General features: G+C 42.5%; 1 protein-coding gene across 2 annotated transcripts; it reads left to right on the plus strand.

Moving 5' to 3' along the window:
- The first annotated feature begins 14535 nt into the window (after positions 1-14535).
- Positions 14536-59280, plus strand: flrt2 (fibronectin leucine rich transmembrane protein 2). Of its 2 annotated transcripts, none has more exons than XM_053445190.1 (2): positions 14536-15100; positions 52593-59280. In XM_053445190.1, the coding sequence occupies exon 2, from the start codon at positions 53036-53038 to the stop codon at positions 55016-55018; it is 1983 nt and encodes a 660-aa protein (XP_053301165.1). In that variant the 5' UTR covers positions 14536-15100; positions 52593-53035; the 3' UTR covers positions 55019-59280. The 2 variants fall into 2 exon arrangements, with proteins under 2 accessions (XP_053301165.1, XP_053301164.1); XM_053445189.1 differs by lacking the exon at positions 14536-15100 and adding an exon at positions 50070-50244.
- Positions 59281-72089: the final 12809 nt, after the last annotated feature.

The raw sequence follows: 72089 nt of genomic DNA on the forward strand, positions 1-72089 counted from the left end.
CAAGGCAACTACACTGCTCTAAGTTTTCACTGTTTTAACTTTGCACATCTATAACAACACATTCAGTCATGTATCAGTGTATGTGACAAGTCAACATTCAGACTTAAAAACAGATGAGACTAACGACTATTGTAGCTTTTACTGCCTTTATACATGTTTGCATGTTCAAACATTCTGCTGTTCACTCATTCCTTTTAAGCACTGCAGTGAGTTTGTCTTGCTTTGACTTTTAGCTTAAGCTAATCCTAGCTAAAGAAATGTTTTATACACAAGCAGACAGGAAATCTCTTTCAGTATGTAAACAACCTGATAAACTGTAGGGCTTTTGGAAAATTCACACAAACACTCTCAGCAGTGATTAAACTCAAGGTGAGGATGGAGAATTAAAACATCTGCACACATGCTGTATATGCTCCCAATCGGCCGATGCTTACCTTTTCATTATGTAATAATAGCATTGCATAATGATGTCATCGTTATGTCATTTATACCACATGATGATGGATGATTGGTTAATCTAAATAAGGGGACCGTGGTGACAACAAAACCCTGTTTGGATAAAAATCTACACCAACAGCAACTTTTGCTTGAGCATGCACACCCACACCGTGTAATGTGATCCTGTGTGTGTTTTGCAGATTGGACGTTTGAAAATTGTGTATCATGAACAAAAGTGCAAAATGTTTGATACAGCTCAGGAGGAAGTGTGATAACAATACAACAGAGTCGGCTGGAAGACGTAGTGGAAAGATAAAACAAAAATCCGCTTGGAAAGCAAAGCAATAGGCCTGAGAGAAGAAAACAAAATAAGGGACTTGCAGAGAGCCTAATGCAGCCCTGCAAAAAAACAAAATTACAGATCAGCTTGGCCTCGCCTCCCATTTCTGGAACCACAAAAGATGATTTCCCGTTTATCTAAATGGGTAGACAGAGAAGAGTCGAGGCGTAATTTGAATCCATATTTCATCCGACTTTAACAGTTTTTCTCCTGACTTGACATCTGTGCGGTGACACACACACACACATGGCAAGTCTTGTGATTCATTATTGTGTGTGTGTGTGTGTGTGTGTGTGTGTGTCATGCTGGGTTAGAGGTTATGATGTGCGCACACTGAGCGTCGGAGTCAGCGTCTGTCAGTGTGTGATGTATGGGTGGACGTGTGCGTTTGTCCACATTTTTAGCTCTGACATTCCAGGTTTATTGTATGAACATGTAGACAGGAAGCACCGCGGGGCATTTTCCCACCGTCCCCCTGATGAGCTTTGCTGCGAGTGAGACAGAGGACAGTGATGGCAGCGCGAGGGAGGAGGAGAAGCAGCCCAGAGTCAAACACTGAAATGTAAGCACTCAGGTAGAAAACAAGCAGTGTATGTAACACGTTCATAAGAAATACTAACTCAGAGCAGATGTGAACCTGTTGGTGGAGGTGAAGGCAGCGATATGAAAACCCGCCGTTTCAGCACAGATCCTTTTCCACAATGGTAAGGGTCAGTGACCAGTGGATAAGCACCGAGAGCAGACTTTATTCATTACTCTGAATTACTTACATTGAAAATACATCCTTTCACATCATCGCCTCGCTTGCCAGCCGTGCTCGTACTTGTCCCTGCCTCTCAATCAAAAGGTTTTATTAAATACAGAATCTGCCTCAAGCCTTCTCTAATATGTTTTCGATAAGTGGGAACACTGGAATTTCGACCATCCCTCCTATCTCCCTTGAAGCAACTGTAATTATCTTGAGAACTTTACCCCGTTTTCTTCGCTGAACATCTTCCAACCTCGCAGGACGGCATGTTGTGCAAACACACGTTCTCAGGCCATAGCCGTTGCACATAAACCTCATTAATTAGCACTGTGCCACAGAGGAGGTTAATATTTGATCAAGTGCAACCTTGGAGTTGATGTAAAAACACGCTGCCAAGCCGAATCAGAGTTAATTACAGTGCCGAGGACCTCACAGAGCCGCTTTTGTTGTGTGACAGGAGTTTACGCAATCAGTCAGAAATGCAAAAGGTGAGTTTCCCTCAGGCATAGTCTGTGACAGCTTCAACTCTCACTGCTATCATAATACATTGGCTTTTCCTGAGTGTGCGCCAGCGGCTAAACACAAGGCAAAGTCGCCCAGACTCCCGCATGAAACATTATACAATAGCCAATAAATTTTGAACCTAAGCCTTGGCCTTAAAACCTTAACGCATAAATGTAAAACGAGCCCACTTGTCAGGAAACACCCTTTTAGCACCGACGGGATGGAGTGGGTGGGCGGGAAGGGGTTGTTGAAGTCAATCAAACGGCCTTGCCAAGGATCAGGCCCTCTCTGAAGAGGAAAACAGTTGGTCTGCTTAGTGTTCATTAATAAGTGGGTCGGTCAGTCGAATGCTGTAGGGCTGTGCTGATGTCTGCTTCGGTCAAATCAGTGACATACAGTAACCAAGCATCCCTGTCAGATGAGATCAGCCACACCTTTATTGAAACAACGTGTCATGTTCCAGATATAATAGTTTACAGTCTATATGCTATATTTAATAACAATTTGACATTCACATACCAACAGAAATTGCGGTTATAATGGTTTGAACAGGATTGAACATGTAAGATATTGAAGTTGCACAGAAGTAAAACGTTTATTAAAGAATTAAAGGAGGTTGCCCTTGAGTCTTTAGTGTAGTCCCTGAATTTGGTGCTTGTGGTTGAATAAAACAATTTTTTTATCGTATAAATATTTGGACTTTTCATCCATTATTTATAGCTTCTGAATGCATTGCTGTTATATAACGATTTCACCGCTGTTTGTCTATCTGCTTTGAGATATTCATTTTTCAGCTTTTTATTAAGCTGGGTATTTCAACAGCATTCAACTGTTTATGTACACGTGTTAACTGCCTAGGAATATTTAGCAATGCCTTTCCAGATTCATACCAGCTTATGTTCTCATAACATACTTTATATGCATATATATGTCAATATATCATATACAGCATAATGCACAGATGCAGTTTACATCTTCATGGTATATCCTTGTGCTACTGCACTTTACTCAAGTACATTTCTCTACAAATAAATATTTACATCTGTCCTGAAAGGTGTATATAGTATTTACATATAATCATTATTTAATTGTTATTTATTCTACTTTTAAACAATCCCTTTTCTACCTCTTTCTGATTATCTGCTGCTTTAATATGTATATTTTCCTGGTGTGGGATCAACAAGGTTTATCTTAATTTATCTTTTCTTTTCTCATCTCATCTTGAAATAGTTTTCTAGGGTAACTTCCAAATGTCCGTCCTCTCTATTGAAACTATAGATCAATGATTTGTAGCTACCTCTCTGTTTGTGACTCCTATGCTGAGTAGCTTTGTGAACATGGCTTTAAGGCTTCAGGAGGTGGGACATATCGGCAGGTCCATCAGACCAATTCCAAACACATTTGGATGTATTTTTTCTCCTGAAGACAAATATACTAATCACTGTATTTTCTGAATTAATTTCTGTCTAATAGAGTTACTCGACAGTATTTCCATGCAGCCTTTGGCAGCTTCCCCCCCTGGGGTACCCCCGGTTGGGAATCAGCGATCGCTCCACCAACTGAGCAAACACAACCTGATTCGTAGCTTCGCCCTCCGGGGGAAATCGGTGTACGCCACTGACATCGGTAACAATAGCTTCATGCCACATGCTCGGTGAACTTGACACCACTGATTGGTTTATTAGACGCAGCCGTCTTTTAAGAGTCTAATATGGGAGTGGTGCAGTCGTATACCGCCACAGGGCAGCGTTCACTATGTGTGAACAGCAACAATAAATCAGCTGCCAGCTCTTTATCTCCGCGCTGCCGCAGCAGTTAACAGGATTGCAGAGTGACAAATTCCATGCGGCATAATTACATCAATCTGATTACAAATTATGTTAATCCTATTACCAAAAAAAGTGATAATGGAATAGAATGGCCGTACTTTATGAGATGCATTTGTTATATTTGAAGAGCTAAAGGCAAATTGATTGTGATCTCTCATGGTTGCAAATATTGACAAAACTATTTCGAAGGTAATCTGGAAATTGTTTAATCTTTTTGCCTTTCTTTGGCCGTTTTCTGTTCTAACCTTCCCCAGATAAACTTAATACGACTCCCCTCAGCTGATATGATCTAACAATCATGGTTCCACGTAATGCTTTAGCAGGTACTTGTACTGAATTTCATTCTGAGAGTGACCTTGCCCTGTTTGAGCCCAGCAGCTGCTCGGTCTGTCAGGCTTCTCTCTCCCTGTGCCACAGCAGCAGCTGAGGAGCCATTTTGAGGCCTGATGCATTCAACAGCTGGTGGTGCCAAGCCCAGGGTGGGCGTAGGAGGGGGCAGCGCAGGGTTGCCTGTCTATCGAGCCGTGGAAACACGGGAGGCGGAGCATGTCGGACGACAGGCACACAGCCAAAGGGCGAAACGATGTTCGCCGGAGGAACAGGAACAGGAACGGCACTTCACTGGCGTTGCTCCTCCCAGACCCAGGCCTGACCAAAAATCACTTTTAAACATACAGCTATAAACGTCCCATCACTGAGAGTCCTGTGTAATGCATGCCATGGGAACACTGAATGTAGCCCATACGCTGCCTGACTCAGGGACCAACAATCTGTTTGGTTCACAACACTGTTCCCACCCTGGGCCAGGTATGCATGTATGCTAGTGGACACCGTGAGACAGTGCTCTGCTGGATTTTCAAGAGATGAGCTTGACTTTACGACATCGGAGGTGGATGGTATCCGTGTCTTCTTATGATCTCAGGATGTGTTTATGTGAAATCTACCTTAGTGGTGTCAGGTAATGGAAAAAGTCTCTGCCGCTTCTTGATGTTTACAGACATACGGGAAGAGGATGTGAGCGAGGGAGTCGTTTAGCCAATGACCTTCGTCTTTGAAATATCTCAAACCTCCAGTTTCACTTCACTGCAACTCGCTCGCTCTGTAATGACGACACTCAATCCACAGCCAGATGTTCTTCCCCGCTGCTGTTAGGATTGCTGCGGTGTGCACAGAACATCGGTTTGGTCAGAGTAAAGAAGACAGTGTACACCACATGAAGGTGGAGTTTCCTGTAAAGTTGTTTCCCTCAAATGGAAATCGTCCTGCATCTCTGAAGTGACGCTCGGGGAAACATTTCAACCGGGCTTTCATGTTTCGCTCAATCACCCAACCTGCTGTGTGCGTTAGAAGGATTCTCTCTCTCCTTTAAAAATGATTCGCTCTGTGTACCATCTGTGTCTATATATGTGTGTGTGTGTTTGTGTGTGTGTGTGAGTCCACGGAGAGGACAAGACAGCTGAACAAATGAAGAAAGAGGTAAACATTTAGACAGGCCTCACCAGGTGGACGGTGACGTGTATCCAGGCTGCACTGGGACGAATCACACTGTAAGAACAGATTTTGCTCAGGATTTTCTTCCTTGAACCAGAGTCTCTACAATTAAGGATTTTGAGGGGAAATTCTGTCATAAGGAGTAAAAGGCTATCAAAACAATTTCAAGCAGTTTTTTCAGACCACGTTTATCTTTCAACAATCAAACACAAAGTTTACAGCCATGATTTTGTAGCATGTCCATCTGTGTGGTTGCCTGGGTTCAGGGCAGATGCCCTCGTGGCAAATGTAATCGACTGTCATGCGCACAGATAGGCATGTATCTGCCGTGCATACACACCAAATGACACACACACACACACACACATCTGTTTGTTCTGCTTTGTTGTTAAGTTGTATTAACACAAATTTAAAAGCTTAACCGGTGACAGATGCTGCAAATTAACTTCTGTTTGACACCTCATTCACATCTGTTGCATCACTCCCACAATCTGTATTGTCCCTGCTGTATGAGGAAACATTAAGATAAGAATCTTGGGTCTAAGGTGATTTCCTGTGTCCCACTTTCATTTCTGCTGATATATCAGAACTTTGTACTTGACAAATAACTGGGCACATCAGGGGTCATGGTGATATTGCGACATCAAAGTCCAACAAGTAAGGATATGTGAGCAGTCTTAAAGAGAGATTTAAACGAGCTACAGTGAAACATATCATCTAAATTACTTTATTTGATGTTAAATAGGATCCAAAATGTGAGGGGGAAAAGGCATCTTAAAGGCAAGCATTTGATTTATACTAGGAGATGCAGCTTGTGTTGCTTGTAACTTAACCATCTAGGCATGTGTCCCAGTGAGCCATGACAGTTTGTTTCCATTCACCTGATTTATGTGTAAATAAACATTTATCATTGTGTGAACAGAAAAACCAGAGTGAAAATAGCAGAAATCTGAAATCAAAATATCACCAAACTAATTTTACACTGGAAAAGCCGATGCCTCATTATAAACCATGTATGCAAATACTGTAAGTGCTATGCAAACAAACAATTTATGTTTGAAACTACTGACTGTACATAAAGATGGACGACATGAGTGCTCCAAAAAGTGAGGCCAAATCATCTTGATTGCCTCCTGGTGGCTGGCTGCGGTATAGTCCATTAACCCCACCTCCTCTATGTTAGTGAATGGGACACCAAGGAGTGGGACCCCGATACTCCTGCTCCACAAAACGATGACTGCTAAAATACGAGGAAGGAGCAAGTGGAGACGTGTCCTCCATCTTATATGCTTAAAATGAATTACATAATCTTGCCTTGCCTTCCTTCTCTGCATTGGTTTATTGTCTTCCACCAACTTTTTATTTCGACGAACCAACTCCTATTTTCCACAGTCTCAGTAAATCAAATATTCTTTTAGCATTTTTCTGAGAATTATGACTCAGTTCCCTCTACATGTAGACGGAAACCTGTCTGTTGTGGTTTCTCTTCAAAAGAATTGTGACTAAACAATGGTGTTAGTTAAACCCTGCGTTGCCTGGGCCTTCAAACTTCCTGGCAGTGATGTAACCACGTTCCCAGAACTCTAGCAATTAGTTTACTGAATACAATGTTATTATTATAGATAGAAATATCAGGATTCTGTGCAAGTCTTTCAAAAAAACACAGATTTTCTCCACAGATGCACAAACTACACACTTAACTATGCTTTTGTGCGTATGACAGATATGGATACCATATGTGACTGAGTCATAGCCAACAAGTAAAACACAATTTCACATCAAGCGCGGCATCATAGGCCATATTCACCTAGATAGTGATGTATATACAGTGGGTTTTGTTATAGCTCCATGTACATGTAACTTACATGGAGGGAGAGGACTTATCAAGCAGATAAGGGAAGAATAATGAGTGCGCTACAAGCTAGACGGAGCCAAGGTCTGACTCCCCCCCCTCTCTAATCAGTGTGTCAAACCAAACACTGAGTGTTGGACATACAGAATCTATTTCAGAGTACCTATTGCATGAGCCACCAAATTACTCCTATGATGAAATCCTAAATGCGGTTACAGATTATTTTTCCGAATATGAATCTTCACAATTCCCCCTTCCGTTTTCCGATGATTCAAAGCAATTAACCAGCTAAAAGGAATTGGACGGACGCAGCTGCCTTATCCTTAGTTGACACATCATACAGCTCCCCCGGTGCACCCTAGGTGTGCCGATGAATATTTCAGCCGCTCAAAATGGATATTGCTCCGCAGTCAGACGTGCTGGCATAAACTGCGGTGCTACAGGTGGGACATTAGTGCCAGGCATGCTCAGAGCTCAGGGGTAAGATATAGGCATCATGGGTTTGGGTCATTTCATTTCTTGGGGGGTCTGATAAGGGAACATCGCATATGGAAGAGTTAGGTGCAGGTAACAGGGGCATATTTCAGTTGGAGTCCGGGTGGCACTGGAATCTAATTGTCCACTGAGGTGCCCCCTCAGTTTAAACAAATTATTACTTACTAACAACTGTATCAATAATAAAAAAAAAAAAATGTCTTTGTTGAAGTAGACTATGTGTGGCTTTGCTCAAAACCATAGAGCAAACTGTAAACAATGAATGACATGAAACTGCATCTTACTAAATCAAGAAGCGTTCATGGATGTTGGACATATAATTGGTCCATCTGTGTGAACAATGGCCCCCAATTTAGAAAAATCCTAGATCCATCACATAGGTACGGAGGACATTGAAGAGAATGTGGTGGATTTTCTCCGCCACCACAAATAAACTCAACTCTAATTAACGGTTGGAGCACCATTTGACGTTGGTAGCGTTTTTGATAGGGTGCCATCTTTGCATAATCTCAACACATACAGTATTGCTGTGCATTTACATGTTGTGCTAAATTGCTTCATCTATATATAGATGTGTTCTCTTTTGATGGAGCCCTCGAAATCACACCCATTCACCCACCTGCTCATGTATGATTAACACACTGTATGGCATAATGAACATGCTAACGCCGACTTAGATTTCAGGTTTCTCCCATTCTGACTTCAGCTGCTCATGTGACAACCAGATGGGTTTTAGGCAATGGAGTCCTCACATGTCTCATCAAAATATAAACTCCTCTTACACTCCTTGTATTTCAGCTGAGAACTCGCTTCCCACAATTATAAAGCCGAGCACAGGAATTGCCTTTAACCAGTCGCTGTACAAATACTTTGACGTAAGCCACGCATGAAAGAGCTGAATTCTTCCCCCAGCAGTATTTAATGAAAGAGAATGCACAAGGAGGAAACGTGACACTGTGCTTTTATATAAACCCCCGAAATCTATGCAGGCTTAACAAGTGATAACATTGGACTTGGTAAACTGTGTAGCAAGGATCTTATAAGGATGTGCAAAGCACAGCAGCCATTATTTAGACATGAGAGGCACATTATCCTTGGCTGCGGGCTCTGAATTTGCAAGAGGCACTTTGACTGCAGCTACAAAGGGGATACGGGCCCTAATCAGGGTTTTACTCATCCCTTTCACTCTTATTCATGACAATACATCTTATCGTTGAGTATCCATCCCCTTTCATGTCTCTCCTCAGGGACCGAACCAGCACCATAAGTGATATTCCATGCATCAAGTGTAGTTCTGCCAATTTATTTTCCATAAGACGCTGTCAGTCAGGCTCAAATGTAATAAGCCAGTAGTGCTGGGAAAGACATTTGCGAAAAGAAATAAGTCCTCCTCTTCTGACACCACAAATGTGTGTATGACTGCTGTCGCCATGGTAACACTTGTCAGCATCGTTGTCACCCGTGTCGTCATGGCAGTGTGATGTTAATAGTGTGTTTGCTGCGGGTGTCACAGACTGTGGTCGGGCTGAGTGGGAACTCCTGCAGGGGTGTGGCTACCATCTGACTCCGCTACTGTTTGGGCAGAGGACCAGGAAGAAGGAACATAGTATTGGAAAAAATATGTATTTTTTTATCTTTTTAATTCATTTTGTTTTAAAAGCATGTAGTTAAACAGTTTCACTGACGTATGTTTTTTATTTGTAACCAAGTTAGTGGTGTGGTATCAACTGTTGGATAGCTTGCCAGAATGAGCTCTAGTGACGTTGGTGATCACCAGATTTTTCACCCTGCATCATCAACATGGAAAACGTTGGTCCGTTAAGCCTCTACAAATACAGCATTAAGTTTATATGTGTGGTTATAGATGAATTACTATGATAGTTTCTCCACATTTTCAAATTGCCCACAGGATGAATTGCAATCACTTCACCAAGATTATGCATTTTTTACTGTGCTTTGGTGAATAACCTAGAGCTTGCAACACTAATGACATTCCCACAGCTAAAGCTATGCTTTGTACTAATTAGCAGATGTTAGCATGCTAACACACTAAACTAATGGTGAAAATGCTAAACATTACACCTGCTTTGCATCAGCAAATGATGGAAAGCAGCGGATGTTAGCATTTAAGTCAAAGCACAATTTGACATGAGTACAGACCCAGAGGGCTGTTAGCATGTCTGTATGATCTTGAGGTGAATGGGAGATGAAGAGGTGTTAACAGACAAGTCCTCCACTGACAATGGGAGAACGTGGAAGGATATGTAAGACATTTTTCTTTTCTTCACCTTTCTATTTGTTCAGTTTGCTCTGTTTCTGTCTCCTGGGGGGAAACCGACCTGAGCCTGGAACACATCTGGGATTGGACTGGACTGGTGTGGATTGGGCACTGGAGAGAATCACCACTGTTTTCTTTCTCAGTAGCGTGCCCTGAACCGGTTTACACTGTAGCCGTGACATATGCTCTGCCCAGGAAATGGGCTTCACGTTTCAGAGCACATCAAGCCTTGGTGACTTATGGACTATGTAAGCCAGTGTGAAGGTGCATTGTCGGCTACTTTTTACAAATAAAGACTGGGCAAAAAGGGGGAGGAAAGACGGAAAGAAAAACATTCTCAAGGGGCCCCGTGGATCAGGACCCTGGTGGGTTTCAGTCCTGTCACAGGGGCCTCTGTGTTCCAGGTGTTGCTTTTTAATTGGCAATTCCGTGAGCAATAAAGCATTTCACTTACTTTCGCTTGTAAAGTGCTTTCATTCCATCTCCAAATGATGTAATAACCCCGCCGTCCCAGGCGAGAGGGCGGCAGGAGAGGTGAGGCGTTTGGTCTCAGTGCGGCTCGCTCTCTCAGCAAGACGCCTGGTGGAGGCTTTCATCGGGTATGTTTTCATTCTGGAATCCAAACACCATAAAGCGAAGCCATCGTTTGCACAATAAACGTACACTTTGATTTTATTTTGCCCTTTCCCTGCTCTGTGTGTGTCTAATATTTATAAAAAACAAAAAAAAAGATGATATATAGGTTGAGTGTTGTCTTTGATGTATGAGGGTCAGCGAAGGACATTTGTTCCTTGTTCCTGGACACAGATGGCGACAGATTTGGTTTTTACAGAATTAATCTTGTGTTGCCTTTCACAGAGCCGCAAGAGAATATATTTGTTTTCATCACAGTTGGAGATGGACTTCTTTAAAAGATTGTGACTCGGTGCTCTTGTACATTTTCGCTTTGCCTCTAACTAGCTTGTTAATGACTAGCAGAAACAGAGCCAGTACAAATAAGTCTTGAATCCTCACTGTTCTTCACCCTTCTACAGGGGATTTTTTTAAAGATAAGAGAGGTTTACAGTTACAAATATGCTAATGAAGTCAGCCAACCCCTGCCGTGATGTTATCATTTGAAATTTAATGGGAAGGGGAGATTTTAAGAAAGCTTATTTCCCTGTTTGTGTGGTGTGGAACTCCTTGTGTTACACGGAAAGGTCAAAACTAATGCCAAGTGTCTGTCAGTCGAGCGTGTGGAGACGTGTAACACTAACCTGAAGTCATTTGACTAAAACGGATGTCACAATCCACCTGAGGATTGTAAACCCTTAAGAACAAGTTCAGCCTGTCAGCTTGTGGCACAGAGCAAGCTCTCAAATCTAAAAATCTTTTGATCAGCTTCGCCGACCGATGAAGGTGCTAAACGTTGAATTCCACTGAAGCTGCATGACCAAATAACTCAGCATGAATGAAAAACACACAGGAGAAAGTCAAAGGGAAAACATTGTTTTCGCACAAGCCCTACCTGGCAACGCTTTTACATATCAGACCTCCCCAGTGCCTGTCAGTACTCCAGCAGTGGCAACATTGCCAAAAAACTTCAAAAAACAAGCTGTTCGGTATCACTGCCGTTCCCATGGGAACAGGCCCGCAGAGGGTGTGCCCGCGCCGACACTCATCTGCACAAACAAAATGCAAGTCTACTCCCCAGCATGCTACGCAAACCAGGCGAGGGGGGGAGTGTAGCCCCCGCACCAGACCATCCCCTGCCTCTTCCTCCAAGAACCAGGGCCTCACGCAGAACCCTGCTATCAGTGTAAGTGATTTGCTGGCCCTGCTAGTGAAAAGTGCCACAAGGGGGAAAAAGGATCAAGATTCCTGAGACGCTGGGCCTGCAGTGCTCATTCGCACACTTCCTCCCCTTAATAAAGACCACACATTCCCAGCGGCTGGAGCAGAGCTCCAGTCCCGAGCCAGTCACGCCCGCAGAGGATAAGGGGGGAGAGCTACGCAGCCGAGTCGACTGGCAAAATAATAAACAAATAATCACCAGGCCGCTTCAATCAGCCCAAGTTATTTTTGTTGCGCTGCTGAGGGAAAGTGGGTTTAATGATGCCGTCTTTAAAAAGCATCACTTTGTTCTCTTTGGCAATTGAATTGTGTTTTGAAGTTTGCCAACGGTGGAGTTAAACACCACTGCTCACACCTGCCACATGTGGACCCAGCAATGTATTATCAGTGTAGATGGTAGCAACAATATGATGGCAGCGAATGCACCACCAAGTCTCAGTGATTGCTAAGGTTTGTATATCCATATACAAACAGCTACAGCTCTACATGATATAAACCTTCAAATTGAGAATATGAACTAAATGCTTTTTTGTTGCCATGGCTTCAATGTAGAGATATATGAGAGAAAAAGAAAAGTGGAAATTCTAATTAATAAAGTGAATCACATCATAAAACAACATGGTCTTAAAGTGTTAATTCACCCATATTGTATAAAACAACATAATGTATACGCGTTTGGATATTTCAGATACTGAGTCATGTGCCTGCAGTCTTATTGTGGTTCTCTAAGTACTGAAAAATTACATTTGAAAGTTTTTATAGCAACACCCATCCCAAGAGAAACAGTGGCCCTTTAATTCTAGATAATCCACAAAACACCTCATCAACGGTTTTCTTTGGAAGAGGAGTAGCTTCTACCAAATAATAGTCTGTGAAAAAAACTGTTAACAACGTGTTTAAGACTGGTTGGAGTCGAGGAAATCATCTTAACAGCTGCCAGACTTTTAGATCCACCTAGTAAAAATGAATACAGTCTGATATAATCACCGTGAAATAAACCCCACGTTCATTGAGGTCACGGCGTTCAGTTTTCTGGGAACCACCGTGAACAAAGACATGTGTTGAGTCACCTTCAAGATCGTTTTTATGGAATGTAGTTTGTGATGAATCAGGAAACAATCGATGACACAGCTTTGGCAGCAGATGAATTTCATTACTTTTAATGATGTCAGTGTTGTTCCTAATTTCGTGAGGGGAGATTGCTTCATTCTTAAGGATTGTAGGCAGCAACATTCACTGGGAAGCAAACTCATTTTTCCTAAAGTTTAAATTAAAAGCAGTAAAGTTTTGAAATGTGCGGTTGACTTCGAATCGGCCCAAATCATGTTCAGGACAAAAAAGTTGTTTCAAATGAGCGGAAGTAAACAGGATTTCGGGGGAATTTGCATGTTTTGCATTAGTAAGGATTAATGTTAAATGTCACTGAGTCACAATCACATGAAGTAAAATCAAGAAACGAACGACTGCGGTGAGGAAATGAAAACATGTGCAACACTAATCAAATTTAAAATCCTCCTACTGAGCCTGGGTTACATTATCAGAATAACTTAGTACAAGGATTCTGACAGGGGTTTTGTTTATCTGCCTTTCTTTTTAACATGTTTCCAAATAAAGCTGTTAAATCAAATGTAGGCTAGTTGTATTGTTATGTGCCCTAGGTGTTTTTCTAATATTTCACCCCATTGGTATTAATGAAGGCCTTTTAAACTCCATACTAGCTTAACAAAGTTGTTTTAGATTCAAAGGAAAACAAATTAAACGACTACAGAAATCCGTAAAAACTCTAATCACACAAATGGAGACTAAAGAAAACAAATTAATGAAAGGAACTATACTGGACTCACATTCAAACAGCCAGTGTTACTGGAGGTCGCTCAGTGGTTTCTACAAACTTTGTGAAGAGCAGTATGGCTGCTGTCGCTAACAGGAGCAAGCTAATGTTAGCTAGTTTTACAATGAAAGGTGAGGGGGCAGGTAGCACTTTAATGAAGACAGAAGTGGAAAATGAAATGAGATATTTTCCAAAAAAGGATAATGGAATCAAAATGAACTCAAAATGATTCCTCATTGAGAATCGTTAGCTTTCACTCAGATTGAGCAGACTCGTCCTTATGTCTGCCCGATCAGAACCCTCCAGAAAAACCCTCTTGGCTTCCTGTTCTGTTTTTCTTGTAGGTTATTAAAGACGCTGACACATTCTTGTGTTTATTTAAAGCCTATTCTTCTAAACTACGTTTTATGTTATTTTTTCCATTTTATAGCTGTTTTATCAAGATTGTAAAGCAGCTGGTAACAATCCATTTTCAACATATATTATGCAAATAAAATTATTATTATTCCTGTGGTTATGGTCCCTCTATTTATTTTGTATTTTGACTGCATAATTCAAATTCATAGCAGTGTCAGGGCTGCTAAAATGTGAAAACAGCAACTCCACCAAACATAAAGAAAAAGTATTTGTTTCCCAGAGGGAAACACCCCTCTCTCTAAGTGAGCAATAAATCTGGTACTTAAGAGAAGGTTGTCCATGTGAGTGTGTGTATTTGAGCGTGTAAATGTACTCAGTGTCCTCAAGTCCACAGCCTCTAGAGCTGTCAGATGTTGTCTGGCCCCGCAACATCCGTAGCCCATGACCCCTGTAACTCCTGTTTTGTTCTCGGCACTCCAGGACCCTCAGATATCCCTCTACTGGAACTCCCCCAGATGACAGACACCGCTCTCCTCTCCATTCCTCCACACTACCCCAGTAGCCTTTGACCTCCCCGGCACCTCTGCCTCTCCGCTCGGCCGGCCTCGCATTCCAGTAAAGGAGCTGAAACCTGAGCCCCCGGTGAGCTCATCGCCGGGGCCGTGGAATCAAGAGTTAAATGATACCAAAAAACCGAGAGGGGAGAGAATACGCAGACAGAAGGGGGAGAGGCAGCCGTTGGTGCGGGACAGGTCTGGAACTGGTTCTATGTGTGCGCTTGCCGGGACTCCTCGGGGGTAAAGTTACACCAGAGAGAGCAAGGAGGAAGAGGAAGGAGAAACTGCTGGCGTCTTTGAATTATCTCTGCTTTTGTCTGTGTCTCCGCGGCCTGGCTGAGTGGTGCCTGCAGTTTCCTCTTGACACACTCCAGCGAGCCCGCCGACCTCCACCCGCGCTTTCAAGTTAACGAGCCCCGATGGTCTCGTCCTCGTGTCTGAGAGCCGGGCTGGGATGTGAGCGCCGCGCTGCGAGGTCGCGCTTTGCAGTCTCCCTGAGTCTCTTTTCTCCTCCGACCCTGCCATGACCACCAACTGTCCAAAGATGGTAAGTGTCCCTCTTTAAACCGTGCGTGTGTGTGTGTGTAGTCTGGTGAATCTATGGCTATTCGGTCTGTGTGCGTTACCAGTGAAAGTAGAGAAAGACAACTCTTTACCCTGACACATCTCAGCATCATTGTAATTCATGTCTCATATTGTGATGAGCACCATTAAGATGCTTAATCACTGCAAACATAATTAAACCAATCAGCGTCTCTCTCAAGCTGAGTTCGGAGGATGACTGCACTAAGTCGGAGAAAGGAGCTTTTTACCCAAGAGCATCTCCAGCTGAAAGTAAAGAGGAACTTTTGAAAGTTTTAAGAGAGCCATTAGATAAACCTTTCATTCATGCATTATTCATGGCTGCCGTGCTTCTTTCTAGTTCACTGCCTGTTGTTCGCCGTGTCTCTCCTTGACCTCATGCTCTTGTCTTGTCAACCTCTGGGGTGACAAATCCCTCTGAAGCAAACTTTTAAGCAGGGTTGATGATTTTAATGGGTGCCCTACAGGAGACACTAAATAAAAGGTTGAGTACACACAGACCCCAGTTTTTTTTCGAATAACCGCTCACTGCTGGTTTATTTAAAAAAATTCAGAGCAGGATATAGGAGCCAGTTTTCCTCTCTGAAATCTGCAACCTGCTCTTCCTTCCCCCAGCAGAAAGTAGTTCAAAATAATTGTGAGCGTTTACAGCAATAACTTCTGCGGAGACGTCTGAGGTGAAACACTAACAATTATCTCCTTCGCAATGGGCTCATTATTTAAATGGGTGTGAAGTGCTCCAGTGCTCCTCACAGGTAAACACAATATAAATATTAAAAGAAAATGACATCTCTACGATGAATAACATTTTATTATCGTTATGCTGAGGAAAGCTTCCCCGAATGCTCTCCATTTAAAAACAGGTTTAACGGAACACACTGCCAGCACACTAAATACTAACTACACCATGACTGCCAATGGATGTGATTAATGAGGAAACATTACAGAGAATAACAGAACATAACTCACCGACATCACCATATAACCTCCAACATTAAATTATCCAAATAAATGCAGTTATTTACTTTATTCAATAAGTATCATTTGCGTTGGTGTAGTTGTGGTTAATGTTTTGATTCCCTTGGTGAAATGTCAGATTTATTTTCCGAAATGAGCCGTTATAGTTTACAAAATAGCTTTCAAACAAATAATTTAACGCACAGAGCTTGATCAGATCAACGGTCACCACCCAACATATACCCTACCTATATTTATTTCAATTGATTTAACAGAAAATCTTATTTTTTTTTAATTCTTATTAGCTATCATGTCATGCCCATGGCAACACGTTGCTTTAAGGTTCTACACAGACTCTGTTTGGTTGTTTTAACAGTGGAGTCATCCTGTTGTGGCCGAGAGCTCAATTAATGATAAAATTATACATTTTAAAAATCACATGGTCGAATCGTTTTATTCATAGAAGGACAGCAGTGCAAAAATTCCCCGCCATGATTCAAAGGGCTGTACTCGAAGTGTAAGTAAAAGCATTATCTTAAAATATTGAAAATGTAAAGTTCTCATTATGAAGGTGGAATGGCCAGTATAATTTCTACATCCCATTGTTAAGTAACAATTACCGATAAGTACTGAGTAATACGTTTTATTGTTGTAGCTAATTGAGGTGACGCTATTGTAATTATTTCAAGCAGAACACCTCCCAGCAGATTTTCTGACGAATACAAACAAGACCTCATCGTGACTCATGTGAAACTGTCACACACGATTTTATTTTTGACATTCACAATTTTCAGCTTTAACGGTCCAAATAAATAATAGGTTACTGAAGGGAATCATTTTCAGATTCATTGACAAGGAAATATTTTTTTAGTTGTGGCACTGATATTGAAGATCATCTCATATTTTGCTTGGAGAATCTTCTTCCATTCACCAACAAGTCACCATAGGTGTAGAATAGATGTCGTAGAGTCGAGTTGCAGGAGCCAGTCGGAGGTGACCCTGTACGAAATCTTTCGGACCCACTACAACTTTCACGCGACGTGATTCATTCATCGGTTCTGAAAATGTGTCACTAATGTGTCAGCGCAGGTGACAGCTCAACGTGCAGCTTCTGGAGCATAGGTGCTGAAAGTAAACTCCTTTACCTATAATTGCTTTGGGCGACAGGCATGTAGTAAAAAAAGGGTTCGTATAGAGGGACATGAATGAATGTATTTGACAGCTGGAATGTGTTTTTGTACAGTGCAGGGGGAGGAGAGAGAGGCAAGGCTCTGTTTCAAACTCCATTTTAAACCGTTTAGTGTAGCAAGAATTAAATTATATGACATTATTTTGGCAGTCAGAATAACTCACTATATATATATATATATGAATTAGGGTATCTGAAGAATAAAAAAACTGAGGTTGAGGATTTTAATGATCAACCTGTTCTCTTAAATTACTCTCTTCTTTGGGCTCACTGACAGCCCAATAGAATTGATCAGCGCCCTGGCAGGATATTGAATCAACCCTCAACCAGCCTGGTCTTATCGTACTACAGAGTCAGCTGACCGCAGTAGCTAACTTAAGGCATGAATCAGACGTTGTCTGGCGCTGGACATGGCCGGGGGGCACAGCTCAGATATGCGGCGAGGGAGCATGAGGGGAGCGTTAAGAAAGAGAGCGCGAGGAGAGCATTGAGAGAGAAAGAGATCCGAAGGGGGAGAAAGAAAGAGAGAGGGAGAGCGGACCACAGGCTGGTTCTCTGGCCAACTGGGAGATGTAGGACAAGGAGAAGCTTGTTCTTGCACTGTCGCACCTTTCTCCGGGCATGTAGCGGGAGGACATGGCCTCTCGTGGGTGAAAGAAAAATAGATTCAAATACCAGAGGATAATGTGATTACAGGCAAATCGGAGAATGGAGGTTAATTGGAGTTAAGTGTCCATCTAAAAAAGAGCCTATATATACACAACTGCAAGTCAACCTATATTCTGCCAGCAGGCCGTGAATTCCTTCTGCTGCCCTTAAAATAAACACATAAGTCAATAGTTTAGAAAGAATGTTGTAAATGTATATTTTCTAAAGATAATACCTGGACATTTGAGGACCAATCATTCGATTATAGTCAATGGCTTAGACATATGGAATAGAATAACATGAGGACCAGTGTAAAAAAACATTAAGCTGCTGTAGTGACCTCACTCCAAGTGTCTCACGTTTCTGGAGGTCGAACCGAGCGACGCAGCGCAGTCCGGGATAAATCCCTCCTATAGCTGTTTGCATCAAACACTCATAATCTCCCGCCTGTGTCAGACGAGCCTCCAAATGGGTCCAAATACTTCACCTCGACAGTTCAACCTTGACCTGGAAAACTCAGACTAAAGCTTCAACACAAATAAAAAGACTTTCTCTCAGACTTCAGTTCCCAGGCTGCTTGTTCTGGCGAGTACACTGACATTCACGCCGTAACGGTAAATACGAATGAATCAGTGAGCATTTACTGGTTCCTTTGATTGTTCTTTACGGAGAGGCATAAAAGGCCAATCACAGCCATGATTACTGTTGTAACAATGTTCGGAAAAAAAGCCGCAATTCAAACTACTTAGGGATGAGGAAACAACCGTAAACAGTCAGAGCAGCCATTTAAATCTGGCTCTCGTGCCCTCGTGGAACAGACAGGGCCACGCTATGAATAACAGATTGCATTATCACAGTGGCAGGTGATTGGGAAGGTTTAAAGTAAAGTATGCTTTTCAATTTGAGCGATGTGAAACATGACTGGAACATGCTACTGATGAGTCAAATACAAATCTATTTGTATTTCGTATTGTGCCGTGAGTGCTCCCTACATTGATGTTCCCCTAAGGCTTATTGATGCATTATGTGTTTGTGTGTGTGGTGTGTGTGGTGGGTGTGTGTAAGTGTGTGCCTGTTTGTGTGTGGGGGTGTGTGTGTGCTCAAGGGATTACTCATATTGTGGGAACCTAAATCTATTTACACAGTCTAATTGTGGAGATTTGTCTTTGTTAATGGCACAAAAAGAAAGTCCCTGTGACATGAATTATTACATTTCTAAGGTGAAGACATATTTGAAGGTTAGGCTTATTTAAGATTAGGTTTAAACTAAGCTTAGGGTTGGAGTCAGACAAGTAGTAATTATGGTGGAGGTTTCAAATGTTACTCGGCAAATCAATGTACGTTTGTGTAATGTCCTCTGAAGACATGGCGACATGACTGTGTGTGTTTATGGGTTTGCAACAAAAATAGTATTTCATACTGTAAACTACTTTAGAGACAATTAAAAAAAAATGTAATATCCTTCATAGGCAGTACATTCAAAAACTCTATTACCGACTGCATTATGTCATCAAGTTGTATGCACAACAGTCCAGGCGAGCCAGTCAAGCAGACAACTGATTTCCTATTGGTTGCCCATAAAACATGATCAAGATCTAATAAACTTTTGAAAACTTCTCTGCAATTTTTAATGTCATTGGCCTGAATGGATCAAATTCATGAGTCATTTTTGGAATGTTAAGCTTTACAATGCTGTTTGGGTCATAGTGGGTATCATGATGCAATACCTGTTGTGGCCACCACATCAAAACCACCTAGGCTAACTGGCCTCCACTTTCTGACTGGAGCTACTTAGCTTAGCTTTCTTACTTTCACTGCTTGAGTCACGGAACAGCACAAACTCAAAAAACTTGCAAATTATAAAGGGACCTATCATATGTCTTAAATCATGTTGTAGGCTATGCGGAGCCATGACATGCTCCAGTCAGGCGTGTACCACAGATGACAGCACGTCTCCTTGTGATACAGACGCTCAAATGTCAGTCAACAGCTGCCATGGAAAACACCCACCCATCTCAGGCTTGAAGTTGTTGCTGCAAATGTCACAAGACGATTTATCGCTCTTTCAAACGAATGTAAACATTCACTATAGCTGCACCGCCGTGACAGTTTATATGCGTTTCCATAAAAAGTGGGAGGAATTTCAAAGTTCTTCGTGTGGCTTTGAACCCGATTTTTAAAAATAGCTTCTGTATTATAATTTGAAATCACATAATTATTTCGTATTCCGCTTCATGAGAAAATGTAAACAGCTCCGTGCCATTTTGTGGAGCACAAGGGCTGAGGAGACTGACGCACAAGTTTTACGGCCTGTGCGCGGGGCCGGGCCTGTTTGCTTTGGAGCCGTCTGAAAGCAGCCGAAAAGGCATCTGCGAATGCCAGAGAGAGCGGCTGCCAGCGGGCGTACAGCACACAACACACAGAGCCCCGCTCCTGGAGTCTCTGCCTCAACCACACTGAACTTTTCACAGGCCTCACGCTGGTGATGCAGTTTGGACTCAACCAACCCCCCCCCCCATCCCGCAATCACCTCTGCCCTCGTCCTCCCTTCCTTATCGTAGATTTTACGTTCACAGCTCGTAAAAAAACTGAATTTGTGGCAGACGGTTGATCTGCAGGACAGGGGATGGTTGTTGGGTTTACAAGCGGCGCTGCATTTGGTGTTCAGACTCTGAAAAGACATCGTGAAGCTAACGTCTTCTCTCGGTTTTTGGTAACGACATTGCTCGACTGGCACTGACCTGTTAACAGCAGGATTCATATTAGATGAAGAACGGAGACCTGGCCGCTCACACTTGGACACCACAGCAGTGCAGGCAGCCTCACACACCTGGAAGGTTCATATACTGTACGATTTCAATGTACTTCCACTTTACTTCAGCTTCTTTTCTACTCCACTACATTCCAGAGGGACATATTGTCCTTCCCACTGCTACTACTTAAATTTGATAGGCGCAGTTGCTTTTCAGATTAAGATCCTAACCATTGGGGATGTGACAAAAACAGCAATGTCCATATGGAGCTCTTTGTTGTGTTCCAGGTCTCAGTCTGTTGTTAGCACTGACACCAGAGATGGTTTTACAATTTCTGTAGCAGAAACATTTTAATATCTTGTCCATACACTAAGAATGACTCTATAATTATTATGTGTATGCAGCTGAATTTCCCATATATATGAATTAATATTTTTACATCTGTGACCGTTTAAAAGTAAAAGTAAATATAAGTAAAAACTACAACAAAGATAAAATAATAACTCCTTCTCACTTTCCATGAGATGAATTAATTAAATAGCTATGCTTTGGTTGAGTTACCTTAATTAGGTATTTCACAAAGCAAGTAACAAGTTATATTAATAATAACATAATAATAAACTTTAATTATGTCGCACTTTTTAAAAACAGAGTTTACAAAGTGCTTTGACAATAAAAGCAATACAAGCCAATTACGACTTGAATAAGAAAAAGCTGTAAAATGACGATATAAAGAAGTGAACAGGTAAAAAAAAAAGATAAACAATAAAAGCACAGTGTCACATGAAAGCCAGTCTATAAAAGTGGTTTTTAAGAAGGGATTTATAAGAAGTCACTGACTCTGCCAGCCTTATCTCCTCAGGTAGGCGACTTTGGAACTATATAAGTAATGACTAGTTAATTTATTTACACTTCACCTTTGGAATGGAGAGATGCCACAAACAGTTTTAATCCTGTTTTTGTGAACAAGCAGTAAATCAGAGTTCGTAGAAACCTGAAGTCGATCAAAAATGTGGGCAGGAGCATTTAGAACCTAAAAGGTCATCACATGGACTTCTAATTGGATTCTGAAATTGATTATTCCTACTCACAACCATATAAACTCAACTCAGAGGTTCTTACCAGACCCATACACTACATCATTCCACCAAGTTTAGTGGAATACATTCCAGGATTTTTTATGGTGATACTGGTCAATTGTAATGCAGTATTGTGTCGGTGGTATAGCCCAGTGATGGTGTATATAACATTGAATTAACCTCTGTAAGGCAAACACTGTGTTGAACTACATCATCGTATACATAAACACATACAAGCTTTAAATAAACCAAGTAACTGTTATTCATAATAATACTTATTTTTCTGCAGAACCACTCCTTTTGCATCCAACACTTAAAGTACCTCTACCTGATGATAGGTATTTCACTTCAGGGCTTTAAATTCCATCTTTATACTGCTGCACTGGTTCTATAGGATCAGAGTATCTCTTACACCGCTGCGTGTCAGTCACTGCCAGATGTGATGTCACCATCATGTGTTCTGTGTTACGCTCTGCGAGTGACGCACAGGACAGTTTGCAATCTGATTTTAGTGGCTAGGGCCGAAGTCATTTAAAATTTAATTTGAGTCAGATTTCAAACCACCTTCACTATGACTTCTACATGTTCGCTGCCATCCACACATGATAAAAGCAATCTGATTCCAATCTGGATACGCCAAGAATCTGATGCAGGCTGCCAGTCTGAACCCGAGGGCCCGTCTCCTTCCAAATTCTCCATTCTCCTGTTTTTTTAAAAGGATAAAAAAAAAAACATTTCTACCTTCTGCAAAGCTTCTTTCACTTTTTCTCTCACCAGACGTTGTGACATCATCCCTCAGTTAAGCTTCTGCAATACCCAAACTCACGACTTAGAGACGGCTCACGGGCCTCGTCAACACAACACACCGGCTCCTCTTCCAAACTAAACATCACTCAGACATCATGCAACTCCCCGGCCCTCCTGCCATTGCTCACCTTAAAGTTTGCCTTTATTAAACCTTCATACCCGCAGTCAAATCCACAGAATAATTTAATGAAATGAAATATTCCACTCACACGGGAACGGAATTTAATCATTTTGTTCATATGTGCTGCTTTAACGCTCGCTGGCACATGACTCACTCTGAGTGAAACTGTTGTGAACGTGTCTTTCCAGGCTGACACTTCGCTGGCCGTCCTGCTTTCAGTCAGAGAGGCTCAGTTGACGTCCAGGCTTTGACAGCACTCACTGGAGAGTGTGAACCTGTGTGTGTATGTGTGTGTGGGTGTGTTTGTGTGTGTGTGTTGACTTCTCTTTGGATGTGTGTTTTTTTGTTAGTATACAATCTTTTCACCTGTCTTCGCGAATATTTTGTTTCCCCTTCCCCTATGCATTGCCTTCTCCTTTGTTGTTTTATTGTACGGCTGTGATGACTTTCAATACTGGCTCCTCTGCACCATTATTTTCCTATTTGCATGTCACTTGCTGAGTTAGCTCGTGTTGTCAGCCGCCCACTGAGTGATGCATCCCCCTCCATCTCAAAAGCTGCACAGTAATTGCAACGTAATTGTTTGTCCACTAATGCAGCCATGCAAAACCCCTATTTTCATAATATGTCCGTTGAAACCTTGTCGAAAGGAAACACCGTCTACAGCAAAAATATAGACATCTGGGATCTGTGGCAAAATATTGTCACAATCCCCCCCCCCCCCAACCCCCAATTATTCCAATAATCTGGACGGTATTGGAACAGGGAGGAATAATGTCTCCCAGGTGGCGTACAGTTTTCACTTTGTTGTAAGAAAAATAAGCTTTCTTGACTGAACACAGCCTCCGGCGAACCATCCAGCTCAGCCACATTCCACTTTCACATGACCTTCTCACAGACCTGGCCCCGAGCGAGAGCCGCACCGTCCGTCCCTGACCACACCTCCATTTGACTGGCCTAGATAATAATTCAAGGCCTGCTTATCTTGTCCTCTTCTTCTGCCTCCTCCTCCTCCTCCTTGTCCTCCTCCTCCTCCTCCTCCTCATTGTTTACAAGTTTGACTCAACTCCAGAGATGCACCCTGCTTGTTAATCCCACTGATGTATATTTACAGGTTTGTTTTACAAGGACAGATACAGCCCCCTCTCCAACACTCCAAGCCTTAGAAATTTATCAAAGTGCTGAGGTCGAGTGGGGCAGTGTAGGGTCTGTCTGTAGCAGGTTTGTAGACACAGATGTTCTGTTCCGTCAGTGCTAATGTTGGGAATCAATCAACAACTGCTGGATTCCTCTCCTGGCATTGATTAAACCCCTACAACCCACCTCTGTTGCTCAAAACTACACATTAAGAAGGTGTTTTTTTTGCCATGAACAAATACATCCTTGGGATCTAATGCTACACCATTGCTTTAGCTAATATTTGAGCATGTATAAATATGCAGATCCACCCCGCCTCTCTCTCCAACCAGCCCTCGGCTGCTCGCCTGCAGCGCTGCTCATCAGACACACACCTCTGCTTGTTTGCTGTTTTCTAGCTGCCGCACACTTCTGGTGCTAATACACGAGTGATTCAGAAGAAGAGTGAATTGAGCAGATTGTAGCGACACCTATAAGTTGATTTATGAGAATAGTTATGTACTATATGTTTTCGCTCTCTACATTTTTTTTTTGCATTCAGTGTGGCATCCCCCCATCCTCTGGACAAATCTTCAAAACTCACCTGGTTCAAAATCCTACAATTCATTTACCTCACTCTGTAAAGTGGTCTTGGAACCTTGAAGGGACATTATTTGAATTCAATTCATCAAAATATAGTAACAGTAATAGATTACATCAGCATTTGGTGTGACAATCATCACCGATAATAGTGGTTTAACTAATGTTACATAAAACTTGGTCCTGATCATCTGCTCTGACTCAGCCAACTAAACTTGTAAAATACCGGTTCTCAGCTACATCTGGTTTCTGCTCCGATAGTCTTCTAATAAATTATGCCTGACCTGCAAGTTGCCAGGATCGGTTCCGTAGGAAAGTAACGTATGAAACCATGGATGTCTGAATCTGGTATTTCAATACTGTCACTGGTTCACTGCTGCTTCGTAAATGGACTGCATTTACAACTGTTTTTAGTCTTAACAGCCATTTAAAGTGCTCTACACTGCAAGGCACGTTCACTCATTCGCAAACACATTCAAACAGTGCTTCACACATATTCTAAGCTTTTCTCTCACATATCATCCTGATGTCAACTCTAGCCACTGATAGCGCTTTTCTGCCATTTTGCATTTTCTGCAGTTTACAATTTAGAGTTTTCAGTATCTCACCCAAGGACACTTAGGTGATTTGAAGATGTCAACGTAATCTGTGGGAACTTGACATATTATGATGGAAATGGTTAAAAAAAACAAGATTTAATTTAATTTAATAGGTTACCTGTTAATGTAAATGATCATTATCCACAAACCTATGATGGAGACCGAATGCACGAGCAACAGTCCTTCAATTCTAGACTTCCTGAACTCAGTTCCTCTTTAGCTGTGAAGCTATGGTTCTAAAACAGGAAATAAAATTGGCTTTTGCAAATGAGTGTGTGTGTATGTGTGTGTGTATGTGTGTGTGTATGAAAGAGTCAGGGAGACAGACCCACGCATCACTTTAAAATCCCCAATAACCTTGGGGAGAGACAGGGCATCTGTTTGAGAATCCCACATCAAACGAGACGGCGTGTCAGCGGAGGGTTATGCATATATTTCACTTGTTCTCCGCATCCAGCAGGAACGGGCGGCCGTACAGGGGGAACTGATGAGTGGAGGGAGATAGCCCACTGTTTTGATCAAGACCAGAGTGTGGACAGAGAAAACCAAACGGAGGAGAAACCTGAGCAAATACGTAGATACGGCGTCAAAACAGCTATTACGGAAAAAGCAAATCAATTATGTTATCTGGGTTCAAGTCTCTGTTCTGGTTCCGCGGCGGTTACGGGGAGAGATGTTGTTTGCCTGCGAGGGCATCTGGAGGAGATTAGGGTCCAACCTGACACTGCAGCCCCGCTGAAACATGACTCAGGGATGAATGGAGGCTTTTAGACCAGTGTCTGTCTTCCCACACATTGTTCTGCTATTCTTTATTTTTCCTTCACCCTATAAAACACGCATGGCGTTATCTGATAGCCACATGCTCAGTGAGCAAACAAGGCCCTGCCGATCTCCTTCTCTGCTGCCTCTTTTTTCCTAAACAAGCGCTTTCCACATAAGGTGTATTTTACAAACACAAGATTTCCTTTGAAGGAACAAGATGTAACTGATGTAATTTTATATTTCAAATCAGATGTTTGTGCAGACGACACATTATTGGGTCGACAATGTAATTTGTAAGGTCCCAGAATACAGTTTCTCTTGTAAAAGCATCGAACCAGACTATAAGAGGGAACATGAGGGAATGTAACATAATAACACAAGTTTAGACACAGCCAAGACCAAATTACCTGCAGAGAGTCCATATTCAGAGGCCTTGTTTTGATACAGTCTACATCGCTGTGGGTTCAACTCCCTTTAGATTTGGCCTGCGTTTCCACTTGTGGCTCGGATGGGGCCCTCCGACGGCCTTTATCCAGTTACGTCTGGGCCCCGGGCGCTCTGGGGAGCTCACATTTGCTCTTGTGTTATGGGGGCAGAGGGCGACTAATGCATGTCACTGATGCCACCTGCAGTCAGAGAAAACAGAGCTGACTGCCACTCAGCTGGACACTAATGCAGCAGAAAGAGGAGCAAGCTTAGAGCATTAGGAGGACTCTGTTACTACATCAACTGACCCAGGTCAGTTAGCTACGGATACATATGTCTGAGTGTGTGTGAGTTTGTGTGTGTGTCTGTGTGTGGGTGTCTGTGTGTGTGGGTGTGTGTATCTGCACATATGTTTAAAACATCAAAGTAATGCAAAATGTTAATCATAACATTATAAGGTGAAGACATTAGATCACAGTTTAGGTTTAAGATAGGTTTAGGTTTAGTTGAGGTGTTGGGTTAGGTTACCGTTAAGGTAAGGTTTAGGGTTGGCTTTAAGTTAAGGTTAGTATAAGGTTTGAGGTTAGCCAAGTAGTAACTATGGATAAGGTTAGAATTATTCTCCAGGAAATACATTCAAGTGTGTGTGTGTGTGTGTGTGTGTGTGTGTGTGTGTGTGTGTGTGTGTGTGTGTGTGTGTGTGTGTGTGTGTGTGTGTGTCAAAAACTGTAATGATTGCTTGTGTGCTCTATACTGCAGTTAGACCTGTGTATTTCTCTCTGAAACCTCTGTTGTTGCCTCTATAATTGCCAGACTAGATTCTGCCACTGTTGTCAATTGTGTATGTATTTTTCATTGTGTGAAAATAATAAAGGGCAGCAACTTGACACGTTAACATAAAGGCATATCTGCTATCTTTCTTTTTCGTGCTGAGCCTGACAAATATTTTCCGTGGCCACTGTGTGTGTGTGTGTGTGTGTGTGTGTGCGTGTGTGAGAAAAATCCAGCAATTGTACATTGTTTCCGTTTCCTCAGCTACTCAAAGGGAAGACTATGTGGTGCTGTTGGGGAGCGTGTGACTGTCCCTGCATGGGTTTCAATTTCAAAGCCCTCAGCACCTCGGCGACGCAATTGCTTCCTACTGCAATTTATTACAGGCAAATTGAGAGATTCCGTGGCTTGATTCCGTTTGTGTTGGCTCCGAATGTGCAGGTCGGTTACTGACACCCCTTCTCTCCATCTCCTGTGCATGGCCGGAGCTGTGACTCGACCCCCATCTGGGTTTGTGAGAGCAAAAGTTGTTGTAACCAAGGCCCCGGGAAAGAGGAAAGAGAGAGAAAATAGGAATGGCTGCGTTTTCAAAGCAAAGCAGGCGGATGGCAGCGGTCCATTAGTTGACCCCCAGGCGAGCTCTCTCGAGGCATATAGGCTTACCCGCGTCAAAGCAGAGGAATATGCGCCGGGCGGCATCAAAGCGGAGCACCGGGGCAGCTGATAGCTCGTGGGGACATTGTGCTGTGGGACAGAGAAACTGTCCGCCATCATTACCGCGGATCCCTCACATCGTCTATTTATAATCAATTTTCCATTCTGAAGCATGTTACATATCGGTCTCCCATATGGTGTTGGATAAAGTAAAGGAGACGGGGATGTGGAGAGGAGAGGAGAGGGGAAACTGGGAGCTGGTGGAGTAATGCAAACGCAGGAGGGAAATGATACAACAGGGACTGTTCACATAAATGGACCAAGACGTGTAAAAGTGGCAGTGGTTTAGAGAGGACATTTCTTTGAAACCAGAGCGCAGATGAGGAATAAAAAACACTCAATTCCTACTGGGTCACACTTCAGAATGGTGCCTCCTTAAATGAACTAGTAAACTGGGCAAAGCCGCATCATTATACGGGACAAAATGCGCTCATTTACAATATATGCAGCCAGTCTGTGAGTCTGCATCCATCCTGCTCGTTTTTATTATCAGGGGACATTTTAAACTCTGATTATTCTGAGTATCATTTTACAATTTTTTTTTTTGTGAGCTCTGGAAACGCGCTCATGAGTGGAATTTGTTTTGCTTTGTTAAATGTCAAAGGAGCCAAACTGTCGACGGAAGAATGCTGCGAAGACATGCACGCATTTGTTTGTCCAGATGAAAAACAGAGATGTGTGAGAGCGTGTGTGTGTGTGTTTGTGTGTTTGTGTGGGTGTTGACTCCCCTCCTGAAGATGAACTGCAGCATCTTTGATGGGGGTGATGAACCCACGTCGCAGTGACATTGCGAGTGTGTGCCCGTGTGTGCCTGCGCTGTTATGATTTGTCTCCGACACGCTGACGCGCTGGAGGAAATGGAGTTTAGCTGGTGCCCGTGACTGTGACAGGGAAATGTGACCAAACACGGAGACAATGGAGGTCAAGCGCTCCTTGTTTTCCCTGCATCCTAATACCCAACTCCCATTCAGGGACACGTGGGTGACTTTCCTGGCCTTGTGGAGCAATTTTACCCCTACCCCCCCCCCCCCCCTTCTGCGACGACAGTATGAGCCTGGAAGTGTGACCGGTTTCAGATTGAATGCAGGTTAAAGGGAAATTAATTTGGGGATTGACCCTTTATTTGGTCATTTCTATTAATAAATCCCCATATTTTTCTGCTGCTTCAAGTCCACTGACACCATGAGACATTTAGTCCAAAGTGGGATTACCATGCCCTCAGAGGCTTGTAGCTCTTAATAAACGTTGAAGTAATAATACGTGACATTTGCTGTAAACATTTCTGCTCTGTTTTGCATATCATTTGCATACCTCATTTTCCTGCTTCACTGATGTAAACATAGGAAGAGAGGAAGGTCTCACTCGAGTGATTCAAATTACTTCTACTACCTATTAGATAAATTACAGAAACACATACGGCTGTCCCTAAATAATAATACAATTACATGGTTTCACAATAATTACTTAATATTTGTAGCTAAAAACATACTCAAATCAATTGTTTAAGTTAGGTTTCAAGACAAAAAAAGACTATGCTCGTTCAAATTTGAGGATTTGAAACTTTTCTTTGTCTAAAGAACTGAATGTTTTATCAAAAAACAGAACAATGAATTAATGAAGACTCATTGATAGTTCTTTTCCAATTTGCTTACATAGAATCATAAGTAATAGCCCTATACCTTCATTATTTAGAAATGTGAATACAAATATCTGAACATGATATATAAGATCAAATATAAAAGAATATTCTATAATCTGTTCTGTCAGTGGCCACTTCTCCCAGGCAGCCGGAGTTGTGTCATAGATTATCATGGAGGGTGACGAGCAACACGTTCCAACAAACTGCTCCAAACCAAATGTTTGTCGACACCTCCGTTTTTTGAAGAGTGACGGACAATTTGACAAGACGCAGGCAATTTGCTAAATATGTCCTACTTGCTGCTGTAACGTGTTGAAACAGGCTGGAGTTGTTGAGTTCGCCCGCATGCTGAGTGTAACAGGAGAACAGGAAAAGAGCGGCTGATTTCAAGAAAAGTCCAGGCCGGGAGTTTTATTTTTTTTTTTTTGTACTAAAGGACTTGTAGAAATGTCTCTTGTGAAAGTGTCCCTTTTTTTTTCAAGAGAAGATTAGATTTTTTGGGGGTTAATTCATGATTTTTTTGTTTCCCTAAGAAATCAAACAATCTGTACCTTCTTTAATTGCATACCGTTGAATTCATTGGCATCGCTTAGTATCACATTGAATTGCATCGTGTTGAATCGATTCAAGTTGGACTGCACCTCATCGTTACACTGGTGAATCGTGTTAGGTCCAAATATATATAGTATAGTTGCATCTGTATGGTATCATTGGAAATATGATCAATTCAAAGTGTACTGCTAAGAAGTCAGGGATGGAAAATGACAAATTAATAATTCGCACATATAGTATGTAAAGTATTCAGTAAAAATAGGACATAATGATACAAAACTCCATATTATACTCATTTGATTGATTGACAGGTGATCTCAGGGGTATTGGGATGTGAAAACAGCAGCTTATCTTCAAAGATGGTTCTAAAATAAACATACAGAGACAGATATAACCTTATTATTAGGAATATTATATCAAAATCTATCAAACATCTGACTGACAGGCATTGCCAATACAACACCATAGCTCCAACTTTGACAGCTGTCACATCTGGGCGGTTTTGAGACCAAATTTAAAACAAAGAGAACTTGGAAGATAGGTTGAATCCCTGCACATTTCTGCTCTGTTAACCCAACTGGCAATCTAAAGAACAGACAGGTCTGTAATAAGGGAAGTTGCACAGAATGAAAAGAGAAAGAAATAACACACAAACTTTCAATAAGCCTGAAAATAATTGAAATGAGTAACCCTAAAAGAGGCTCCAATTCACGACCAATGCCAATGCAGCGTTGCCTCAGGTGCAAAATGCCAAAAGAGAAAATTTCGAGAGAATAATGAATAATGTATGTAAGTCTAGTAAAACTGGATTAGCAGAAGTTAATCACTGAACCTGGCAGAATCACAGCTTCCACCTTGATTCACCTTTCTGAGAAATATTAGAAAGCTCTGAGGTTACTTAATAACGCAGGACAGCTTCACGACTAATTACTCAATTAAAGGGGATCATTAATATTTTTGACACGGCACTCATTATTCAGGGCTCACATTTGCATTAACATCGTAAAACCTGACAAACTGACAAAGGACGTTTTCCTTTGAATCTCTCCCGCAGGACTATAATAGGTTTTGGTTCAGAATGTTCAAAAGGTATCGTGGAAGGCAGCGATAAGTAAACCTAATAAACGTGATCAAGCTTTCAAATGTTTTGCCCCGACACAATGTTTGACTCTTCAGAGATTTGAGTGTAAAGGCAGGGGGGGGGGAATCAAGTCACCATGGACTCCATCTGCTAACACTCGCCACGGCTATGCTTCCTGGACTTAGAGGCCCCGATCGCTCTGCCTATACTCTAGAATTATGGGACTGGTTGGTGAGTAGTTGTGTCGAGTTGAAAGGTCCTTGGCAAGAGGCCTTGGGCACCACTGGAAGACTATCAGAGTGCAGAGTCATTAGAAATCCCTCATTCTCACTCCGCTGTGTAAACGGCCCGGCGGCCTCCATCTGAACGCGTCCCGAGGAAGGATCACCTCTTGTCGGGCTGAAATTGGATCGTGCACAGAGAAGGGGAGCAGTGGGAGCTAAGAGGGGCCAAAAAAAATAAGTCATGTGTTCCTATTTATTGACTGGGCTGCAGAGATCACTAAACTGTTTCAGGGGAGAATAAAGTTTAGGGAGGTTTTCCCACAAGCACAACAGACATTAAGGGAGTGAGAAGTTGCCTTCATAGAAGCCTTGAATGACTATGGAGAAAATAACTCGATTGGAATTGTAATTAAACCAATAGAAGGTTGACAATTGAGTTATTTTTTTGGTTTGCTTAACTCACATAGTACCCACATGAAATACATTCAGCTCAGTATCAGAACTGAAGCTGATGCACGCTGAACTTCAGTTGCTCTGTTCTTTATAATAGTTTTTTTTAGAATTACAATCAATTACAATGCTACATATCTCTACACAGATATTAAACTTGTTGAATTAGAGTATCTGAGTTTAATTCCATGTCTTTCCTTGAACCGAATCTTCCTTTAAGTAATTATAAATATTAATATCTCATCATCCTGAAAGCAGTTTGAGGTGACTAGAGGAAATCAGAAAAGTCTCATTCACTGAAGGAAATAAAGGTAATAACTGATTCACTTTAGTACCTTTAGCCTAACAATTAGAACTGAGAAATGTCCGTGATAGCACCTCTGCTGAATAATTCACTTCATTTTTTTTTTATATATATACATTTTTAGCCGTGTTGGTCAAAGTGTTGTAATAAAATAAAATGTACATATCAATCATTGCAAAAGCTTTTGTGTTACTAAATTTACTTTTGTTGATTTAAATACTCCAACAGTTTAGCAAGCAGCTTATCTATAGCCTGGAGTTGTATTACCTGACCATCGAAAGCTAACGTTAGCTTAGCTCCTGTGAATATAGTTCTTATAGCTAGCATTAGCTTAGGTCAAGCGGCAGAGGTGCCGACGGGTAACGTTAGCTTAGCTCCAGTGACAGACATGGTTACAGCTAATCAATCATTGAACTGTAATGTTTTACAGAATTTTCAAATTGTGTAGCCTCAGATACAATTTCTTATTGTATAGTCATATAATATATGTTGTGATTCAGCATTGATACGAATCAATTTGAATTGAATCAATGTCCCATGAAAATAATAGTATGTAAGTTTAATACTTATACTGACTAGAAAATAACAATTTAAGCTATGCAAATGCCCAACATTAATTTTGTCAGAAAATGTGTTACATGCAGAAAGGATGTCGCACACAGTAAATTAGATTTGTTGTCATTGTAATATCGTACAAGTTTTATTGTAATAACAATGAAAAACATTCAGTTTCCCTACATGTTGCTCAAAGAAGAGCGGCCTTGCCAGAAGTGTAGGACGGCACTTCTGTATTTAATTCAATTCAATCCGGCTTTATTCATATAGCCACAAATCACAACATACATTATCCCAGGGCATTTTACAGAGTAAGGTCGAGACCCTACAATATTGTTTAGTACCACTAAGGGATAAGAGGGATGTGGGTATGACAAATATCATCTTTTGTCTAAAGCACAAATTACATTTAAGTTGTAAAACAGAAACACAGCACTGTTTTTACCACAGGAAAAAAAAACACTGGTCTACAAGCTCCCAGAAACCAGGCTCCTGCTCCAAAACTGACATTTTTGCAATGATTGTCTAATTCAATCCATCACTTTAGCCTCACTCTTGTATTTTGTCCTACTTACTTTTACTTTATCGCAATTACTGTGCTTGTAATCGTATCAAACTCTTTTCCATCCCCGCATCATTTTACTGCAAGTACTGTGACTGTGTAAGTGCTCAGTAATGGAAGAAGTGAAAATAGTCTGCAGTTAAACATGATAATGAGCGGTGTGATTGGGTCACATCTGGAAAAAAAAACTTGTGTTATTCAGTAATGATAGAGTGTGATAGTCGAGGCAGCCGTGAGCTTCACGTTCTGCGAGCTGCTTTTAATGGATTTCTGAAAACAACGGGATCTTGTGACTTGTGGGACGTAAGGCAGAAAGCTGCAGCTGCACAGAGGCAGCAGAAGATTGTGGGGAAACACACGGCAGAGCTTTTGCACAGTTCCAGCAAGAATAGCGTGTGTTAGGTGTGGGGGGTATTAATGCATTGCCAACACACAGACCTCTACCCTTTGTTTGGTTAGGCGACACAGAGTGTGAGTAATGCGGCACTTGGCCTTGGTACTGCATTAGAATGGAAGCTGTACTTTACGGACGCCTCGTATGTTCGTGTGGATTTGAGCTGTGTGTGTTCAGCGGCTCAGGCTAGAAAAATCAAGGCTTTTTGCTGGTCGACTTGCAGTGGAGGCATGAGAGGTGTGTGTGTGTGTGTGTGGGGGGGGGGGGGGGGCTACAGAGAGAACAGGAGAGACAAGTGCCTAATGCTGTCTGTAATTAAATTCTGTCAAAAAGCCTTTTCATTTAGGTGGGCCACGTTGAGAGATTAGCAGAGGGGTGGATGGCTGGGCACTGCTTTGTGCTTCACCCCACAGTCTGCAGGAGCGGCCGCCAAGGAGGTGACGGTGCCTTCCTCGCTTCCTGCTTTTACTACCATTACTCCTATCTGCCATTATGAACTGTGATCTCAGATTTCCTGTGTTCTCATCCTCCTTTTCCTTTCCCCTGCCTGTGACTCTCTCGTCCACCTCGCACACAAATATAGCTGTTGCAACCGATTTACCGCACACCCCCATAAAACATCCCCATAGCGAGACATGTTAGAATCTTTCATCTAATCCACGGGAGATTTTTTTTAGCCTGACCTCGGCCTTTAAGGCAGTGCCTCCTCCCAGGCTTAAGTAAGTACCACCCTAAAATGTCAAGCCAGCTGAGCAGTGCAGCCTTAAAGCTGCACCACACATTTTAGCCTCTTACAGCTCGTTGTTTTGGCTTTGAAAAACCACAGCTTATGCTGTTTGGGTTCAAGTCTCGCTGCTCTTCTCAGCCTGGTTCCCAGTAGCAGCAGACAGCTGTTTCCAGTGAGAAGTCTGTGATAAACCCAACATGCTCAACCTGCCCGGCACCAAATTGCATACAGATACAGCTACAGTTGCTAGCTGCTGAGCGTGATGGAGCATTTAACAGCTAAACAAACAGATATTTCACTCAGGAGTTGTTGGAAAGCAGATATTGAATATTGGGTGATGAATATTGGACTTACATTCACCAGGTGGTCAGAAACCTGACTCTAAATGAATGCTTGTGGAGGCTGAATGTGTAAATAGGCACCTGTTTGCTGTCATCAACTTTATAGAGTGATAATAAGTTAGTATCAGGATCACAATGTGATGCACCGCATCCAAAAAAGAAATCAGTTGATACAGGTTAGAAGGAAAATAATAATTTCTTCTTTGCCCTGTTGTAAGAATGTGGACAATGATCAACCCATTAATTTAGAGAACACTCACTCATAAACAGTTATTTACCAATAAACCTGGAGTTTGTTTTCACTGTCATGTCATTAAGTGAAATGATACAAACTCATCAACATAAATGTTCAATGTCAAGCAAATAATTAGGTGGTAATTCAAAATTACAATTCTTAATAGATTCACACCATGTAACATGGTTTTGCCTGCATAACTTGACATTAACTTGGCCACTTTTAATAAAATAAAGCATATTTTTCAGTATCAAGAGAAATACTAGTACCCCTAGTAGTCCTAATCCTGAAAAACACTAAATATACTGAGGGAACAGTATTCCTGCCACCTACCAAGACACCTCTACACTACTAACATAAACACAGACACACACACACAAATCTCATGAATCTCTTTCTTTCCGCACCCTTTCTTTTTCCCCGTCCTGTTTTTCTTGTGTAATTCCTCCTGGTTTCCTCTTTCAAACAATAATAAGTGTGCAGTGTGTGTGTGTGTGTGTGTGGTGTTTGTGTATGTGTGTGTGTGTGTGTCTGTTTGTGTGTGTTGCTGCAATCTCTAAGGGCATTCCTGATGTCAACACTGCCTTTGTACCCTTAGGTTATGAGAGTGTGTGTGTGTCTTTCTGTCCATCTTTGTGTGTGTATTGGTCCCTGAGACATATTGATGTGTATGTCTGTTGGTTATTGAATGTGTTTGCATTTGTGTGCTTGTGTTTGTCTGTTCGTGAATTGTGTGTAGATGTGTGTCTGTCTCTGAGTTTATTGGAATCTTTGATGTTTGCATATCTGTCTCTCTGTCTGAGTCTGTTGATGTGTCTGTGTGTCTGTTAATGTTTTCTGGGTGTGTGCGTGTTAGTGTGTGTGTGTGTACAGGAGGAATAAAGCGGCCCATTGATAAGAACAAGTTCTTCTTGTTAACGTATCAGGAGAGTTGGTCGTGAGCCAGCGCTGAAGTCCCTGGGGCGTATTTCAATACAACCCCCGCTATGACACGGCAGTTACTATTCTGCAGCCCCAGACACACACACACACACACACACACACACACACACACACACACACACACACACACACACACACACACACACACGCGCGCACACACACCGGGGTAGATAGCCCGGGAACGAAACATGTGTTAACACTCTTTCCAAGAGATACATTGAAGAGGACATTGAGCAATGTTTCGTCTTACATCTCTCTAGCGGCCGCCTCCTCTGCAGTCGTCTAAAACGCTTCCATGTGCAGTCTCCGCATTCCTACTACGTTTTCTGAGGCATTTCGAGACTCACCCCGAAGACACCCGATACCCAGGGGAAAGCAGATAGTCATGAGAAATACCTGCTAGCTCTGAACAGTTTTAAATAACAAGAGAGGGAATTTTTGCCATTCCCTCGGACTTCTTTTTATTATTATTGTTGCACATGTGCCAGCTATTGTTGTCCTGCTCTTATGCACCAGGGAGACGGAGCCAAGGTTGTTTTATGACAGTCGTAATCGCCACCCCTGGCGGCTGCATTGGGACATCATCTCCAATCGGCTGTTGCGGGGCGCACCTCGCTGTCAAATAAAAGTGTCTGGATGAAGGTCGGTGGGAGAACAAAGAGGTTCAGTGTGCAGAACAAGCACCTACAAACCTCTCTGTTCCAGCACGTGCATGCTCTCCGTCTGGTCTGTGTGTTTAACCATTGCAGACCACTGTGAACGCTGGGGGTGTGCTCGCCGAACTGGTCTGCTCACTCATTCCTTGACAGCGGGGACTATCACCGTAAATCTAGGCAGGACCACACAATTAATCACAACAGTGCGTCGAACAAGTGGCTCAACTTGACAAATGTGTGTGGGCAGTGCGCGCTGGGAGCCACACCATGGCATTTAGTGTAAGAATCACATACATTAGGCTATTTAATGAAAAACCAAATAGGTCCACATTTGAACATAAGGCCAGTGCACATGTGAATGCTCTGGTGAAGCTCCGTGTCGGAGACATCTGTTTTCTGTAGATAGATCAGGAAATGTGAGGGGATGAACACAACCACAGCGACAGAGAGGGCTTGAGTGTGCTGCATCTGAATTAAGCGTCATCATCCTCCAACCATTTGAAGTGCAATCACATAGAACATTTGCATGAGCTGATTTACTGACATGCCCCCTCAACCCAGAATGTAATGTGGAAATTCAAGAAGCGGGATTTAAAGGGCACAAACGCGCTTTTAAAGACAAGCGGGGACTTTTATTTTCCAGATGGCTTTGATAGCGATCACAGCAGTGTCACCACCAGAGCATGCTTTCCATTATTACGATTGTTTAAAAGCTTTATCCCCTAAAGTTAATGCAAAGTGACAAATCCAAAAAGGGTTCAGACAAAGAAGTGGGTAGGTCTTACAAATGGAATTGTCCCCATGGGCATACCACATAATATTCATATCAAACCTGATACATCTACCACTTGGATTTCTAACCATGCAATCAAGGGCTCTGCCAAGGTAGTGAATACACCCTGATCAGTCAGACGATAAGAGCGGACCAACAGGGCAGCATGGCTTTGTGAGAGGCCGTGTTCTCGTCAGCTATCAGACGTCTTGAGGCAGCACTGAGTATTAGCTCATAGGCTGCAAACGCCTCCCCTGTTGCAGAACCCCCAAAATCTCTTTTGACAGGAACAAAATAATCTCACAAGTTCAGCCCGGTCTCTCTTTAATGGTCTTCTCAGCTGTTGGAAAAGCCAATTTTGAGTTGGGATATCTTGCTGAAGAATTACCTTTTCATGTGGCATCCATCCAGGACATTAGAGGGAGAACATTATTTTCTCCTAGTTGAGCGTGTTTATTCTGGAGTTTCCATATCATATTTAAGGGATGTCAATGTTAATCCGTCAGTCCACCGCTTTGACGGAAACTGATAGGTCTCAAAAACCCATTCATGGTCCCCACAGGTTACATAGTACTCGTTCTCCCCCCTGACAAAGCCTCCATGGAACTTGGTGCAAGAAATCCTGTTCCTTTGGAGTAGAAATGTAATAAGTGTCTCTATCGCAGACCTTTCCTCCTGGATCATCACCAGGCAAAAAGATCAGATTGTATCTATGATAAAATACCTGAAAAAGTCATGAATTTCCCATCAGCTTTACATTCAGTGCTAGTTAGCTTGTCATTATGCCACGCTCAGACATTGAACCTAGTAAACATTATTATCTACCAGGTTGACGTGTTAGTGTGCTAAACAAAGATAGCGGACATTGGAAAACATTGTACCTGTTAATCACCAGCGCGTTTGCTTTGCCATTGTCTTCGTATTATTCAGCTGGCATTAGCATTTAGCTAAAAACACCTGTGTAGCCTATAGCCTCTATTCGCTTGCATGGCTGTTTCTTTGTTTGATTTAGTTTTTAAATTCTTACTACACAGCAAATCTCACTTAAACCTCTCAACTCTTACCCTAAAGAATAAAACTAGTTTTACAAAAGCTGCACTGCATATTAGGTGACTTGTGGTTACATTCACTAAAATAAATTATTAATTTAAAATGTACATTTATTCACTATTTTGTTCAAGTTGTCAAATGCGTAATTTTATAAATAATTGTAATATGTAGAGAATGCTCAAAATTACGAAACTGTGGAGCCAGTTGAAACAGAAACTATGATTTTTTTCTGTTTTCTTAGTAAAAGCCATTACAGGGTTAAAAAAAAAATCAGTAGTTCAAGATTCTACAAGACAAACATGTGTTCCAACCATGCTGTGTTGACATGACAACCTGATGGAGCTGCCTTGCCTGACACTGTTGTTAATGTCTCATAGGTCAACATTCATCACTCTAATATATGACCTCCTTGTGGACGACGATAGCGACTTCTCACTATGTCTCCTTCTTCGAGAGCTGTTATTCTGGGCAGTGGGTCTTATAAATAACTAATAAAGACCGAAGCTATGACACATTCATCTTAATGCTAGGTGGCATCAAGAACAGGTGCGCCGGCTCATTCCTACCTCTTGTACGACAACGCAATTAATCTGCTTTGTGCCACGTTAAGAGTAAAGAGTGGACTGTGGGGGGGAGACAAATGAAAAACCAAAAAGGAAAGTCATGAATTTTACAGTGAACCGAGACCAGCGAACACCTGACCTTGGCTACTTTTGCACTTTCTTCTTCTTCTCTCTCTCTCGTTCGTGTTGACTTCCTCTAAAAATATACAAGGGAATGGGCGTTGATTGAAGTCATCTGTTCCCGAAATAGAAAACAAAGGAGGAAAGGTGAGGCTTGCGTGCGCTGGAGAGAGGGAATGTGGCCAGATATTAGCCATATGTGATTCATTTACAACAGCATGCTTCAATTAATCTGGGCAGGGTGGCAGGCGCCAGGGTTGGGCCCCGTGCCACCTGAGCGCGAGAGGAAGAGCGATCAGCTGCCGGGTGAGGGACGAGCAAGGGAAACAGATCTCTCTGAATTGATATGCTTTATATTATTGCTCACACCGAAATCTTTCCCTCCACTTCCCTCCTCTCCTCCCGTCTTCCGCTCCGAGCGCCTTTGTTCTTGCTCCGAAAGGGAACGTGAAGACGAGGCCAACAAAGGCTGAACACGGCGCTCTGATTCATCAGGCGTCCCTGAAGCCCCCACGGAGGGAGCTGTAATTCTCATGCAGTCTCCACCTAGAGAAACCCCCAGGATGTTTTGTGAGCCTGTTCTCAAACTGGGACGGCACGCTGCGGCAGCAAGTGAACGCAAAAGCGGAGGAGTGGGAGGGAGGACAAACTGGCGAGGGGGCAAAAACCACAGTGACCAGATGGAACCGCAGATTGTTTTAAAGGGGCTACTGCCTCAGCAAAACCATATGGGGCAAAAATGTAATTTATCGAAATCTCATTTATGCTCTTCACGACATGGTGAGCAGCACTGGAGGATCTTGTAAACATCAGATAAAGTACTCACGCTGTCAACACGTGATGGAGGCACAAGAAGAGACAAAGATACGCAGCTGCCTCTTCTGCATCTGCACATGTCCGGGGCATGTTGTCGTTGGAAGTTTTATTTCAACTTGCGAGCAATATTCCAAAATAAGAGCAAAGGGACACATGCCAGGCTTCACTACCATAAAGTATTAAGTTACATTAAGAGCTTGCCAAGGGTAATGCTGTGATTGCTTTAAAAAAAAGTTGATGATGATGAAGTAACCACAGGAGAGCAATGCATATTAAGACACAGCGTTAAAGAATATTAAATTACGACACTAAATAGGAGAAGGCAAGCAACGGCAAAGGATTTAACAGCGTAGCTTAGCACTGTCTGACAGTGTTATTATATTTTTAGTCCTTGTTTTGCTGAGCTGTTTCACCTGGCTTCCGATGTAATCTGGATTTACCCAAATTCCTGCCTCATGCATCAGGGGGATTTTTTCACGTTGGAAAGACGAGGGGAAGGGCTGCAACAGATAATGAGAGGCCCTTTCAAACCTCCACTACAATGTATGCCTGCAGACATACTGCAAGCGAAAATGTCTCTTTGCTTCCCAGGCAATTAAAACTTTCCTCCAGGAATAAAGATTGGCGCAGTACTTAATCTGAAAGGGAAGACACAGGAGTATAGGAGTAGAGTGAAAGTGAAGAACGTCCTCCCTACCCCCCCCCCCCCCCCCCCCCCCCCCACTGTGTGTGTGTGTGTGTGCGCGCCATTGTCTTTTCTGGATAATCCGACTCAATAAATAAAAAAGACCTGTAATAATAATAATCATCTCCTCTTCTCTTTATACAGAGTTAAGTAAATAAGCTTTACGGTTATATAGGCCTATATACGAAATTTCATTAAATGCACGATATTGTAATTACCTCTGATTAAAATATAGTAATTAACAAGTGTCTCAGGTCATGTGAGCGTAAATTGTTGTGAGACATTCACTCCACTCAGCACTAATTTGAAATTGTGCAATAATAAATCAGCTGCGGGGAGAAGCTGTCAGAGAGGCAAAGGTTCAGGGGACCGTGGTGTTTTGGTGTTTCAGGGCTCAGTTAATTAGTTGGAGGGGAAAGCCGAACATAAACACAGATTGTCATTCAAGCCCAGGAAGAGGGTTTAAATAGCTGTCTGCAGCTGGGAGCTCCTGATCAGATCAAGGTGCTGGACGGTCACATGGGGCGGTACGCGGACAGGATGCAGTTTCGAGCGTGGCTTGCATTACTTTTTGTGGATTTTGTTTATTTGCAAAGAGATAATGGATTTTTTAAGTTGCTGTTTTTCTGAAGATGTTATTATTACGCAACCTGGTTCTCATTCTATCGTGTTCTTTTATATCCTCTCATTTTTGTGTCATCCACCAATTATTTTTAATTCATTGTAAAACATGGAAGATTCTATAAGAAATTAACTTGTATTTTCTCTGAAGCTTAAATTTATGGGAATTTATGGGGTGAAGCCACCATACACCTCATGAAGGAACTTTTCTAGGAGCCCAGGAACTGTTTTACGATTTGACTTTCAACTGAAGGAACCAGAAAATAGATGTGGTTCAGTGTAGCAAATAAAAACCTCATGGTGTCATTAAATAATTATTACTTTACACAATTGAGAGTTAAGAATATTTCATATGAATTACTTGTTTGTGCCAAAACAAGGTTTTATCATTACCATAAAACATGTGTTATTGTTTTTTGAATGTTTTTCAAAACTAACTGAACAAAATAGTTTAGCAAAGGACTTTCTGAGCTCTTTTTATGTGACTTTTGAGATGAAGTGCGCAGCAGCAGAGGCTGAGATTGAGCCCAGTGGACGGGCCGAGCTCAAAAACAAAAAGTGTACCATTTACGATTCCCATAATGCAACATTTAGGGAATCTCAGGCAAAGTATTATAGCCTACTGTTAATGACAAGTAAACTGATACTTGTGTAAAATCAGTAGGGGTCCCTTTAATATAACCTACAAGTCATATATCAAAAGAAAAAGAGAAAATTACAGTGACATTAATTGGTTGAAACTTTACATGATATAATGTATGTCACAACATTTGGTCTTTGCTGTGAACCACATGGAGCAGTGGATCCCAGTCTTTACTGCTTGCTCTTGTAGAAAAAAAAGCGGGCTCTACTCACAGACAAGGAAATGCCGAAATTGTGTTTTCTTAATTAGCTTTGCTTTATTTAGAAAAGATCCAGGATGGAGAAGAGAAAATAGATTGTTTTCTTTTAGCGGCTAATCAGACAAAGTTAGAGAAAGTTAAGTTAAGTAAATGTAATTTTGTGTTTTCCAATCGAGGGGTCGCGGCCTCTCAGATTCATCTCATGACCCCTCATGGTGGGTCTCACCCCAGGTTGGGAACCTTTGAACTAAAGTCTGTTCACCAGTAAATGAAAGCTTTTGTTCTTGGTCAGCAGAATAACATGTAGTTTAAAACTGATGAGACTTTGCTTTTAATACTTTATCCATGAATGTATAGTTTTACCTGAGGTGGTGTGGTAACTGTTCTGTTGACAGATGTAAAGTGATTATTGTTGTTCTTCTCACATCCACATTTGAAGCTGTTAACACTCTGACAGTGCAAATTAATCTTACATGCTAAGTCAAAACATACCTTTGCCCGCATGTGTCTGGATGACTGATAGGAGTATTCATCATGGATCCACTATGATGAACTCTGTATCAGGGTCTGGATATATGTTTGTTCAGTCGCTGCTTTAATGACTCATGGATCTACAGTATTTGTACAGTTTATCCTGGGAGGCAGGAATGGCCCTGAGCCCCCGTCCACCCACCCAGAAGACTTCCTCTTTGCTCGAGTCAGGAGGGGAAATTTAGCCCAGATGTGACTTCAAACAAAAGAAAAGCTGCAGGGATTGGAGGTGGGATCAGGCCCATCTTTCGCGTGACCCTGAGACTTGCTTCTTCCTGGCATCTGTCTATTTTTTCTCCTTGTCTGTTCTGTGTTTGATGATCTCTTGTAAGTTGCTGTCTCGCGGGTCCTTTTACTTTCCCTCCTCGACAGCACAGCTGTTTCCAGCAGGCAGCGCAGCATCAGTTTTACTTTGGTAGTGTAGTTGCCCAACATGTTGTGCATGAAATGATGAAACACATTTTCACCAAACAAGGTGAAAAGCAGGAATTTGTAACGTTATCAGAAAACACCCACTTAAACCTTTTAAGCGCTTCACAGTGTTCTGCCTTGTGTTGTATCTTTCTCTGATTATTCTCATATCTGACAGACTGAAGACGACACTAGGACACAACTCTATCTCCAGGAAAAACTTCAGTGAAGATTTAGCCCGAAGACGTTAAGCTGTAAATTAATTAAACAAAAGGTTTTTAGAGATAAAGCAGCAGAATGAAAAATTCAAGGACTTCTTCCTTGTCTTTGATGAACACATAGGAAGGAAAATATTTTCCGTATTAGTGTTTGAAATACAAATGTTGATGAGGTTGGTTCTAATTTGAAGAATCAGGACATTGCCACTCTCATTTTTCCCTCATCTTCGCTTGGCCATATGTGTAAAAAAAAAGAAATGTAGTGTAAATGGCTGTAAACTGTAATGGCTCATGACACAAGCTCTTTTTGTGCCTCAAATCCTTTACCATTATGGCGTGGACAGTAATGCATGATTAGTGGGCGTGGTCCAGTGCCGGGTGACGGACACAGGAAGTGACGTGTTTATCCTTCCTGCGATGCACAAAACACACGCAACACGGAGTCGTGTAGCCCGGTCTCTATTCACCCTCCACCTCGAGATCGCAAGTGCTCGGGCACACACAGTGCGGCTCGCCACCATAGTTCTGGATTATGTTTCTATTCTATTTCTTAATTCATTTTCCCCTTTTAATTTCGATGAAGGTACTTCTTATCTTATCTTATCGTATCTTATCCTAAAACAGCTAACATGAGGGGCACCTTGAAAAGAGTTTTTAAAATCGTCTTTATTGTGCAACAGGTCGAATATTTTTTTTTTCATCCAGATGGTTTCACGAGTCTTTGAAGATTATGGAAAAAGCAGCAGTAAGTGTTGTTAAATGACTTCCTGGGTTTTACACCAGGTATTTATTTTTCAGACAATCAGACACTCTGCTATGAGACCGGAATGTAATGATGATGAATGAGGCTCAAATGGGGCCACACTTGACCACAATATACTTGAAGGGATGCATTCAATGTCACAGGCTGATGGGGCTAAATCAAATATGATTTTCCAAGTGTGAATTGCTCCTCTAAGCTGTATTATTTGTCATAGCACATGTCAGCACAAAATGGCCACCACATATCTTAACAATTGCTAAGCAGTTGTCGGAGGTATTAAATCTCGGGATGACACGGCAGCCACATGTCAAAAACAGCAATAATCCACACTCCTCTCGTCCTGTCCTCTTTTGAGCCATTTCAAACCTCCCTATCTCCTTTCTTCTGTCGCTCGCCCCTTCTTTCTCCCCCTGCACTCCTCCGCTTGCTTCTCTATCCCCCCCCATCCATCCCTCCCTCCCTCGGCAGAACTACAGGGGCTTGCTTGTTGTCAACTTAGTGTTTTTACAGCCTGGCATTAGCACAGGGCAGCATTCAGTCAGGACCCTGCCTTCACTTTGCCTTCCCCTATAATTCACATGCTCATGTGAGAGGGCCGCCTTCGCTACTACTCACCGAATGACCCTGATTGAGCATCGTTGGCCTTTTGACAGCTCCACAGACCATTTCACACTTCCTATAAAAAACTTCGAGCTTTACAACAACCTCTTTTATACATTTTTATTTGTCACATATAACACCGCACATGACAACAGCATGGATCAGATGAAGAGCTGCATCGGTCAGTTTTCTTTCTGGAGGGTCAGGACGATTTGTTCGACTTTAACAAGCAGGGAAGGTGGGGGTGGTAAATGTTGTTTACTCTAACTCTACCATCATTTGGGAGATACCAAGTGATGCATTAATAATTGTGTTGTGTGTAGTGCACAGACTGTATATGCTACTGTATTTCCCAGTGTCTGTCAGCCATGATATGCTTGCACAGAGAGCAATAAAAAAAAAAAAATCTGAAGGTGGAGGGAAAAATGAATTTTAGGTCTAGTGGGGCTCAGGAGCTGGTGCAATCCTCTTGACTCCCCCGTCTCTTCCCCCTCTCTCACTCCTCGAGTAAAACACACAGTACGCTCTTGGCTGACTGGTTTCCTCGGCTGTGAAAACGCGTTCTCTTCTGGGAGCCATGCTGTATTGGATGGGTGTAGATTGATAATCGACGGGGGTAAACATAATTGCACCGCCTTAGAAATTAATGAACGCATTGATCGCCCACTCTAAACATAATAAGCATATTTTTCTTTAAGCCGCCGAACTCTCAGGCGACGGGCCTGATTATATCATGCTTTCACAATTTGCAATATTGCTGTGGTTTCCCACCGTAAGTTCTTTCAAAGAGGTTGCCAATAGTTGCGGGCTGGATTTTAAACACTGATGTTGTTGGCATCTTTGAAGTGCCTTTCAGTGTCCAGATGAAAATTCATGCAGGGAGAAATGTGATAAGCTAATGATGTCTCCAGAGACTGAAGCGAATATAACCATGGGATAAACATTTCTACATATCTGAATGGACTTTTTCCCCATACCCTCCTTCAGCATGGTTCGGGTCTTGAACAGCAGCACATGGACAGAGGCGGCTTTGATGTGTTCTGGGGGTCATGTGTATCTGCAGCGTTATCAAGGTACACAAGCGTGTAGAGTAAATACACCACGCCAGAAACTCTGGGAAGGTCTCCGGGCAAGGCAGAGCAGGGGAATTTCCACTTTAGAGAGGGTGGAGGCTGAAATATTTCTCTGCAATTATGCATTCTGGACCTCAGATATGTACAATATATCCTCACCAAAATTACATGCTGGTTTAAAAACATGATCATTTTCCCAGTTTTTAGAGATATTCAAATAATTCAAGCCCAAAAAAAACTGAATACAATATACATTTCTTATATACAGGCCTATTTCAGGGATTAGAAATTTGGTAACCGTAGAGCTTTCCTGCAGCAAGGAAGGAAGGAAGGGAAGCCTTGAAAGTTAATGCGTACTATACCTACAGGTGCCTCGGTTTAGTTCTTCAAAAACCTCAGTGTGAAGAAAGGCGGTGTTGGAGCAAACTGTGTTATTATGCCCGCAATGCATAATTAGGACAATATTGTACGGCAGGAAGTAATTCTGTAGTTCTTCAGAATGGTGAGGGAACAATCTGCTGCTTCCTCCTATAGCAGGATAAAGACACAGACAGTGGTCTTGAAGTCACATGAAGAGCCGCTCAGGTTACATCCAAACCACCGTGTTGTCGTTTTTCAAACTAAAGCAACTTTTGTCCAAACAAGCGTTTTGGATCCGATTCAGTCTTAATCTCCGTCCATACAAATGCTCTTGAAGGCATGCAAATCCCACAGGACACAGGAATGTCGCAGATTGCTCGAATAATAGCTTGCGTCATAGACGTGTGGTATTATTGTAAAATTCAGAACAACCGTTAGCAAAGAGAAAAGGGTCAGCAATGCTTGTAATCGATTATCCATGTTGTGTTCAACACCGGTAACTGAGGCTAATGCCGTTGTGAATGTCTACGTCATTGTTTCCAAACATCTCTGTTTATTTCTGTCCAGACTAAAACTTGGCCCCAGAGTTTTCAAACTAAAACAGGGCGAGCAGCGTTTAAAATCTTTTTAACATCTTTACAACGGAGGAGTGGTGTGGACGTCAGGCGGAGCCGTAGCAAAGTTGATGTGTTTTCAAACGAGAATGTAGTAATGTGGATGTAGCCTCCATCTCCGGGCCTGAACCTCACGGAGCTGTTTGAATAAACTGGACAGAAGGTGAGAGCAAAGCAAAGAAGCAGTGCAGCACATTTGTGGGAACTGCTGCTCCAGTGTTGAGACAAACTTTCTGAGCCATGCTTCACTCTCATGGTGGAAAAAACGTCAGTGTGTTCAGCTGCTGAATAATAACATTCCATGATCCCTTGTTTATAAAATCACCAACTGTTTATTTGTTCTATGGTTTAATTTCCGAAACACTGAGACAGTGAATCATGTAACTTTAAATAACAGCTAGAAAAATTGAGGAATTCCTACACGGAGGCAAGAGGAAGGCACATTACAGATAGTTCACTATCCCACTTTCAGAAGCTTAGATTTGATTAAGCTTCATTTTAAAGTACTTTTCGATGAAGCGCAGTCTTTTTTATCTGTCTATTTTACATTTTACTACTGATCCGTTCTTTTTTCAGACAACAATGAGCAAATCAAATTAACACACAGGATATTAGCTTGAGCATATTTGCCTATAGGCCCATTGAAGTGTCTGTCATTTTATCCCCATTCATGTGCCAGGAAGAGACGTTCCAGAGCGCTGCACCAGCAGCAAAACATGTCCATCAAGGAGACAATAAGAATAGGCCGTTTCCTCTAAATTCACTCAATCAATAATTCATGCCGTGCACAGAAGCTTGATTTATGAAGGAATTAAATGTTGTGGACTGGGCCTCGCGTCTGCCGTCCGTCTCAGGGACATTGCAGCTGAAATTAAACATGAAAGGCAAACACAGAACAACCAAATCATCTCATGGAGAGCTGACGTAGAATGAGACTTGAAGTGGCACGTGCTCCAGACGGCCCGATTGCACAAAATGACATTGGTGATTTGAACAGGAGCCACATGATTTGTTTGGGAAAGTTTTTCATGAGCTGTCTGTGTTGGAATGGGTTCAGCAGAAGTCAAAGAGCGATATTAAAAGTGGAGGTCGAGATCAAAGCGAAATGTGCACCTGCTGACCTGCTGGATCTGGTGACTCCTGTTTGCCTTTATGATCCTCGCCTTGCCTATAAAGTCACATGGAAAACACAGAACATGACAGCTTTACTATTTCCCCAGCCAAACTGAAACTTGAAATTTCTCCCTAGTCAGGAATTTATATTACCGTCCTCGGTCGGAACATTGTGTAACTACTCTACTTTCAAAGGACAAAGCATTTGTCCTTAGCTTCAAGATAGTAGTACATAACAGTTACAGATAATTATCTGCAATACTAGCAGAACCGCTACCATGATTTGTGGAGCACTGGAGCACGTCATAAACCCTCTGATGACCACAAACATTGATCTATTTCATTTTATCACCTCCCTTTTTTTTACAACCCCCATTTTGTAGTTTACTATTACCTGTCTGTCGCGTTGTAAATTTCAGCATTTAGCAGAAGCTAATGTACTATTGTGTTTGTATTTCTCTCCGAAAGTGAAAACTAGCTAAGTATGCAAGCTTTCTAACATTAGCTCAAGAGGACACCCAACGTGACGTTACCCATTTGTTCATGAATTGCTGTTTTAAAGTTTTGAGTTTGACATTTTGGCCAAGGCCGTTTAGATTTAAAAAAACAGAAGTGTGGTTCCCTCTGCTTTTCATGAGGGAGCTCACAGATTTCAGGTACTTCTGCTTTACTTTCTGGACCTGCAGTATACTTTGACTGGTTGTTTCTCATATTACTAAAACATTAAACCTGTTTTTTAGGGATTTTTCAGGTTTCTCTCCTAGCATAGAAGATTAAATAAATAATAAACACAGATCAACGAAAACTTGATATCTGCGCAAATGTTCATTTTAAATTTTGGAGGTAACTTTAGCTTAACAGCACCTTTGGAGATAATAGGCCGTTATGTAGTAAAAGCTTAAACATAAGCACAGGGAAAAGAAAAAAAAGTGAGACAATTGATTTGTTAATATCCGTTATCTATTGAAAGTTCACAAAACATTAGCGAACATTCGTTACCACATTCAACTACTGCTCACATACCAGACCAGGCATAAGGATTCACTGAGCGAGGATGTGACTCATTACTTATGGATTGAACTTTTCTAAGAGTAAGACTGTGATCATTTTTCTTTTAAAAGTTTTCAGCAGTCTGACTGTGGAAGATAATTATGTCTGAGAGAGAGAGAGCGATAGAGGGGTGTGTGGGGGGGGGGGTCTGAGAAAGAGAGAGTAAGACACATGACAGAGAGAGAAAGACAGATAGACATAGAAAGAGAGAGAGACATGCAGTGTGTGTGTTTGAGAAAGAGAGAGAGAAAGAAAGACAAAGTAGAGAGGGGGCAGAGAGGGAGAGGGAGATACAACACGCACACACATAGTGTGTGTCCGGCAAAAGAGGTGGTGAGCAGAGTGCTGCACGACCGCATGTACAAGGAAATGTGCGTGCTTGTGTGTGTGTGTGCATCCGTGCGTGTGCATGCGTGCGTGTAGCCCTGCTGAATCAGGTTGCCATGAGCCATGAAGTCAGATGAAATGACTTCGGATGTCAGTGCGCCCACTGCAAGAGAAGTCGAAGTCAGGACGAGACTGAGCTCCTCGCTCGGGGCTAATTATCCAGCAGTAATTAAAAAAAGGAAAAGGCATCGAAAAGAAGCAGCAGGGTTATAGTGGTCGTAAAACATCCTGGAGAAGGGTCCAGATAGATAATAAGGCCCTGCGGGGACACGCTGCGACCCTGAGGATAGAGTCCCACATCCAGGAATATTAAAGACGCGTGTGCCTGTGTGTGTTGGGGGGGGGGGTATTTTATTTATTGAGGCATGTGACTCCGGGCTTTTTGTGATTAAAATGGCAGCTCAGACACCGCGGACGTCGGGTGAGGTGTATAGTGCCAGGCGGGAGGGCACGCGGGGGTAAAAGTGCGCGGGGAGAGACAAACTATTTTCTGCAGTGAGGGAGGAGGAGGATCTGTGGCCGGGAGCCATCCGAGGAGCTGCTGGAGGAGATGCATTCTTTATTCTGAGGAGGGGGAGGAGGGTGAGAGAGAGAGAGAGAGAGAGAGAGAGAGAGAGAGAGAGAGAGAGAGAGAGAGAGAGGGAGAGAGATAGACAGAGAGAGGGGGGAGAGAGAGAGAGAGAGAGAGAGAGAGAGAGAGGGAGGGAGAGGTGAGCAAGGCACACACGTCGCACTATCAACTGAGCCCATCTAAGAAAACAACTCGCAGGGAGTCCGGCTCTGCGGATCTGCGCTGCGTAAAATTAACGCCAAGTTTGAGCGACCGACCGGAGGAGCGCAGCGCACGGACGCAGCTGGCCGTCATGGCCCCTGGCGGATCAGGCTCAGGCGGCGGACACTTCGGCGAGTGCGGAGCGGGAGAAGTGGACGCTGCGATCGCCCTGCCGCCGCTTCGCTTGCTGCTGCAGACAGTGTCGAGTTGAAGGCGCAGCGGCTCCGTTTTGCCGTGTGGAGCTTGGGCAAGTACACACTCAAAAAAAGAGAGAGAAAGAAAGAAAGAAAGAAAGAAAGAAGGGAGAAAAGTGCGGACGGAGCGGACGCGCAGCCACGACCGCGGGGCTTTGGGGACGCAGGCGGGGGAAATATGCTGTTTTGTGGACTCGCCGGGTCCAAGCTGGTGCCGATCGGAACCGAGGAACCACGGTGTCACCGAGCGGAGCTGTACAGCGGCACCGCTTGAAGGACATACGCGTAAAGACAGAGGGGGGAAGTTGAACGCGGTCGCAGGGTTTATAATGGATAAAGGTTCGCCAAAGGTACGGTGGATGTTTCTCTGTAACCCGGGACACGGACACGTAGAGGACAGAATATGAGATTTAGCCTTGGCTCAAGTTCTGTATCAATCAACTACTTTTCCAATTCAAATCGGATTTAAATATCGCCTTTAAAATATGCACCTCATCCTAAAAACCAAAGCGCTCTGCGGGCACAGATATTCCCAAACTGACTGCTCCACCAATTCCCACTCACTTTCATAGATTAATTAAAAATCTTGGTCCATGTATTTACAGGCTTATTAGACGTGTCTGTCTTCCAGTTACATATTAGAGCGCCACAAAGCGCACAGCTCCACATTTCTCACCCCGGAGAAAACCTGACTCTTTCTTTTTTTCTTCTTCTTGTTCTTTCACTCTCAATGCACTGCACGGTTTTCAATTCCCCCTTTGAAATAATTCATTCAAATGAACAGCGCTCGCTGGACGGACTTTGAAGTATACCTGATCCGCCTCTTATCGCCTCTTTAAGACCCTATCCATTTTAAACTTTTAATTGCGTTTCTGTCGCCAAATCCACTCCTAATCGGATTGTCCTGGCCACATAGCTATCTCATCTGGTGGCGAGGAGCTGTGCTCCCTCATCTGGAAATTAAATAAAAAGAGAAGGGAGGGATTTCGATGCACTTTCCCTCCTTGATCCGTGCATGTCCACAGTTCATCAGGCTGGGTGTTTGCCAACCCAGGTCTTCTTGACGCCGTGCCTCGTTTTAAGGTTATTATTTGGGTTCCCAGTACCGTTTTATTCATGCAGCTATAATAATCTTGATGCTGCTGCCTTCTGCTGTTGGTTCTGCTGCTGTGGCAGCACATTTCATCGCCTCATGTGCTTGCTTATCCCCCCCCCCCCCCCTCCCCCCCCGAAGCTTATTTGATTAAATTTAGCTCTTTCAATTTAGAAAAGTAGATCACAGATGTGTGTCAAAGGATTGTTTCTCCATCTCTGCCACAATGAGCCAGCGTTGGCACCATCTCGTCCACACAGCAACGCAGGGAATTTTGAGAAGCTCGCAGGCAAATGGTTAGAATCCCGAATGTTTATAACCAACTTTTTAAATATTCGTCTCTTGTTCTTTTCTTCTGAAAAAATATCCTGTGCCAATTGCTGCCTGACATTTGAAATCTAGCTTGAAATAAAAATTGACTGAATTCAGGAATCGTATGTACACTGCATGGGAGTTGTGTTGCTCAGTGGTTGCAGGCTTGACAAACCCGGTAGGACACCTTAATCCCACGTTCATGGCCGTTCCTGTGTTTAAAATTGAACCCATCCTACCCATTATTGTGTGTCATCTAACTCTGGCCTAGAGAGTGGAGGTGAGGGGGGGGGGGGTGGTTTTGCTGAAAGCAACCGATGACAAACAGTATCGTTCAATCATGTGGGGGGAGACGCAGGGGAGGGGGGGTGGTGTTTGATGGGTCATAAAACTTGGAATAATGGATCTAGGGTTCTCCTATAATCCGGTGGCCTTGTGCTTTACCACTTGCCACCCCATGTTGAAAAACGGCCTGTATTGATCATTTATCGCAGTTGGGAGATCTAAATTATTTTCCAATCCCATTTCATTTGACAGCGTGTGTATGTCACTCTGGCGAGAGGAGTGGGCCGATATGCAGGGGGTCTCTATTCCTCGACTGCCCCCCCCTCCCTTTGTTTTTGTAATTCCACTCCACACAGCTTTAAATCTGGAGTTTGATGATGGTGTGTTCAGGCCCGACACGTAATAACTAACTCCTCCTTAGGCCACCAGCAAAACAATCCACTCTGTTTACTGTAAGCGCTTTGTTTACTCCTGTACTTCGGCCCACAAGACAGTCGTAACTTGTTTTATTTTGTTTCCCCTTCCAAGAAATATCCTGTGCATCTGCAGAGGGCAGATGTATTATAAGCCGTATTTATTTTTTAGCAGTTCTTCCATTAAGCGACTGTGATGTTGCTGGGAACCTCTGTGAATCCACGACTCTCTGTCCTTGCAGTGGTCTATTCCCTCCTTTGATAGAGCAGAGGGGATGAAAAGCCCTCTTTATGTCTGCGAAACCGGATGTGCAAAGAGCTGTTCTGAATATTTATCAGATGGTTTGAGTCTTTTTTTTGAAATATCCAGTGCATAATTTGAGATCAGCTTTGAACGGTATGTTATGTGACTCTGTCTTTGTGTTTGGGGGAGAAGGGCAGGGGGAGAGCGAGGGAAACACAGTTGGTATGCGTGTATGTTTGTATGTCAAATAAAGAGACAGAGGAAGAACGGGAAAAGAGAAGCCCTTCTTTCCCCCCCAAGAACAGGCCACCCCTGAAAATACTAATCTAGCATTTCTTTGTTTTCCCACAGGTCTCTGGATCCAAATGTCACCCCCCTTGGACTCTGCCCCAGTTGGGGACCAGCAGTGTGTGACGGACAGGCAAGTGGGGCCTGTGGTGGCTCTCTTCTGCGTGGCTTCAAATTGGCCCTGGCTGAGCTCTGCATGGATGAACGAGTGAAGAGTCCTGCTATGGTCTGATGTCTCAGCATGGATGGAGTCAGTCAGAGGACTGGCCACCACTAATGAGACCATCGCTCTTCAGCTGAGGACTAGCATTTACAGGATTACTCCCACGGTTTCCTGCTCTTTTCCCAGCTAACTGCATCATTATTTAACTCTCCTCATTGGACTTTTTTCCTGAGTCTAGTTTTCAGTGGATATATATATATATATATATACGTCATTGCTTCTTTTTTTTTTTTCCACCCAGTTCTTTTTATTGTTGTTTCCATCTTCCCATTTTTTTTCCACTATGGAGTTTCTGGCTGGACCCTGGAATAAAGATTGGGCTTCATTCTTGCAGTTTTGGTTGACTGTCATACTAAGCCTCCAACTGCAATTCAGCCCAGTTGCCGCTTGCCCGAATGAGTGTCGCTGTGACAAGTTGTTTGTGTACTGCAATGAACGCAGCCTGACATCAGTGCCTCTGGGGATAGAGGAGGGCTACACGGTCCTCTACCTACACAACAACCAGATCAACAGTGCTGGCTTCCCTATGGAACTTCACAATCTGGCCTCTGTGGAGACCGTCTATCTCTACGGCAACCAGCTGGACGAGTTTCCGATCAATTTGCCCAAAAACACCAAGATCTTGCACCTCCAGGAGAACAATATCCAAACCATTTCCAAGGCAGCCCTGGCTCAGCTTACTCAATTAGAGGAGCTGCACCTTGATGATAACTCCATCTCCACAGTGGGGGTGGAAGAAGGCGCCTTTAGGGAGGCATTAAGCCTCAAACTCCTCTTCCTCACCAAGAACCACTTAAGCAGCGTTCCCATTGGCCTTCCAGAGGACCTGAAGGAGCTGCGGTTGGACGAGAACCGCATTGCTGTCATTGCAGAGGAGGCCTTCCAGAATGTGACGCGCCTGCAGCGCCTCCTGCTGGATGGGAACCTGTTGACGGACGAGGGCATTGCGCCAGGGACCTTCCAGGAACTAGCCAACCTCCGCGAGCTGGCTCTGGCCCGCAATTCACTGACTTTCCCCCCTCCACTCCTACCCAGCCAGTCATTGGTCAAACTAAGCCTGCAGGAGAACCAGATCAACCAGATCCCCGTTGCAGCGTTCGCTGACCTAAACAGGCTGGAAAAACTGGATGTCTCCAGCAACCAGCTCCAGACTCTAACACAGGGTGTGTTTGACGGCCTGTCAAGCCTAAGGCATCTCATAGTTCGCAATAACCCCTGGAACTGTGACTGTGCAGTGAAATGGGTGGTGGTGTGGCTCAAGTCCTTGCCCACCGCCATCAACGCCCGGGGGTTTTCGTGCCTGAGTCCAGACAAGGTGCGTGGCATGGCAATCAGAGAGCTCACGCTGGATATTATTGAGTGCCCAGTTGAAGACGATCAGCCACCCTGGCCCACACTCCGCTCTACACCCCCACCCCCACCCACCACCACCCCTATCACCACCATGATCTCCAATGTCATCACAACATCCGTCCCTTACTACCTTGACTCACCCTCCCCACCCTTACCTCCTATCCATGTTAACCCTCCTGGCCCCCTTCCTCCTTATGAGGACCCCCTTCAGATCTCCTTCAATGTGGTCAACGCCACCAATATTGAGGTTAGCTGGGATTCCTATTTCACTGTCACAGGCTACAAGGTCACTTGGGTCAAAAGGGGCCAAACCCAAATAAACGAAGGAATGCGGGAGCAGACGGTGAGCGGGGGCCAACGGCATATTAGCCTCCTTGACCTGGAGCCCCGGTCTGTGTATCGGATCTGTGTACACGTGCTGGACACCCTTAACTCCTACAGGCCTGGAGAGGATACTATATGCTCCGAGGCCAGGACCAAGCCTGCTTTGTCGACTAAGATTCCTGGTAGAGACCAAGCTCCTCAGGAGAGCATCAATTCAACTCTGCTAATGGCTGGGATCATAGGTGGGGCGGTTCTTATCATCCTGGTAACGCTGCTCAGTTTGTTCTGCTGGCATATGCACAGGAAGAGCCGGTCAGCTTCGACCAAGTGGAAATACAACCGCGGCAGGAGAAAAGACGACTACTGCGAGGCAGGAACCAAGAAGGATAACTCCATTCTGGAGATGACTGAGACCAGTTTTCAGATAGTGGCGCTGAACAATGAGCAGCTTCTTAAGGGAGATTTCCGCATTCAACCAATCTACACGCCCAATGGGGGCATTGGATTTAGAGAGTGTCACCTCAGTAACAACAGTATAGTCTACTGCAAGAGCAGCAACGTGCCCAGTACAGAGTTCTGCCAAACGTGATGCAGCAGCAGACAGTTGAGAGGCATTCACACATGCATACACACACACAAGAAACACTTCACAATACATGCATAACTACACACACATACACTGTTTGTGTAGACAACAAAAAAACATAAAAAACCTAGTGAAATATAACTGTACTATATATATTTCCAAGTTCTGTCTACAATGTAATTTATACTGTGGATAATAATGTTGGATTCTCTGCTATCTTTTTTATTCTTAGAAAAGAGATACAAGTGTTTCTTTTTTTTATAATCAGCAGGGTTTTGAAAGTTGTTTTAATGGTCAGTACTGTACATGAACATGGATTTGTACAATCACGGCACCCTGGGTGTAGCTTCGGACAAACGCTGCCGGCCTTGGAAAATGTTGGGGCGCTTCGAGGGCTGGGATCCTTTGCTAACCACAGAAGCAAAAAAAATGGCCTTTTTACGCTTTGACACAGTGAAAACACTCCCCAGTACAACAGAGCAGTAGTAAAGGCAACACAGCACAGGGGAAATCCAAACACTGCTGATTAGAGCGCTGTGGGAATAAAGCACTGGTTCATAGGTGGCATGTTGTAAAAAAGAATTGAAGTGCACTTTTCTTATTAGCGGAAGCACGGCAGGAAACGAGCAGTGGTGGGGATCACATGGAAGGGACTGTGGCTGCTTGTGCTAGGGAGAAAGTCACCGGTGCTGTTAGAAAGCCTGCTCTGAGATTTCCCTGAAGTACCCTAACACCGAAAGTATCTTTGTTCGGTTGTTTTACAGCCGAACAAAGGTGCGCTTAGTTAAGGGATGCGTTTGGAAAGCTCTGGGAAGGAGCACATTTTCAGTTTTTCTGGTGAGGACGTGCAATTATTAACATGAGCTTAAAAAGCAACAAAGGATTATTGTCCCTAATGAGGTGCATGGATGTGCTGAGACATCCAGAGCCCTTTTGAAGAAATTCGCTCATTTGTTCTGCTTCTCTTTTTTTTTTTTGCATTTTCCCTGTGTTTGGGCAAGTGAGGCCACAAGGGGGCAGTTTCTCTCATCGTCATGTGTGGGACAGAGGAACAGCGGGCGAGACAGAGGGATCACTTTACCTCCATCATTCCCTTTTGAGTCCATTACACAGACGGCATTACTCATGGTCAAACAGCATTGTTTGGAGTGTTATTGCTCATCGAGCTACTTAATGACGTGGAAACATTAAAAACTAACAGCGTTTTCTGTGTTTGGTGGCTAAATAATATGGATTTTCGCCACTGTGGTCTATCATGAGAGAGAGGGGGGCGGCTGTTCCTCTGTGTCTGTGTGTCTGTGTGCATGGAGTGTGTGATGAATTTACAGAGGACAAACACATAATGCTAATTAAACACCCACTTATTTCAGCCTTGTCTCAGCGTTCATTAGGCTTTTTGATAAATTAGGAAATTACAACAATGAGATCGCACTCCACCCATAATCCTCACAGTGCACAGTTATGAGTGAGCAGCTCATCTCGCCTCCCATCATTTATCCTTTTGTCTCCCGACGATGAGACTGTCTCCTTCATTTATGGTTTGCACACCTGAACAATGCACAAGCTCACCTCCCTACATTAGTTCCCGCAATGAAGTTTCCCCTCGCTTCCTGTGTCTTCCTGTCCCTGGTCTGTCTCGCTCTCTCCCTGTCTCACTGTCGGTCTCTGCACCTCTGATCCCTGCGGGGGCTCAATTAAAAGAGTTTTCCCTTCACCTCGGCTCATGGGCGGTGGAGGCAGCTCTTTGCATGTGAGGTGCCAGTGAGAGGTCTTCATTATGCACTTCTTAAGGAGACTTTATTTGATTTGACAAGATTTTATTTTGAGGGGCCAAGCTTACAAAATTCCCACCGCTGACCCCGTCGCTCAGCCCCCCTCCCCTGCTCATAATCCTCGACCAAAAAAGGGAGAAAAATATGTAGACCTTATTTTCACTTGGCTGCGCGGAGCTCAAAGTGGGAGAGCGAGTGTGTTAACTCTTTGTGAGGCTGCTTGAACTGAATGACTGCAAACTAGGCCAAACAATTTACAGTGAAATGATTTTTAAGGGCTTGTACTCCAGTTACTCCTGAGTGTGGAGATTATCTCTGAGAGGATTTACCTCAGAGGTCAGAACATCTCAAAAGTAACTGCACTTACTGTAACATCAGCAATAGCTCCGACCACGACTTTAATTTGAAGTGGTCCACAATAAAATGTTGATCAAGCATACCAATACTCATGACCACAGCTAATTAACTAAATGATCTATATTCACATTATGCAGTTGTGTCCTAGAGTCTTATTTGTGTTGACACATATTCTATTTATTGGGCGTTCCATTTCTGTAACTTTTATTTCAGGCAATTGGCAACAGCTTGAAAAAACAAAACAAATTTATTTATTAGGAAAAAAATTGGAAGAAGGTTAACAAAAGTTCAACTAATCTCATGTCTGTCTAATTAATATGAAGCTCCCACTCCAAGCCACCCATCTTAGCTTAGCATAAAGACTGGAAACAGGCGGAAACAGAGAGCCTAGCTTTTTCTTGCCATGAAACCACATCGTGTCAGTTTTTCTACATTCGTGTTTGCACCCATTAAACAGAGAAGATATATTGTGTTAATCTGTGAGCTTTAAAATTGCCGGAAGGCAGATTTAATTTTTTTTTACCTTTGGAGAGACAGGTTCATATTTGCCTTACAGACATGAAAGTGTGTTCAATTTTCTCTGTCTTGGGAATTGTTGAAGCAAATTGTTCGTTTAAGTGGGAACATTTCAATAAACGGGATTATAGAGGAATTAATTTAATGTTAATATTGATCTCATTCCCCTGGCAAATTACATACACTTTAAAGGCTAAAATTTAATTAATTTAATTACAGACCTTGTGTAGATGTTTTTATTTTCATGTTAGGTATACTGTTACTGTGATCTTCTGTGGTTACCAAAGCATTTCCACTTTTTATTTGACTCCTTTTCTACTAATATCCACATATCAGCAAACCCAGTACACAGACCCACCAGGTTGCCCTGGCCGGCGTGTTGATTTACCCTGCTTAACAATCATGAAGCTAACTAGCTGAGCACCTAACCCACCACCGGTTCACCAGCTGAACATCACCCCCACGCAGAGATACATTTACATAAGATATGGTTTCGATTGTTTTTTTCCTTTGAAGATTAAAGCCCTCTCTCTCGAGTCACATGCTGACATGTCAGGTCAAACTATTGCACCATATATTATCTCCCCCCCATGTCTGTGAATGTGTAACGGAGACAGATATTTGCCTTACCTTTTATGCAGGACTGAATGATTAGCTCGAGAGAGTTTTGAGTAGGAGGAGGGAAACGGAGCGAGGAAAGAGAGAAAAGATGAGACACAAAGAGACGGCAGAACAGAAAGCACATTTCTCCAACAGATTGCAGCCACGGTGGCAACAATAACAGTATTAACAAGGAGAACAACACTAAACATCACACCGAGTAGGTGCCAGACCTTAAGCGGTGCATAGATAATGATTCAACCGGGACCGGGAAGGAGCATGGTGTTTGTGTCGCGGTGTACATTACTCTTAATTTTCTACTTGCTTGATGAAAGAACGCGGCAGCAGCGCCGTGACCAATGGAATTACACAAAATGTATTAGAGTCTGCAAGCGTCGGTTTATTACTGTTTCAGGGTGCCGAGAAGTAATTTCCCTTAAAGCTCATTGATTCACGTTGAAATAATTATGTTCAATCACAGAGGGGTCAGCTCAGAATAAACACACGAGTGGCTGAAACTGAATACGTTTTAAAGTCATCTTTTTCTTCCTATAGGCAAAACCCTTCACTGCAAATAGCGATTATAGCCAGTGACATTCATTCAAGGATTTTTGCATGTACTGTATTTAGCTTCGTAGCCTTTCATTTTGTCATACCAGGTTTTGAACTTTAAAGTTTGTTGGGTTTTTTTTGTGTTTTTCCAAGCAATCACCCACCGGTGGTTGAGATACAGTATGAGCTGGAACTTTACAGTGCATGTAAAACAGCTGGGTCGGGACACTGCCGTTCTGGCTTCTCATCGAGACGATCACAGTGTTAATGTTAGCCATCCACACCGAGACGTTTTCTTAGGAACCAAAGTTAAATTTCTGTTCTCATGACGAAATATTGATGTTGTTCCATGTATGTGCCTTGAGGTTGAACTTACAATGTAAAGTCCTTGAAACCTTTAAATGTTTTTGCACAAACTGTAAATACTTAAGTGAAGCTTTTTGAAAATAAAAGAGCCATTGGATTTGAGCGATCACTCCTTTTCATTCAGAAAGAAAAACAAGAACATTCCCTGTATTTGACAAAGAAATTGAAGTTTTCTGTGTGTGTGCTAATGAACGACCTGACATTCTTTCTCTTTTAAATGAGTTTTGTGCTTAAGAGTTTTTACAGAAAACCCAGATAAATCTATTTTGGGTCAGACACTGGGGATTCTGGGTCAAAGATTTGTGCTGTACCACACCATTCCAACTTATCCTCTTATTTCTATACAGGAAGCTTCAGACATCTTAGTGTGGCCACCACAGCTTAGTGTTTAGCTTGGGAAAATCCAGGATACTCTTTCATTCTGCATGTATGGCACAACTAAATCCCGGAATGGGCTCTTTCTCCAAATCCCTGTGTTCTACAGAAGTCCATCATTTTTACTTCCCCATGACCACATCCCAGTGTTGCTTTTGCAACCTCCAGCCCGCGGAGGAACCCGCACTAGCCCAGTCTTAATTCACTATGACAATTAACCACATGTATTCGACTGAAACGCAAGAGGGTGTGCCATTCTGGTATTTTGAGTGGTAAATTGGTATTTTCTCAAAATCCCCAAATGTCAAAATATGATTTGTTATTGCAGAATTGAAGCTTTCTGAGGGAGGCCAAGTGGGTTGAGAGAGAACCGAGGCTTTATTGGCACTAAAAATCTTTTGCTTTGCCATCGCCCGCTCCGTGTGTGTTGTGTAACCAGCACCATGAAAAATTCAGAATGTGATCTCTCCCACGGTGCATTCATCAGGATTGAATAGTAAGTCCATTGCTTTCAACCTGGCTTCATTATTTACCCTTTTTTTTTTTTGCGCAATAAAACGTTTGAAATGACTTACTGAGTAAACCGCCAGTTTTAATTTGTCGACAGGAAGTGTTGTAACACTGTCTAATAGCATCAATCAACTATGTACGCTATGTTGCCCTTTGTTTAATTTATAAATGCATACAAAATTAAATCTAGTGTTCATTCAGTTTTAAAAATAAGTTAATATACATATATGACGAGTGTAAGGTAGCTTAAATTATTAGGTCTTACAGCTTTTTGTAAAATAGTTAATAAGTTATATGCATATATACTTCACATTTATATCATGGCTAGACCACATTTGATCAAATCAGATGTGATTGAATTTTCATGTCTTTTTTTCTGATTAATTTAATCAACCTATCTTCAGTTGTGCCAGTTACATTAGTCAACTACCCAGCAGTTCCATGTGGTGTTTAGGAAGCTGACTAATAAACAAATAAAGAGCTCCTTGATTTGTATTTTAATCAACTGAACTATGAGTATCATTGTCATGACTATATGACAATATAAAAAAAAAAGTTGTTAAAAGCAGCTTCATCTCAAATCACTGCAACAGTAAAATCCATTTTAAATTTGAACAGAGTAGTAGTAATAAGAATAATATACCAATATATATATAACTGTCATTTTCCACATAGCAAGTTGTGTTCTTCTTTTATGCATTTAGCTAATTTTACTTAACTAGCATTTCCAGTGACAGCATATTAATGCAATACAATTCAATTTTTTACACACATATATATGTATATATATATACATATATATGTGAAGAAACTGAATAAGTCCTCCACTGCACGTTATAACGATGTACACACCAGTTGTTTGGTGGAACCTATTTTAAATCAGCCATCTCTAAATCTCTACTGAGTAAACAATGAACCCACAAGCAGGTCAATCTCAAATTTATAACTGGTGCAGTCAGCTTCAAGTAACAAAGTTAAATGTAATTACAGTCTGCAGTGTTTTCTATCACCATTTGTGTCCTAACATTTGTGCATGTTGTCGTTCATTAAAATGAAAGAGGTTGTGTTTATTATATTCCATATGCCACCGACAGAATAAATATGGACTTCTGCCTTTGAAATGTTAACTGAGCAGGTGTTAGCTTTAGCAGGTTTTTTCTTCTTTTTTAATCTTTCTCTGCCAAAAGAACATTTCATTTTCTTCTGGTTTCTGGCTCCCTAACAGCTTCACTTTGTGATCCTCATTTAAGCATCGTCTCATCAGACTCAATATGGAGGCAAAGTCATTAAAGGATGCAATTTAACACAGTCTTACTGCAGGTTTTACAAATATCGACACCTGGTCGACTGCACATTGAAGTGACTGGTTCAGAGCGGTGCTCTGTTGTTATTCCCTCTGTTCATTGCCCTCAGTAGCCTTTAATTAAACACTGAATGCAGGTGAAGCCTTTGCCTCCTTCACAGTACGTCAGGCTAATGCGTGTCAGGATGGGTCACTGGAATCCTGCCCATGCAAGAGTGAATGCCATGAACATTAAGTAAAAGCAGACTAAATCAATTTAGTATCACCTGCATCTGCTTCATTATATGAAAATGCTAATGAACAGAAACGTGCTTCGCTTTTCTTCCCGTGTGCTGCTGGAAGAAAGTTCTGTGTCTCTGCTGTTTACTGAATGTGCTTACTATATTTGATGCAAGTCGTTAAAATGTGATTTCCGCGACATGAAATAGACCGAAACACATCACAGAGTCAGTAGAAATTCATCTGACAGCATTTAAATATTGAAGATTGGGGATATTTCAAACAAGCACAGATAAGGTGACTGGTTTAAATTAAATTTGTCTTCTCGGTTTTATATTACAGAAGTGAAGATTACCATGTGGGGGGAATGCAAACAGCATTCACGTCCGTTTTTCTCTCTCAGTGGAAAAGAAAGATTCAGATAAGCTAAGGTTTTTTTTCCCTTTAGCCCACCGAAATGAATAGTGCCTGACAAGGCTTTAGTGTCTGCAGAGAGACTCGCTATCCTAACAGGGAAAAACCACAGCACTTTCTTCCAAAAAAAAACACGTACACAATAAAAATTGTTTACTTCCCTTTTACAACTTATGAGAAGTGAGTCGCCGGCCGTCTGGGCCTCTAATTGGTGACAAAGTGAGTTTTACACTGTCTAACTGCCTGGATCCTTTCAGGCCCAGGAGGTCTTTACAGGTGTCAACACAATAAAGGTAACCCTTGCTGTTTACAGTATGATGCAACCCACTAACACAGTCCGGCAACAAATGCTACCGCTGTGCAGCGTGCGCTGCCCAGTTGGTGTTACTGTGTCCTAGAGGCACTGATTCAACTGTCAAGTTGTTCTCTGGAATTTTGGGTTTCAGTTTATTCAAAGCGAGAGGTTTGACACTAGTGATCCCAGCTCACACAAAATCAAACTGTGGCCACTCTTACACCACTGCGCCCAACACCTTCATCCATCATTGGGTTGCTCTCATACAGGACTTATGTATGTTTTATGGACATAAATTCACAATGACGCCCTCAGAAAGTGTAACTCACAATGATTGAAGAAATGAGAGGATCCTGTCTGAGTGGACAGGTTTGAGTTCTGAGTTGGATTCTAACAGAAATTGCTGGGATTGGGAGTGAAGGGTTTGAACGTGCTTTAATGGTGTGTCACAGCCGGTGCTGGCGCTGACTGTGTTTGTGTGCAGAGCAAACGATAATGACTAACTTCCTTTTTTTTTAATAAGAATAGCAGTGTGCACCTGGTCCTCACACCCCATGCGTGTTCTCTCTCCGGCTTCCAGCACACAGTTAGAAACCCTGTGTTTTGATTACCTACAGCATCTTCTCTTCAGCGAACTGAGCCAATGTTTAATGAGCTCAGGGAGGTACATACATTTATCATTCTCCAGACATATAAATTGGTTTCATAACTCTAAAATAAGAAAAGAAATACCCTACCGGTCAAAGATTTTATATATGTGCTGTCCAGTTGTTACTGAAAATGACAGAGCGACGTTGTTTTAAATAAGAAAAAATTAGCAATAAAGACAATAGTAAAAAAAAAGGGACTGTACAACTTTAAATCTTATTTTAATCTTTATTTTGTTTATTATCTTGGTGTTGGATACAGCTCAGAAGCCACCAGTCTGTCTGTCATTGTTAATTTGTGTTTTTCTATAACATTGACCTTCTAGAACAATCTCATTCTCTCTACACTATAGAGTATAACTTGAGTTGGTGACTTACAAAACCCTCTGTTTGTACAAAGGCAGTATTAGACTTCATCTACTGAAGTTGTTGCTTCATTTACTTCCATTTCTTCAGGGAAGCTGTGGGTTAACCTGTTTATTAATCCCTTAAAAAAAGCCTCTTTTCCATTGGGTTGATTGATGGTTTTCAGTTTTTTGGTGGCCTGGACTTTTTTTTCTTACTTTGGCCACTTCCCTGTTTCCCTTTGTATCGTTTGAGGTTATTCACTGGACTTGAACTGTTTAAATTTCAGAAGAGACGGGAAAAGAACGCTGTGTGTGTGCAGGCGTGCGCTCTTGCGTGTGTTAAGCTGCCGTCGTTGTGGTAACGACAATCTCTCCACTTCTTTCTATGTCAGACCGAATGAGATGATAGTGTCAAGTGATGCAGTGAGGGAAGAAGAAATTAGATCTTTTAATATGAACATGACATTCTAATACCTAGGTAAGATTGCTATCAGTTAAATGTCCTCAAACAATCAAGTCAAAGTACTGGCAGTGCAGAAATATGCTCCCGGTGTTACTTACTTATCTGTTGTTGGATTCCTGATACTGATGCATTCGGGTGTAAGAAGCATTTTGCTGTTGTAGCTGGTCAAGGTGAGGCTCATTCAATTTAATTTAATACTACTTTACATAGTGTTGAGCCAGCATTCTCACATAAATGAATGAAGTACAATATTCCCCTCTAAAGTTTAGTGGAGCGGAAATTAGCATGGAGAAAGTAAAGTTCAAGATACTCCAAACTGTATTTGAGTAAACCAGTGGAGTTTCTCAAGCTGCCTTTTCTCTTGTTCTCAAAGTTCGGAAAACTTTGTGTTTATCCTACCTGGTTTATCTCCAGCGAAGATTTTATAGTCAATGTTTTTCATGAATGTAATCAAAATTAGCTTTCGCGTGTGTGCTTTATATATAAGATTAAATTATTTACTGAACTCATGTTATTATGTCTCTCAAGCAATCAACAAAAGTTTTCAAAATAAAAGCTCTGTAATTCAGCTCGATATAAAGCATTGCTGCAACAAAACGACGGCTGTGCTTCTTCTTTGAAACAGGAAGCGACCCTATGCATGTTGTTGCCATTATGGACACCAGCATCTGTCACCGATCAGTTAAATATTATGAAATTAACTCATTAAATAATCATAATGATTTGACGGCAATTTTGACACACGATTTGACCCAGCTACTGACCACTACGGAAGAAGAACATGTTTCAACTCAGTCGGCCGACTGCAGGCCCCGCCCCGCCTCCGCTGACTGCTTCAGAGAACTGGTCGCCTGTTTATTCAATTGTTATTAACATTAAACTTATCACGCGTCCAAATCGCACCAATGTAGACACAGCACTCCCCCGGGCAGTGGAAACCTGTAAGGATGAATAAGTATGTAGATGTACCTGGTTGGATTCCACAGTTGTTCCATTTGGCCATTATAGCTTCAACATTATACAATACCAAGAATCTGGCTCATTAGACATACAAGGATTCTCTGTATGTCTAAAGCGTCAGTGTCCTATATCCGCAAACGTATGGTCGGCTTCAAATATGCATTATGAATTTCCTCATTATGCACGTACCTGGTGCATGTCACGCTTGGTGCCGTGAGCTCAGTCATTAAGAGAGATCACAGAGCAGACTGGTACAATGTGTGGATATCAACCTGTTACGTTGCACAGATCTTTGTTTTGATATACCGGTGCATAATTTCCCTCATCTCCATAAAAATGTTTGCATCCATAACTGAGTGGTGCTGAGCCGACTCAGTTCATCTGCCGCGTGGACTACCAAGTTCTCCGAGGCCGTTTTTCAATCTAACAATATATACGCCTCCTCTGTCTCTGACACATTTTTTCTTTGGTATAAAATTCAGCTTCAGATGTTAACACATGAAGCTACACAAAGAGAACCTTGTGCATATTTGTATGCTAATTGGTGATTTCTCCACCGAGCGTCGGGTGCCGTGGAGAGGCTGTTATCACGGGGAAGGTCATTTCTCCACCCGTCGATGTAGAAAATAATTGACACAGACCTAAACAGCATTTCCTCTTTGTCTGCTTTCCCTGATTGAGAGGAAATGTGCTTCTGCAGACAGCCACCTGAATTTTTCAGGCATATATAATATTCATGTTCTGGAGGGGCGAGCTGGATGAGACGCTCAATAGAGAAGACGTTCGTGCATGCACGGCACATAACAGCACAACAGGGAGTGGGGCAGAAAACCTCAAAATTACTCCACATTTGCAGGAAGTTCCTAGCTCTGCCTGGAAGTTGTTTTTCCTGATGAAAAAGTTATTCGTGGCTCAAGTAAAAAAAGAACCGAGCATTTTTCAATAATTAAAACACCACCTGTCAAGGGAAACTTAGAGCAAATTCCCCAGTAGCCGGCCAGATTAAAGTTTAACTCTCTCCCCTTCACCACATGGAGCATGGTAGCGCCTCCATATGCTGAGCCGGTGGGTCAGGGGAGTCACAGTTCCAGGTGGGACAGAGCAGCTGTGACCTTGTGGGAGACTCAGCGTCTGGTAAGGGCCTGTAATGAATGAAGACGCTGATGAATAGTGACGGCGAAAGGCTCCGCGGCTTTCTGTAGGTGACCAGGGGGGAAACTAAAAATGGTTTCTCCTTTTTTTTTTATGTTCATGTTCATTACAAGTTCAGAGAGTGCAAGGCTCCAGTCCGGGGACATTTATTGGCACTATTGAAATATCACACCAACCACTCTGCAGAGGTACAAGCTGAGGGAGAAGGAGGATTAATCATTGGGCCAGTCAGGACCAAACTCAAATATCTGTGTACGTTTCAACTATTTGGTTCAGTTTCAGTGCTTTTTGGCCTAATGAAAACATGTGAAAGGGCTAGAGAGTGGCTGGATAAATACTAGATGATAACAAAATCCCTGAAATAAAAATAAAAAAGCTGCACATTTAACTGCTTATAATTTATTTGTGACATATAAACATATAAACAGCCAAAGGAGGCCTTATGTGTCGTATTTATGACACCGATTTATATTCTCTGGCACAAATAAGTATGGCAGGTGGTTATGACTTGGAAATAAAAACAAATGCAGCATTTACAGGAAAACCCAAATCGTTATATAAAAACGGGCCAGACTGGTGGAGTTAGTGGTGGAATGATGACTCTCTCAGTGACTCATCCACACTGTAAACCCACACTAATTAGTCATGTTAAATTTACTCTATTTTACTTTCTTTTATCATTAGATACATTCTGTTTATGTTTTTTAATTAAATTAAACTCCAAAAAGCAAAGCTGTAATAATTTTAACACAGCCTAGATAATGAGTCAAATCAAGGGTCCAATGGAAAATGAAACTGAGTTGATGTCTTCTCGTGTTGATGCTGTTTTATCAACTTTTTTCAGCTTTGCAGTGCAGTCGGCTGAAGTATGTGAAGTAAATGCTTTGGGATCCAGTTTCAACATACTTCCATTGTTTCAGAGACTGTTCCACATGATCATGCAACTCTAATGTTAGAGCAGAGTGAGGACTGTCCTGAGCCATAACGTCTCCTCCACTCATGAACTCCTTGCTCTCGGTTGCATTCTTTGAGCTGGAGTCACAAAGACAAAGTTCAGGGAAAGTAAAGTGTGGTACTGCAGAGCTTTCATGAGCAAAAACATCGTCTCCCATTTGTATTGGAAAGAGCGCTGTGTGTTTGTTTGTTCCCTGGCAAACATAGCCGGTTGATGTAACACTGGAAAATAGCTCTGGATGTGCACTCAGTCATAGTCAGTCTGAAATTAGAATTCGCTTTTGCTGAGAAATCAGTATATGATGAGTAATTGTTTGGACTTGTGCCGTTATTGTCCCGAAAAGAAGACATTTTAGGGATAATTTATTCCCCTGTCATGATAGCGCTCCCAACATTAGCGAATCTCCAAGGACTGTGAACGCTGACTGACAACAAGGGTACACATAATCTGATTAGTGCAATATCTGTGTCAGGCCAACTAAAAATAGTTTGTTATATCACTTCAGTCCCAACAGCCACACACAGGCGGTTAATCAGCTGTCAGCAAATGTTAGGGCGAAAACACACCACCACCACCAAGCGGGGTACGTCAACACAGCAGCATCGAAGCAACCACCTTAGCGGAGGCTATATGTGAACGTGTTGATGCACTGCCCCTCGACACTTAAAGCCACTGTCCTATGTCCTATTTCCAGCCTCGCTTTGTACCATCACTGGCTCGAGCTCTCCTACGTGAGTTCAGCTCTGTATATAAGCTTCTCCCTCTTGTTGTGAATGGAATTATGCTGTAGTCACAGGATTTCACCCATTCCTGAGACAGTGGCTCAGATCCTGGTTTGGTCTATACCTCCCTGCTTAGAGTTTACCTGCCCCCCCCCCATTTCTCCAAGGGTTTTCTACTACGGTTTCCGACAAAGACATGCAGATCGGGGCTAGGTCGATTGGAGAATCTAAATTTGAAGTTAGTGTTTGTCTCCGGATGTTGGCGCCGACCCTGGTGACCCGTCCAAAGACCTAAGAATAGATGGTCTGAAGGATGGGAGACATTTGTAGGAATTAAAAAGAATCAGTTAAGACTGTTAAGATTTAGTATAGCATTAAGGTGTTATTCCACCCACTGAGTTGAGGCTGAATGGTCTCTTCCTGGAAATTAAAAAAATGCCTTTGAAACACACACCGAGACAGACGTAGTAAACACACACACACACACACCGACACACATACAGACGTAGTAAACACCGACACACGCAAACTTACATGCCTACCAATTAGCTTGCCAAAGCTAAGTTATCTAGGTTGTCCAGCTGTTAGCGATGACTCCAGCTGCAGCAGACACACTGTAACAATAGAAATGTGGTATGAAGTAGAGGGCTTCTTGCTTCCAGATGTCTGGCGACTGTCCGGGGTGGGGTGGGACACCCCAACCCGCAACCCTCAAAGTTATAGATGATGGATGGATGAATGTGAGCTTTGACAATCTGGTCATTTAACACAATACGATCAAGCTAGTTTTGAATTTAACACTCAACACAACTGCACTTACAATCCTTATTGTTAAATGTATTAAATATGAAACAATTTAACGATGTGCACAAAAGCAGAAACATATTTAGCTCACATTTATTTTCAGAAAAAGGGAAAACAGTTTGTGTCGTAGTTTGACTTTAACTTATTTCATGAAATAAATTTGAGAATCCCGTCTAAGTTGACACCTTATCATCATGTTGGCTCTACTTAATGTGGAACATTTCTATTACAGTTTCCGTAAGGGAATTAAAGAATATAAGCGCTTTTCATTTCATGATGTGCAGTGATTGGTTCACTTCTCATTTCGCCTTCAATTCAAATAAACTCTAAACTCCTCACATGGTTTTAATAGAATCATAGAACAGCAGGATCATGTGTGTGGTAACTACAGTAAGTGTTTTAACCACAGGGAAATTATTGCAGTCTAGTTCTGTCCTTGGCTGCAGGAAATAAACAGGATATGTATTACGGCTGCTCCCATTTCTCTCCCGCCACCTTCTGACAACTTCAACCTTTTAGACATGTTGAAAAATCAAGTGTGTCTCATTCCCTCATTCCCTCCCATTCCCACAGTTTCAACGCTGCTCTCAGAGAAGGAATAAATTCTCACAGTTCCAAACAAACATTTCTGTCTAAATTGGGAGCTCATTAGAGTCGCACACATCCACTGAGGGCACAAGAAAAGCGAGACATTGTAAATTGATTCCCTCTGTATCTGGACCATAAAAGCCGAGTGCATTAGCATTAGACAAGATGAATGTTGCATTTGAGATCAGCGCAGGGGTGAGAGTGGTGTTGAATTAAACAGACATGTTTAACAAGCTGTTAACAACTCTAACCATCCCGACTCGCCCGGTTTTTCTTCATCCCCCCTTTTATCGCTGTAAGCGGCGCAGACAAAAGACAGCCGTGGCCTGAACGGGAGCGAGATCCCAGGAGAAAGCGTGGGGAGAAGGGGCCTGCTGTGGCGAGGCGGCGACGGTTCACACAGCGCCACTGAAGAGGAGTCCACCCGAGAAAAAAAGCAGAAGCCCTTTGTCTCACAGCTGGGGAAAGTGCAGCTCAAAGCTGTTTAAATGTTATGGCGAGTAGGAGCGGTTCTTACGAGCCCCGGGTCCGTAGCGCACATTACATGTTAATGACTTGGAACACAGACAGAAGAGCAGAGGCTCAAACTGCCAATTAAGCATATGCTGCAGACGCCACTGGTGTTCAGACACCACCATCTGATAGCGTTCAGGCTTGGCCTGCAGATCTGAATCTCTCCATGGGACGTGGAGGCACTCCAATGGTGAGTCATTAGCCACAGACATCCCTAAAAAACCACTGAGGAGTGTAAGCAGCTGCTGATTGGATATCACTCACTCCGCTCCACTCTACACCGACGCTTTCTTGTTTTGGAGGGCGCACCACTGTCTCTCTGTTTCTCGCTCATCTGTTTAGTCTTACACTCGGTGATGATGTTGTTTGTCTGTGAACAAGTAAACAAACTGTACTCCAGCGCCTCAGTACTTCAGTGATTCTGTGCAAGTGCCAAGCAGCTGAGGAATGACTTGCCTTTAAAGTGGCTTTCAGTCGGTGAAGTGTTATTACTGATGTGGAAAGAACTCCACGGTTATTAAAATACATTAGAATGGAGGCTCTGAAGGGTGGGGCACTTTTGCAAAAATAAGTTGAGACTCAATTCAACACCTGGTTCTAGGCAGTAATAAACTGTGCATTATTAATAGATGCACCTTTTTTTCTCTGTAATATTTCCCCCCCAACAAATAACCAAAGAACCTTCAATTTTAGATAAAAAGGGATATAAACCAAAGCGTAAAACACCTTGTTGAATATTTTTTACTCATAGTTCTCCAAATGGTCATGCTAATGTTTATGCCTTAAAGCAACTGTAAATATTTTAACATTAAATTGGATTAATAAATTAATGTAATTAGAAACTTCAGACAAATTATGACATTTTTTCGCCGTTTCACTAGTGATTACGGAAGTGCAATACTTGGGACACTTCTAGGCACTTATCATAGTAGCAAAATGCCTAGAAATGTCCCGACCAATCAGAATGAGCCGGACACTTCTAGGCACTTATCATTGAGGCAAAATGTCTAGAAATGTCCCACTCTTGGTGTTAGGGAAATACAATACGTGGGATAAATGTAGGCACTTTACATTAAAGCAAAATGCCTAGAAATGTCCCACTCTAGTGGTAACGGAAGTGTAATATTTGGGACACTTCTAGGCACTTATCATAGTACCAAAATGCCTAGAAATGTCCAGACCAATCAGAATGAGCCGGACACTTGTAGGCACTTATCATAGTAGCAAAATGCCTAGAAATGTCCCGACAAATCAGAATGAGCCAGACACTTGTAGGCCCTTATCATTGAGGCAAAACGCCTAGAAATGTCCCACTCTTGGTGTTAGGGAAGTACAATACGTGGGACACTTGTAGGCACTTTACATTAAAGCAAAATGCCTAGAAATGTCCCACACTAGTGGTTACGGAAGGGCAATACTTGGGACACTTCTAGGCACTTATGATAGTAGCAAAATGCCTAGAAATGTCCCGACCAATCAGAATGAGCCGGACACTTCTAGGCACTTATTATTGAGGCAAAATGCCTAGAAGTGTCCCACTCTTGGTGTTAGGGAAGTACAGCCGCAGAAGGGGGTCCGGACCGTCTCTGTAGTTTGCCTAACAGGTATGTAGAACTCAGCAGGAGATTCTCCTTTCAGACAGATTCACAACAACAGAGAAATGTCTGGAATGTTTAGATGAGGGGTGACAGGGCATGCAGGAATGTATAAATTCCACTGAGGATCTTTGTTTACAGAACATCGACATCACAATCTGTCGGTGTCTTCTAGATGTATGGCATTGCTATTTATCCTGAGGTGTTTGGAATCTATTTTTTTGTTTTTATTTTATGTCCTTCACATGTCCTGCGGATAATCTCCTGCTGTTTTCAAACATGGCATCATAGGACATGATCTGGATTTTTTATTGGAGGAGAAACTGCGGAGAATGTCTGCAGTTACTGTCTCGGACTCTCGTGTTCTCGATTACATCTCCGGAACTCGAGATACTCTGAAATTATGCGGAGTTCAGTGCCTGTCCGGAAGCAATTTGTTTGGCCCCTGGTCCCTTCAGCCCTCCCACACAGACTGAAAGAATTGTATGACTTAAAATTACACATTCCTTTCTAAAAAGAGAAGTCATTTAATACAGAGGCTTTACCTTAGAGGCCAGGTGACTAATACCTCCATGATACTAATGTGCCAACTGGCTTTCACAGTCTGACTCAGACTCAGGAGTCCATCCCTGGTCCTCCGAGAAACTAAATGTGCCAAATAAATATAAGCAAAAGTTCAGTCAGCTTCTTGAGTCTCCCAATTCTCATGCACATGCAGTTCCTGATAATTCTCTCTTTTCATCCAATCACAACCTGACGTGCCTGCCTTGAGCCAATCACCTGTAAGCTGTCAAATTAAAGAAATGCTTTCTCTCTTTCTCCACCTGTCAGTTCAGCACAGCGAACAGAGAGTAACCCACCTCCAACCCCTGCACCAACTCATACTGGCTCGTCTCCCTTCAACCATCCAATCAGAAGCTCTTTGTGAGACGTACAATCTGCGTCTACCATCCTCACCACCAGTGTCTAGTCTCCGCTGGGGTCTAAGCACCAACGTCTATGAATTGAGTTTTATTGTAATTGGCTCATTTTCCTTTGTTTCTCTCTAA

This window comes from Pleuronectes platessa, chromosome 17 (genome assembly GCF_947347685.1).
Source record: "Pleuronectes platessa chromosome 17, fPlePla1.1, whole genome shotgun sequence".
Classification (NCBI taxonomy): Eukaryota; Metazoa; Chordata; class Actinopteri; order Pleuronectiformes; family Pleuronectidae; genus Pleuronectes; species Pleuronectes platessa.

Bases quoted from the DNA above. Each gene is read 5' to 3' on its own strand.
- flrt2 (XM_053445190.1), top strand. From the start codon at position 53,036: ATGGAGTTTCTGGCTGGACCCTGGAATAAAGATTGGGCTTCATTCTTG.